The sequence below is a fragment of the Felis catus genome, chromosome C1 (genome assembly GCF_018350175.1).
Source record: "Felis catus isolate Fca126 chromosome C1, F.catus_Fca126_mat1.0, whole genome shotgun sequence".
In the NCBI taxonomy this organism is placed as follows: domain Eukaryota; kingdom Metazoa; phylum Chordata; class Mammalia; order Carnivora; family Felidae; genus Felis; species Felis catus.
Genome location: NC_058375.1, coordinates 217,719,954 through 217,791,892, shown reverse-complemented (window position 1 = coordinate 217,791,892; position 71,939 = coordinate 217,719,954). Strand labels below are relative to the sequence as shown.

The 71,939-nt window shown below is 47.7% G+C and overlaps 2 long non-coding RNA genes across 2 annotated transcripts; both read right to left on the bottom strand.

Annotated features, from left to right (window-relative positions):
• Positions 1-23,667: 23,667 nt before the first annotated feature.
• Positions 23,668-28,163, bottom strand: LOC123379321. Its single transcript, XR_006583659.1, has 2 exons — positions 27,965-28,163; positions 23,668-26,904 (listed from the first exon to the last, which is right to left on the bottom strand). It is a non-coding gene; the product is annotated as an uncharacterized LOC123379321 (long non-coding RNA).
• Positions 28,164-54,312: 26,149 nt separating this feature from the next.
• On the bottom strand, positions 54,313-56,286 carry LOC123379424. The gene is made up of 2 exons (XR_006583805.1): positions 56,014-56,286; positions 54,313-54,607 (listed from the first exon to the last, which is right to left on the bottom strand). It is a non-coding gene; the product is annotated as an uncharacterized LOC123379424 (long non-coding RNA).
• Positions 56,287-71,939: the final 15,653 nt, after the last annotated feature.

Below are 71,939 nucleotides of genomic sequence, written 5' to 3'. Positions count from 1 at the left end.
AAGCACGTAGTCCTTCCCTGGAACAGGGCTAAGTGTTTGTAAGATGCCATTCTCCGCCCATGGAAGGTTAGTGGTTGTAAAGAAGGCAAAACTAACACGAAGCAGTCCTTCCGCTAACACTTAGCTTGCTCTCTTTGTAACATTGGCACCGAGTGGTCTTGTCTTAACGGTGAAGGGTGTAAAAGTCTGAACAGCGGAGGAGATGTTTATTGCAGAGATGCCCTCCCGTGAACCAGTGCTTGAGTTAAACATGGTTTCTCTTCTTTTATTTTTTAAATTTTTAAAAAAATATTTATTTATTTTTGAGACAGAGAAAGAGCATGAACGGGGGAGGGTCAGAGAGAGGGAGACACAGAATCGGAAGCAGGCTCCGGGCTCCGAGCTGTCAGCACAGAGCCCGACGCGAGGCTCGAACCCACAGACCGTGAGATCATGACCTGAGCGGAAGTCGGACGCTCAACCGACTGAGCCCCCCAGGCGCCCCAAACATGGTTTCCCTTCTGCACATCAGTCTGTGGCTTCAGTTCTGAGAACTCCCTCAGTAAGCCAAGAGTCTGAGTCCATGAAAACCTCCTCTTTCTCGTCCACTCAGTTGGCTAAAAAGGAAGTCCCCTCTGGGGCGCCTGGGGGGCTCAGTCGGTTGAGCGTCCGACTTTGGCTCAGGTCGTTGTCTCGCGGTTCATGAGTTCAAGCCCCAAGTCGGGCTCTGTGCTGACAGCTTGGAGTCTGGAGTCTGCTTCGGATTCTATGTCTCCCTCTCTCTCTGCCCTTCCCCTGCTTGCGCTCTGTCTCTCTCTGTCTCTCAAAAATAAAGAAAGGTTAAAAAAAATTTTTTTTAAAAGGAGGTCCTCTCTGGTCGAGGGTGGTGGATTGCCGTTTGTTTGTGTCGTGGGGTTGCTTTTGTGTGGGGGCTTCTTAGGGCAGGCCACTCTATGCCCCAGATGCCCCAGCTAATTACATCACTCTTAGCCTTGAGAACAGCTCAAATGTCTGTGCTCCTGCAGACGGTGGGGTGGGACAGAAATCCCACCTGGGAGGAATCCAGCAGGATTCAGGGTCCTTGGGGTTCCCACCTGCTGCCTCGGATTCTTTACCTGTCAGGTCCTCTCAGGGTGGAGCAGACGCAGGACACGGTGCAATGACCCGGTGGCACCAGGGGTGAAGGCCGGGAGATGCCCCAAGACCAGGTGTTGTCAGGAACAGCCACTCCGCCATGGCGATACCACTTTCATGGCGGCATCCCACCCCGAACCTTCACTGCTCTCTGGTGTCAGAGGGACAAAACGGAAAGGTCACAGTCCTCGTTGCAAAGGGGTTGGGCCTTACCTATTCAGCCCCGTGCCCTCTCCCGCATCTAGCCTTCTGTAGTGGGCACATAATGGTCCTGGCCACCTCTGCCTCCAATGGGCTTTAAGTGGCCTTCCTGGCTCTGTCCTGTGAACATTTCCACCTATGACCCAGCCTCTGTCATACACTGTGTCGTCCCCTTCCGACCACCCTGCACACACTTTTCCCCCATGTCCCTAAGTCACTAGAGCATCACGTGTGGGTCAGTTCTCCGTATTCCGTGAACAGCCCTGGGGCATCACATGGTCTAGCTGTCCCACGTAGCAGGCAAGAAGACTGAGGCCCACGAGATGGAAGCAGAACATCCATTTAGGTGGAACCCAGAGTCCCCACCCTGCTTCTTCTACTACACGGCACTGCCCTGCATTTGGTTCTCATCAACTCCCGTTCCTTTTCTCCCACCAGAGAACTTGGGGCATTTGATTTCTCCAGGCAGGTCATGGCCCCTTGAGAATAACTATGTCTTGTAATTTCCTCTGTCACATTCAGCAGAGCCTACAAAGGGAGAGCCCCTACGCACTGGTTGAAATGGGTGCATACAAAAAACCCAATAACCTTGACAATGGACCTTGTGGTGCCCAGAAGGGTGGCTGTGGAATTACTGGCACCAGAGAGCAGAGCGAGCCCCGTCATAGACCAGTAGGGCAGGACGTGGAGGGAGCTGGGCCAGCGTTGCTGCTGTCCAGGGGAGCCCCTGGGGCCCAGCATGCTGACGTCACACAGTTATCTGGTGGCAAAACTGGAATCTGGGCAGATGTAGTTATGACGTCCATACCTCCCTGCTTTCCTGGAAAACGGCTGAATGAACAGGGCAGTGGGGGGAGGGAAAGCAGAAGGGGCTATCGGGACACTCAATGGGGTGACGGTCCTACGGCTCCACACTGTTTTGTTACAGCAGGACAGCGCCTCCCTGGCCAAGCGGGCTGGGGAGGCCCCGGACCTGTCTCTCCCTTCTTTTCCCACACAGATAAATTTTGGCTATCTGGTTTATCCTTCTTGGCACATAGTCTCTGCTTAAAATGTGCTTTCTCCCCTCTTTGTTCATATTATCCCATCAGATCCCTCCTGTCCCCGGAACTCTCTTGTTCATTACGGAAAACCCCAGCCTGACCACGGAAAGTACCGGAAAGTACCGGAAGGAGAGGAGCCCTTGAAGACCCATCACTCTGTTTCCCCCAAAGCTGCTCTTTCTTCTGTCTCTGTCTTCTGTGTCTGTCAACAGTTTGTTAAACCAAACATCACAGCTCAGGAACCAACCGTTTGCAGGGAGACTAATTAGTTTGTGTGCCTTGCGTGGCATTCATGGGGGCCGTTGGGTTGAAGTGGCAGGTCGGGCCGTTTGACCGTCAGTCATTTACTCACATTTAATTGGGTAACTCAGGGGTGAGTTTTGTCTTTCACCTTGTGGCTGGCGGGGCATCACGTAGGCAGGTCCTGGTCAATTTTTTTCAGAAGGATCATCCAAGACCATCCTGAATCAAAGCAATGGTTCACCCTTCGGAAAGCCAAGCCGATCTTTGTGACATTCTGGGAATATGAGGTCTAGCGGCCGGTTTTAGTGCTGAGTTTTAGTGTCATCATGGGAAATCACGAGCTCGTCGGAGGAGGCAAACTGACTATAAGCGAGACATTATTAGCATACTCGGATAATGGCATCATTATAAAGCAATACTGTGACTAATTTGCAAACTTGTGCAGGAAAGGTCCTTCGATGTGGTTCTGAAATTACCAGCTTTCCGGTACAACCTCCCCCATTTGCACGTGGGTCGGCTTTAGAGCCCCCCGCTTCACTCTGTGTCTTCTGGGAAACAAGTCTTTGCGACACAAACTGGTGATGGCTTCTGACACTGCTACAGCTTCCAGATATTGTGATTCCACAGGATTTTTGTTTCCGATCTCAAATATTCCCTTTTGGTCAGGGGCAAAACCAGCCAGGCTGTGAAGTAGGAGTTCAATGAAAGGCAGCCACGTGCCCAGCATGGCACGTCAGACCACAAACCCGGTTACACTGGAGGTGCTCACAGATTCGCTTGGAGTGTGGCCCCTTTGTCTTCGGATCAGCCTCTGACTCGAGGTGTCCCTAGCGGAATTTTCCCCAAGATGTAGATGATTAATCAAGGCTCCCAGGATCACAATGACCCATTGTCCCTGGAGGCATTCCTTCTGCCACATCTGACCCTTTCCTCTTGGGGTGAGTGTGCATTTTCCCAAACTCCTAATGGACAAAAACTCAAGAACAATGGCCCTGCGTGTAGCTTACATTTGCACGAAGGAACAGAGGGTTTTTGTTGCTGGAGGTAGGGGGAAAGGGCATGAATTAACTTGATCTTTATATTCTCACGAAAAACATACACATATTTTGGAGAGAACAGCAGTCTACTCGATGCTTTATTTTTTTAAAGGTATATTGCACAAGACCCCACCAGGATAATAGTAAAGGAATTAGACTAAAAGGCTCAAGGACAATCCCACCACTCTGACAAATTTGACAAATTTTCTGTTTCTCTCTCTCCTTTATCCACACAAAATGTGTTACCCGGTTGTCATTAAATTTCCCTTTGCTTTTAAAAGCATTACATTGTGATGGAGATATCTCTTTTAGATAGTTATGTACCATTATTAAAGATTCAAAATATCATTAATTTCCTTCAAGCTCTATTATGTTTATCATCGATCAGTGTGTCAGCACATTAATCACTTCTGCGGTTGCCTCAGGACTGTTGCTTAACTATCTACTTTTAATAGAAATCTGACCACTGTGGCCTTTCTTTGCATCAACAAAGACATACCATTTCGTGAGCTACTGATCCCTTGAAACAAGTGAAGGCTTTTAATGGTCCCCTACATGGTTGAGACTTTTTTTTTTTTTTTTTTGAGATAATGAAAATCAAAGGCCGGAGGAGTTTGTGGAAATGGGGAGAAATGTCCCTATTCTCCCACAGCCCCTGGGTACAGAGCAATGGTGGACACAGAAACGACAGCAACTCTGACCAAGGAAAGCTTGTCTGAGTCCCTGCGTCCCTGTGCTGGGCTGACTGCTGGCCGGACAGCCAAGGTGAGACAATCAGCCCAGGGTGCAATGAGTTGGAGGCTTGGGTCCTTGCTTTTTCTTTCTGGCTGCTTCTTTCTTTCTTTCTTTCTTTCTTTCTTTCTTTCTTTCTTTCTTTCTTTCTTTCTTTCATGTTTTATTATTATTATTGTTATATTTTTGAGAGAGACAGAGAGAGCAGAGGAGGGACAGAGAGAGAGAGAGAGAGAGAGAGAGCCCCTGTGCGGGGCTCAAACTCATAAACCATGAGACCATAACCTGAGCTGACATCAAGAGTCAGATACTTAACCGACTGAGCCACCCTGGTGTCGTGGTGCTGGCTTTACCCGAGTGCACAGTCCTAGCAATGTAAGGAAGCTTGGCAATGTGGCCTCTGGAATCAGAGAGTCTTGGCTCGAATCAGACTTGGACAGTTACTCAGTATGCGATGTTGGGGAAGTTGTGTGACCTTCCCGGTTCTCATTTCTTCATATTCGAATCAAATGATGTCAGTCATTCGTTCCATAAATGTTTATTGAACACAGACCTTGATCCTGGGAATGTAATGGAGTTTCCACACCTGGAGTGAGACGGTACTGAACACAAGGACTCTTATCTAATTATCATTCCGTAAAACCACAAGTGCGCTCAGCAGGCTGGAGCAGAGCACCACGTTAGGAGAGCCCACACGAGGGAACGTGAACTTGTTAGGCCTGTTGGAGAATGAGTTAAGCAGGTGGGGACTGGAGGAAGCAACGTTTTCAGCAGAGGGAGTAGAAAAGGCAGAGTCTGCATAGTAAAAGGAAGCGTGGTGACCCCAGGAAGTAGGGCGTGAGATAATAAGATGTGGACATTGAATGCTACCCTGACTCCAGTGTGGAGATGCTACCTCAGGTGACCTAGGGCAGAGGCAGAGGGACCGAGGAGTCTCCAGGGAACTCACCTAGCTTGCTCTCTGTTAGGGTCTGGTGGCTGGCTTTGCACTTGGGGTAAAGTAAGTGCTGTATAAATAGTTTCTTCAGTGAATGAATAGTCTTGGTGATAGTCGTAGAAATGGGGAAATATGGATTGCAGAAACATTTAGGAGGTCAAATGGACCATTGTCGCTGCCTGTCCTAGGGTGGGTCATCATCTAGATGGCTCCACTGTCTAGGGCTGGGAGCCCACGTCCTGGTTCCACTAGCCATTGGCAATCTAGGGTGGCCTCAGCTGGGACGCCCGAAGTCTGTTGGCTCTATCCATGGTTCCTTACCCTCCAGCCTAGCCAGGCCCATCTTGACCACAGGTGGACACAGGCAAGCAAGGCTTGTCATGCAAGCACATTTCGGGCCTCTGTTTACATCACTTTGCTCCGACCCTCTGGGCAAGCTGAGCCTGAGGTCAGACTGTGGGATCACTAACGAGTCACACGTTACAGGAGGGAGCGTTGAAGCATAAGAGCCAGAGGGAGCGACTACTTATCAAACTACAAGCTAACTGACCCCTTATTCGTTCTCCTTTTCTCTTCAAACTCATTGGTCAAGAAGCTTGTTTTTCTCTCTTAGTTCCCTCGTGGCCTTTCATTTCTGGCCCCGCCAGTTTTCCCCAGCTGTAACCTAACCAATTCAAAATTCACAGCCAGTCATGAAAATCTTCTAGAAGTGTCATGCTATTTATAATCCAAATCCTACCCCATGGTGTATTTAACCTTGAATATTCTAGGAGTTCACTCTCTGAGGCCATCAGCAATATCCCTTTCATAATGTAGAGTCATACTTTCTGTGGGTGGTAAAGCCCACAACGGGCACTGAGTATGTGCTTGTTGATTACAAACATCTTCCATCTCACAAGCTTTATCCTTCGTCAATGTCTTTGGAACATAAGCATCATTGTTTCCAAAATGTCCAGTTCGAGTCATTTGATCTTCCTCAGAAACATTCTCCGCTGTTGGCTAGGTCTCAGAAAACTCACACAGGCCACATAATCATAATTTAGTGACAACAACAACATCTGAAAACTACATAGTGCTTACCATATACCAGGCACTGTTCTAAGTGCTGATTTCATATAAAAACTTGAGGGTTCTACCCAGACTCTTCCCCGATGTGAAAATGCTGGAATATGATGGAAATATCTCAAGAGGGTCCCAAGATACACAGCTGTACCACAAACAAACATTATATATTTGCTAAGAAAGTTTCCATAGAGAATGAGCCTGTTTTTTTTACTTAAACATATGGTTAAAGCCCTTCTGTTTGATTTATAACACCAAAGTGTTCACTCTATAAAAGGTACATTCCTTTCTTAAAAAAAAAAAACCAAATTTACAGTAAAAGTTCTGTTTTGTAGTTGCAAGAGCAGGCCCCCAGGTAGAGATGTTGGGGTGATGAATCCAGGCTCCGGGCCCCGGGATTCCAAGACCGTCTCATCTGACTGATAAAGATGAAGGAGTATGCGATAAAGCCGAAGATTGCTAAGGATTTCACAGTGCTCCCTCTCTAAACTGTGCTATAAAAATTCATTTCCCAACTGGAACTTGGCTCCAAAGGCTTCAGTTTGAAAGGCGGCTGTCACACTGAGCCATACCTTCTCCCCAAGCGGAAAATAACAATCTATTTGATGCATCTACGACCAAGAGTCAGAGACTAAGAAGAGAGAAAACTCTTTTAAGCAAATGAAAGGAAGAGTTGGTTTTTTATTTGGAATTCCTGGAGTGCTCTTTTGATGTTTAAAAATTGCCTGCCAGGATCTCACGGTTTACATGCAGGTAATGGACATCTTCATTCTGGTGGCGACATTTAAGAGCGTCCAGTCCTGACAGGCAGAATCTTAATAGAAACCCAGGATGGAAATATGGATTATTTTATGATGTATGTGGAATCCACTGTTTTCTTACTTTAAAGCAGTTCTGATATCTGGCAATTTCCTCTCAGTCTGAGCGTTCACGGCTCTTTGACATCATACACACACACACACACACGCGCGCGCGCGCGTGTGTGGATATACCCCAAGGGCCAGAGCGGTGTAGAACGTTAGTTCTCTCTACTCCAGTGGTCATGGGCGAGGGTCTGTGTTCATGCAGCTGGTTCACATTACAGTGCAGCATGTGGCTGCCCCGGGTCTCCACATAGTCTCTTAATTGTTGTGGCTAATGAGCATTTCCTCCCGTCATTCCTTCCAGATACGTTCCTGGAAGTGGAAAGTCCAGGCAAGCAAGCTGGTCACCACGATACGGTCACGCACAAAAGGCGTGTGCTAATTCTGGTGCCTCTGGCCGTGCTGTGTGCACAGGGGTGTGGGTGCCTTCCATTTCCACCTGATTTCACCCGCACCGGACGTGGTGGTTGCAACTTTTTCTGACCTAGGTTTAAGACGGTTCTTGCATTTAAGACGGGTCTTCTGCTAACTTCTATTTCAGGTGCTGGTTTATTCATTTTACCTTATTTTATGTGCACAGTTTTTGTGCTTGGCTACGACTCATTCTCCCGGAGCATCTGAGTGTTTTCCCAGGGCGTTATCCGTGTAAACCATACTTGTCCACACACTTCATGTAAACATTCTGTCTTACATGTTACTCTCTGTAGTTTCTTTTTATATGTGTAATTCATTGTCCAGTTAGCTAATAGACATTTATACACTGTCCTCTTGGCCTCGGGAGTAGATTCCCGTGATTCATCATGTATGGACACGTTGTGTAGTTTAACCTAGTACTTTTTATCTTCATCAATGTTGTAAATTTTTTTTATTTTTATTCTTATTTTTTTAGGTTTATTTATTTATTTTAAGAAAGAGAGACAGAGAGTGCACAAGCAAACAAAGGGCAGAGAGAAAGACAGAATCTCACGCAGGCTCCGTGCCATCAGCACAGAGCCTGATGTGGGGCCCAAACTCATGAGCCATGAGATCCTGACCTGAGCTGAGATCAAGAGTCAGGTGCTTAACTGGCTGAGCCACCCAAGTGCCCCTGTTGTAAAAAAAAAATTTAATTGACTTGCTCATCAGTTTCCTTCACGTCTTGTTTAATATTGAAAAAAGGTATTATTTTTATTTCTTCAAAGGCAGGCTATTTTCTGCCGATTTTTCTCTATGAATATGCTTGCAATCATTAAATACCCTCCTTTATTTGGGGACCACTGTGTAAATTATGGATTACATCAGTTTTTCTCCAAATTGCGACATTATCCCAGTGTTATTTCTATTACAATTCATCCTTAGCTCTTTGTTGTACAAAGATCGTGGAATAATATGCTGGGGCTCACTCTGCCTTGGGTATTCCGTTCGTCTTTATTCCCATTTCTGAACAACTCCACGTGACTTTTTATTATTGTTACAGCAGCTAATATTCTATTTTCTATAAAGGCTAAGTTTCAATTCATTTTCTTCTATTTGGGATATTCTGTACAATACCCACACAGGGAAAAGACTCCAGGTTTGGGGAACATGAAGTTGGAGGGGGGGCTCTCTTAAGAAAGATAAGACAAAATTATCAACGCAAAATGTCTGAGCTGCCTGCGAAGGGCCAGGGAGCCCAGGGAGTGTGAGGGGCCCTGACCTCAGCTTGCTGACTTTCGTGGGGATTCTTCCTGTCCCACCTGTGTCACGGGGCTGCATGGGCGGGTCTCACAGGCACCTGTGTCACGGGGCTGACTGGTGATTCTCACACAGTGGGTTACAAAAAGAGAAGCCTGTTTATATTTTAACTGGAATCACACTGTATCTGTAAAATAGAACACAGTGTTTTCCACTTAATTTGTCTTCTTTTTCTAACCTCCTCGCAAGGCTTGACGATGTTGCTCATCCGTTCAGCAATGATTCATTGAGCACCTCTTCAGCAATTCTGCAATTTTGTAAGGTTTTTTATGACGACATCCATTGTAAGTAATTTGATTTATTATGATTTCAAACCCTTGAGTCTTTTATAAATGGGATCTTGAATTTCAAAATGGTTTTATTTGCTAATGACTTCGCTTATTTTCTCATGGCTAATGACTTTGTTTGATTTTTTATTTTTCCTGTGTATTTTTCTTATAGCTGTCCCTACCACAGAGGCTTATATATTAGCCTTTCGGTTTTCAGGTAGTTTGTCTTTGAGATTTTCTTAGGAGTAGAGTCAGGTTGTTTTCAACTAATCATATTTTAAAATTCTAGTGTGGCTGTTCCCTGCTTAAAACTCCCCCGTGGGCCCCTAATACCCTTAACTAAACAAATGTTTTTAATTGTTGCAAAAAAGATAACATAAAATTTGCCATCATAACCATTTTTAAGCGTGCTGTTTATTAGTGTTAAGTATGTGGAAAAGGTCTCCAGAACTTTTTCATCTTGCAAAACCCAAACTCCGGCCCGCTAAACACTAACCCCCCATTCTCCCCACAGCCCCTGAAAGCCACCATTCTACTTCCTGTCGCCAAGAATCCCACTCTGCCAGGGACCTCATGTCAGTGGCATTGTGCAGAATTTGTTCTTTTGTCCCTGCTTGTTTCATGGAGCAAATGTCCTCAAGAGTTATTCAAGTTGTGGTGTGTGATAGGATTTCCTTCCTTCTTAAGGCTGCAGATTATTCCCTTATGTGGGTAGACCGCATGTTTTTCCACTCATCTGTTGACGGATCCCCACCCTTTTGAAGGAATCCCAACTCCCTCCCAAATCCCTGCGTAGTGGTCTTCTCTCCTCCGAGGCCTCGCCCTGGTTTGCCTCCTCTGACCTGAGGCTCCCTCTACACTGCTTTCTTCCTTGTCCCTCAGAAGACGCCGACTTTGTGCCTGCCTCAGGGCCTTTTCACATGCTTTCTCTTCTGCCACTAATGTTCTTCCTCAAATCATTCATGTCAGATGTCACCTCCTCACCGAGGCCCGATTAGTCATTGCAGTAGGGACCCATGTCTGTCACGTTCTGCCATGTTCTGAAGGTGGCATGACCCACCTTCACCTATCTCTTAAATTCTGTGCTTCTTGTGTCTGTGTCTCATGAGAAGTAAGCTCCGTGTGGGTGGAAGCTTATGTAACTGGCTCACCACTGTGTCCCCAGGTCTGGCTGGCCATTGGCAGGCACTTATTAAATGCCTCTCCAGTGAACATTCTCGCCGTTATTTATTTTTCCTGTGTTATTGCATTGGGGGGAACTTAAAAAAAAACATAGAAGGAGTGGAAATGGTGCTTATGTTGTTTCATTTTTGAACTGAATTTGTCTTTCAAATGATCTACCATATTATGTAGCATGTGGTATTTTAAACAGTGGTTAAGCATTTTAAGGAAGGGATTCTCTTTTTTTTAAGTTTGCTTATTATTTTAAACTGAGAGAGACAGAGAGACAGAGAGACAGAGAGGGAGGGAGGGAGGGAGGGAGAGAATGCAGGGGAGGGGCAGGGAGAGAGGGAGAATCCCAAGCCGACTTCACACGGTCAGTGCAGAGCCCGGGGCAGGGCTCGAACTCACAAAATTGTGAGATCATGACCTGAACTAAAATGAAGAGTCAGACGCTTAGCCTACTGAGTCCCCCGGGCGCCTCAAAGAAAGAATTCTTGAAATAGTTCTGTTAGGAATTTATGACGCACTTCAGCATCTATTTGCAATGTTAGTTCATTTATGCAAGGACAGCACGAGCCAGGGACCCTCTGGATCAGACACCTTCACCCTAAAGGAACGGCAGTGACCCTGTGTGTCACTGTGTTAAAGGACTTTAATCGCTTAGTGTAAGAAGAGTCACCCCTGCATTAAATGACTCTCTAAACTTATTTTGATATTGATTGGAACAATTAAAGCCAACGACATCTCTGATTGAAAAACGCAGGCGCATAAAGACTGAACTATTTGGAAATGCTGAACCATGACATTTCATGTGCCTGGCCTCTTGGTTTATGGCCCTGTGCTCAGAGCTGTTCACAACTGACAACACAGTTAAACCATCTCAGAAATGTCTTTCCCACACGTACCCTGGCAGAACAGGAAGTCTGGCCTTAGAATCCTCCCCTGCTGTGACAAGGCACTGGGCTGTGCTCAACATGCAGGGTGCCTCGGGCTTGCAGGGGTGTCCTTTCTGAAATCCTGCCCGTGCAGGGGATGTGGCATGCTGTGTGGGAGCGCTGTCTACCTGTGAAGTCAGTTCAGCCCAGGGTTGGTGTCTTGCCAGCTCTAGGGCCCTGGGCGGGGGCGGGGGGCAGGGCGTTGCTTAACATGCTGTGCCGCCATCTTGCTTTCTGTGTCATGAGAACACAAGACGTGGTTCTCAGGGGCATCAGAGGATCAGAACTTAGAGACGGTGCCCAAACCAGAGCAGGTGCTCGAGAGACAAGAACTATTGTTAGTGCCTTGTGAAACTTGCTGTCATTCCTCTTGTTGTTACTCAATTAATTTCTCAAGTGTACCCACACCTGTGTCTCTGTCTCTGTCTCTCTCACTTTTTGTCTCTCCTCCCTTGTGTTTCCAGCCACACAGATTTTTTTTTTTCAGTCTGATACTATCTGTGATCATTTGGAATCTATACTGAAGCTGTTGTTTCAAAACATCAGACTGACCCACGGGATGAACTTCAGGTTGAGTCCTATAATGAAGAGATTGTTGACTCTGAAATTATTCTAAAACATGCAGAAGAAGGAAAGTGTCATGTTGCTGGACCAAAATGGAAGTTTCATGTGAGTCAGTGAAACCAGATATTCCGTGACCCTATGGGCAAATCGAATGTGTACAGAGAGGCTTTGGTTACATTTCAAAGAGAAAACCCATGATGAGAGAAGCCAGGGTAAGTGATGAGACACCCCAGCAGAGACCTCTCTGGGTGACAGCTGGGGCGATGATGGGAATCCATACTTGGTGATGGGCCTGTAGGATATCCAGCACGAGACACATCTGCATGGGCTGCAGCTTCAACACCAGACTTTTATTTCCTCCCAGTCGTGGAGGCTGAAAGTTCAAGACCAAGGTGTCCACAGGGTTGGTTTCTCCCGAGGTATTTCTCCTTGGTGTGAAGACAGCTCCTTCTCCTTCTTCTCCTCTACGCTTGTCTGTGTCCTAATCTCCTCTTCTTGTAAGGACGTTGTCATATGGGACACCCCAGTGTCCCGCCCCAGTGGGACCACCCCAGAGACCGCATTTCACGTTACCTCTTTAAAGACCATGCCTCTGAAGTAGACTCACATTCTGAGCTCCTAGGGGTTAGGACTCCAACATATGAGATTTGGGGAACATAGTTCTTCACGTAACAGATGGGTTTCCTTCTCTATTTTGGTCCTCTGTGGCTTGTTTGCTTTCTTTCTTGTTCTCTAACCTACAAAGTAAAGTGGCCTCTGCCTTCAGGATGTGTTACTCAAACAAGCCGTCACCCAGAACCTAGAGTGGGGTGCTTTAGTGCTTGTCCAACTTTAAATCACCAGCGTGTGAAGCCTGGCATTCCTTTTTTCCAGCAGTAATTTCTCTGGGCATTCTCCTATTACCTGGATTTGTTTATTTTTTTAAGTGGGGTAATTCCAAACTGGAGAGTAAATGCTTCTATATTTTGTAGTACTTTATGGTTTATAAACACATTTTAAATATATATGCTTTTGGGGCACCTGTGTGGCTCAGTTGGTTGAGCATCTGACTCTTGATTTTGGCTCAAGTAATGATCCCAGGGTCATGAGAGGGAGCCCCATGTCAGGCTCTGCACTGAGCGTGGAGTCTGCTTGAGATTCTCTCTCCCTCTCTCTCTCTCTCTCTCTCTTGTTTTCCCCTGCTTGTGTGCTCTCTCTCTCTCAAAAAAAATTTTTTTTAAATATATGTTTTGACTCTGACAAATAAGGTACTTCTGTCATCTCTGTATACAAATTTATTTCAGTTTCTTGAATTGAAGCCATGATAATGTAGAGAGAGGTTTTTTTTTTTAACGTTTATTCATTTTTGAGAGACAGAGATAGAATTCGAGCAGGGGAGGGGCAAAGAGAGAGGGAGACACAGAATCCGAAGCAGGCTCCAGGCTCCGAGCTGTCAGTACAGAGCCCGACGTGGGGCTCGAAATCATGAACCACGAGATCATGACCTGAGCTGAGGTCAGACACTCAACCAACTGAGCCGCCCGGGCGCCCTGAGAGAGGTTTTTAAAAAATATTTCACATATAGCTAGATTATGTTGAGCAGGTAGCCCGGTTTAACTGTTTTCTAAGTTAAGCTAAGAAAGGTGAATGTTGGAAAACAAAATATACGTGTCTTTAAATGACTAAAGATATTACACATGTTCACAAACAATCCACATCCACATTGAAAACCCAGGTCAATATGAATAACTGATCAAAGAAAAACAATAGAAAGTCAGGAGTAAAATTGTCCAACGTAGCTACAGACTCCCAGAGGTGGACTTTGATTTGGGGGAAATCAGAAAGTGCCACCCTCTGAGATAGGAGCTGGAAGTGATCAATATAAAATATATGAACTATTGAAAGTATAATAAAGAGGGGCGCCTGAGTGGCTCAGTCGGTTGGGCGTCCGACTTCGGCTCGGGTCATGATCTCGCGGTCCGTGAGTTCGAGCCCCGCGTCGGGCTCTGTGCTGACCGCTCAGAGCCTGGAGCCTGTTTCGGATTCTGTGTCTCCCTCTCTCTCTGACCCTCCCCCATTCATGCTCTGTCTCTCTCTGTCTCAAAAATAAATAAACTTAAAAAAAAAAAGAAAGTATCATAAAGAAATACTATGAACATCTCTGTGCCCACAAATGTGATAATTACATAGATAAATGAAATGGACCAATTCCTGGAAAAACACAATTTACCAAAACTCATATCATCTGAATAGGCTTATATCTATTGAAGAAATTGAACCAATAATTAACCTTCCAAAAAAGAAAGTGCCAGGCTTAGATAGATCCACTGATGAATTCTACCAAATATTTAGGGAAGGGATTATACCAATTCTCTACAGTCTTATTCAGAAGACAGAAGTAGAGCGAATACTTTCTAACTGCTTTCCTGAGACCAGCATTATCTTAGTATCAAAGATGAAGACATTATGAGAAGAAAATGACAGAGCAGTATCTCTCATGAACACAGATGCAACCCCCACCCCCAACGAAATAATAGCAAATCAAATCTAATAGTTTATAAAAGTAATTAAACACCATGACCAAGGGACTTATTCCAGGTGTGCAAGGCTGGTTCAACATTCAAAACTCAATTATGGAAGCCACCACATTGGATTGTTGGTCAGCATGTTGTGGAGGCCCAATGGTGCATCTACCCGTGTTGGCCGGAGGTTACTTCTGTGACGTAACAGGAGTCCGGTTCAGAGCAGCATTGAGTGGTGCCTGGGCTTGGGGATGGTGGTGTATTGTGCCCTTTTCCTAGAGAGTCCAAATGCTTAGTAACACTTTAAAGGCTCTGATAGGTCTTACCGAGAAAACAAGCAAATCCTGATGAATTCATTTAGCCCAGTGTATTGTACAAGAGGCTCCATGGCAGGGTTCTCTCTGTAGGGCCATATTCATAGCAGCTTAGCATAAGCCTTTGGCATGTATTTTCTCATTTAATCCCTTCCATTACCCTCCAGAATTTGTGACTATTAGGGGCATCTGAGTGGCTCAGTCGGTGGAGCGTCTGACTCTTGATTTCGGCTCAGGTCATGATCTCACGTCATCGGGGCTCTGCACTGACAGCATGAAGCCTGCTTGGGATTCTCTCTCTCCCCCTCTCTGACCCTCCCTGTTCTCTCTCTCTTTCTCTCTCTCTCTCTAAATACATAAATAAATAAACTTTAAAGAAAAAAATTTCCAACCGGCAGTACCCACGCTTTACAAATGATGACACAGAACCTACCAGAGATGAAATAAATCAACCCAATCAAGCAATGGTAGCAGCTGGACCTGAATCTCAGTAGCCGGATGCAGAGGCCACACCCTGTACATTCCTGCACAGGGACACTCGTGGGCTCTTGTGAGAGATTCCCAGTTCATGTGGGGGGCCCATCCCAAGGACAGAGAGGGGTACATGGGGCCTTCAAGGATTGACAACAGTGTTTCTCAGGATCACGCAGCCACTACTCCCTCTCTGGTCGGCACTCACTAATGAGCCAGTGGCAGAAATTTTATTTTCCAAGTGGACTCATCAGCTTTCCACTGAGGAAGAGTCGGCTTTGCTGAACTACTGCTGTGAATGCTTGTTTCCTCCAACAGGCACAACAAGGTTCTCGAGGGCAGCATAGTCATCCCAGGCTGGGTCACCATTAGGGCTGGTGTCCTGTGCAATGTAGGGTGCGTAGCATCTCTAGGCTCCATCCACAAGGCCCCAGCAGCACCCTGACCCCTGCTGTATCAACCGTAAATGTCTCCAGACACAGCCAAAGGTCCCCAGGGTCGCAGTGGCCCCCGGTGAGAACCACCGGGTGACAGGGCAGTGTTACCCAACGGCCAGCCATGTGCATGTCTGCAGAGCACGGACCAGAACCACTCCAGCCTGGTGTGAATGGATAAACCTCACAATCCGAAGTTGCACGTGAGGCTGAAGCTTAGTGGCTGTCCCCAGGGCACCTGTAATGCTCGGCAGCCCCAGGAGGAAACAGATGGCCCGCTAGATCTGGTGGCTGAGGTGAGCTTGAGGACGTCACCACAGCAACAGCAGGGATGCTCAGGGATGGGGAGCTCCCTGGACGGGGCAGCGACTGGGAACTCTGATCATCCTCACACTTCAAAGGGGCAGAGGAGGAAGCCGTTTCCTGAACCTGGAGTATTGTATGCAAAGGCTGCCCGAGCCACACGGTGGCCATTAGGACAGGGGAGCAGGCTTCCCGCAGTCACTTGATGTGGGGAATCAGGGACACTACCTTACACACACTGTCCCCCTCCTTCCGGTCTCCTGATGTCCCCCCATCGGCCAAGCCAGCAGGAAGCCCGAAGGCAATTGTGAACGCAATCCCTGCTGGGTTTCTTCTAGATTCGCTTTCCCCAAATTGCTTACAAGCCAGCATCATTGATTACATAATTCTTCTTTTCCTAGAATGGAGTGATTATTTGTTATATATTGAATTCTCACATACAATAATCTTGGTTTTGTTTGTTCTGGGTGCAGCTTCAATGTGTCGTTTTAAAAACGGATTCCTTGGGGCGCCTGGGTGGCGCAGTCGGTTAAGCGTCCGACTTCAGCCAGGTCACGATCTCGCAGTCCGTGAGTTCGAGCCCCGCGTCGGGCTCTGGGCTGATGGCTCGGAGCCTGGAGCCTGTTTCCGATTCTGTGTCTCCCTCTCTCTCTGCCCCTCCCCTGTTCATGCTCTGTCTCTCTCTGTCCCAAAATAAATAAAAAACGTTGAAAAAAAAATTAAAAAAAAATAAATAAAAACGGATTCCTCATTATTACAAATCGTTGGCTTTTTGGTATGGTTTGCTATCCAATGGAGCTAGCAGGGCTAAGTTTGCGGGCCAAACCATTGTTTTCCCATGACGTGTCTCAATCGACCAACAGTCAAACGCCCTCTGATTGCCTTGAGCGGAGTGCCTGGCCCTTGTTAGGAGCTTATTGGCAGGGTTTGCTCTGCCTTTGCCTTCCTTTTCACTGAGAACAAAAATTTTTCTTTGAAATTGCCCTCTGCATGTTGGCTGGCATGATTTATTTCATCCTGAATGTACACCTCGTTAGTCTTTTTTTTTCAGACTGGAATTTCTGACGGTAGCCAAGGCTTTGTTTTGGTTTTCCATTATGCCCCTACGTCTCATCTGAGCAGCACGGCTTTACCGCCAACCGACGTTTTGCCCAAGCACAATCCACTTGGTGCAAATGTTTTGTTTTTAATGGGGAAAATTAAGACTTAGTATCCGCAAGGAAAAGCAAGATTTTGGTATCTGACATCACCCCTAATCCTTCGGGACGCTCGAAATGCACAACATCTGGGTACAATAAACAATAATAAGGCCTAATAATGTTTTCACTGCTCAGCATCCTCTTAATAACCTGTCTACAGATTTTCCAAATGCCCTGCACAAACAATAACAATGACGTTTCGAAACCACAGGCATCATTAGCTTGTATATCCTGAGAATTACTCTGCTGAGCAAAATAGGGACATGTACACGTGGTATGAAATTCCTGGCTGGGAGAAACATCTATCACAGCACATGGGGAAACGCTTAATGAGTTACATGAAAACAAAGCGTCCAGACTCCTCAAGTTTGATTTCTGCTGCATCTTGAAGCAGGCACTGAGGACTGAAAGGCTGTGATGATTAAGCTCCAGTGGGAACCAGTGGAACAACGCAAACAAATTCAACATTCAGTTTGGCTAACTTTTTTTTTTTTTTAACTTTAAATCCATTTGGGTCTTGCACGGCTCTTAAATGTACTAAATAACGCTCACAAGAATCCCACCAATGCAGCGGTAGGACAAGACCATAATTTATTGGGGGGATTGACCCAAACAAAAATACGTTTCCAGAAAAGGCACAGAATGACTTGACCTTTCTCTTCCCCGTTTGCCAAGCAATCCCGTGTCCTTGGCTTGGGCGGGAAAGAACAAGTGTTGATAAATTAGGTGTTGGGAGCACCCTTCTGCCATGTTAGGGTGGAGGGCTTGTTGGCATGCTTTCCCCTAATTACCTGTGATTTTCTCTCTTTCCTTGGGAATGTCAGGAAGCTGTCCGGAAAAATAATTGATTCACGTGGTGGGTGGGTCAAGACCTTTGGGAAGGAAGAATAAAATACCACATTCGAATATCTGTCTTGCAAACACTCATATTTCGTTACTTCCCACAATTCCACCACGCAAACAGTGGCATGTGTGGATCGGTCTGTGTATTACCTTCCCTTGTGGTGACTGTGACCAGGAATATGAAGTACAGATATGTGTTCTCTTTCTTGAAGACGTTGCTAACTGAAGACGTCAATTATATAGGTGTAGGGGGTGGGGGAAGGTGCAAAAACCATGGCTGTTATTTCTGAGAGGATATATGCAAAGGGCCTGACATCTCATGTGGGTTTTCCCGACAGTGAGCTGTGTCTTTCCAAATCAAGGCCCCAGCCCCACTTTGAAAAATCAAGGCCCCAGCCCCACTCTGGACATAACATTGGGGTTTTCCAATAACCGGCTGTGGGCACATTCCCGAAACAGATCAGAAAACAGGTGCCCAGGCTGAAAGGCGCTGTGCTCACTCAAGGGGGTCCAAGACTTCCAAGGCAACCTCAGGAGGCTTCTACACAGTTAGAGAAGTAAGTGGGAGAGGGGCAGAGTCCTGATGCCAGGAGGCCACAGAAAACTCCATAAGGAAGCCTCTACTTAGGCACAGTATGGAAGCCCCTGTCCTATAACTGCTCCTGACAGAGCTGCTTTCCAGAAAGCTACTTGGGCAAAGAGCCCAGGCTCAACAGCCAGGGCTGGAGGAAAGGGGCAGGTGGGCAGCGGTCTCAGCAACCTTGAAGGGCTCCCTGTGAGCCTGCTGTCACGTGCATGCACAGCTGGTAAAAGTGGGCTCTTTGGGAGGGCCACGCCTTGGCGTCTCGGGGGCTCTAACCGCTAGCAGGTGCACCTCCTGAGAGGCTCTGCTCCTGGGGTTGTCTCCCCACCTGGGCCCTGTGCACCTGTAGCCTCAGCACTGGGAAGACATACCTTCTCTCTCCCCGCTGTCTGGGACCAAAAGAAAGAAGTAAAGCTGTTTGCATTTTGGACTTTAAAAAGAGAAGTGTATAAGGAGGCATCTGTTGGTGAAGATGTCCAGTTCCAGAAATGTAGGTAACCTTCCAAAACAGAACAGGCCAACATGCAGACTTCTCGGCATGAGAGAGCCGTACTAGCGGGGCCTCAGCCTCTGAGTTTTGATGGGAAGGATGTAACGCCAGCATCCAGTATTGCTGAGTCCTGTCCCCTACTGTGGCCACATGGTGACATTCCCGAAACTGGAAGGGTCCTGACAACTTACAGCAAAAGTCGCCACAGGTGAGCCCTTGAAAACTGAACAGTGATGAAAATGTGGAAGCAGCAATGGTGAAGATATGGTATAAAATAAGTTGCATGAAATGAGTTAGTTAATAAGTAACCATCGATAACAAGATCATACAACTTCATGCAAAAGTAAATAAAAATAACATACTATAAAGAAATGACCTGTTATATAAAAATCATGCAATAGTGATAATTTGCACCTCAAATTCCCAATGATTTCAGCAAAATCCTGGAAGGGAGGCTGGGAAGAAGAAAAAAAATATTAACATGCTACTTGTTAATTCTTTTATGTGGAGGAGCTAGGAGATGCAGCTTATAAATGTTGATGGAAAAGTTATATTATTATTATAATGATATATGTAGTCATTACTGTTGTACTTAGAAATGTAAACATTACTATTGTTAAAGATAAGCGGAAAATTTCTAAAAATAATAACAAGAAAAGAGAGCAAGCATTGCTTATGCAATATGGCAAAAAGTAGGGAAGGAAATAAATTGGAAACATGAAGAAAACATAAAAAATAGAAATCATAAACGAAGATGACAGACTGAAGACCAAGCAAACAGTTAATGCAGCAGAATAAATGTGTTAAGCTATTGTATAAACTCTCAGACCATATAATAACAAATGCAAACTTGTAACTCCTTTCAAACTCTCTTTAAAACATGATCATATTAATGGAGAAGGCAGATTTTTGGGAAAAGGATTTCCCAAAAAGGGAAAGAAGAAGGAGAGAAAACTAGTAGGAAAGCATCCATCCATCCATCCATTCATCCACCCATCCTTTATTCATTCACCCAACCCATGTCTGCTGAACGTCTACCAGGCTTGAGGTTGGTTATGGCCTATGGAATGGAGAAAGAGACACTGTGTCAGTTCTTGGGAAAGTGACATTCCGAAAGAGGAACAGAGACATGGCTAAGGTGGTTCTCTCTTTCGGTGAAGGAAAGAACAAGAGCACCCTGCCCCCTGGCCCCCAGGGAAGACATCAGTTAGAAGTAGAGTCATTAGATAATGGCTCATATATGTCTGTATATTTCCTGTGGAAAAAATCGGATCAGATAACTAATATATGCCCATGCACTTAAAATGGAACCACGCTGTGCACATTTTGGTTCTTTTTTTTTTTTTTCAGTTCCTAATACTAACTTTTTTTTTTTTTTTGCCACAGGGCCACCTCCCAAGGTGGACGGACACTAGCCATCCCACACACCAGAGCTTGACCCTCCATCACTCTGTTCAGTGGGTGAAGTCTGGAAGCTGGTTGAGGACAAAGGGACTCTGAGTTACACATGTGAACTTTTCTTACAGCAGAAGAGTATAAAGGGATCAGCCAAAGTAAGGATTCAAGAAATCCACCTGCACTGAATGGGGAATTGAGTTCTTGCACACTCCAGAGTGGGATGGAAGCACGAAATTGCTTTAAACTATTTTTACAACTGGTCAGCCATTTGCTAGGTCTGAGATTTTCCCTAGTTCATGGAAGGTTTTTAATAATTCTGCACATTTTTGGAACCACTCAGGGTAAGTGTGAGATGATCAAAACTTTTTATGTGACCTCCGTCTAAGGGGTTCACACCTATTCCTGTTGGTGCCTGTCTAGCTTGGGGTCCCCCAGAAGCAGACCCCATGACCAAGATGTGAGCGCAGGTTGTGAGCTTTGGAGGTGATCATGAAAAGTAAGAGCAAATGAGTTGGGAAAGGTGTCAGGGAATTGTAGGAAACCAGGGCCAGGTGCCCTAAGGAGCAGATCGCCTCTCTGGGCATTTGGGGCTCATTGAACTCTGGGAGACCAGAGAGAACATGCTTGCAAGTTGTCCCTCCAGAAGGGTGGGAAGCTGGATGACTTACCCACCCACTCCCTTCCATCATGGTTAAGGGCTGCTCTGGGCTTTGACTCTCCAGAGCGTTTAGCCAAGCCAGGTTCTGCAGCCGCAAAAAGCCCTCTGGCACAGGGTCACAGGGACTTGCAGCAAGAAGCCATAGGCACACCCATGAGTGGAGGCTGCTGAGGTGACAATGACGGACTCTAACGCTATCTAATAAAAGGTTGTACCTCCACTCTCCTCTGCTGCTTTTTTGTTTTCATTTCTTTGTTAAGTTGGTGCTTTGTGTCTTATTCTGATAAACCACTGTGGTCTTGCTCTGTTGTACTTTCCCTCCCTTTCATCGCTCCTTCCTGTCTGCAGATGTTTATTGAGCAGCTACTCATTTTAGGCCTTGGCAATGATGGATGACTGGACATTTGTGTGCACAGATCTTTAATGATGCTGTGCATAAGCAAAAAATACTGTGGACCTTCAATTGTTTTCTAGTTCAGAAGTTGGAAGAAGGTATCCATTCATGTATCTGCCCATCCATCCATCCATCCACCCACATCCATACATGTACCCATCCATCCATCCATCCATCCATCCATCCATCCATCCACCTATCTGCCCATCCATCCATTCATCTGCCCATCCATCCATCCATTCATCTGCCCATCCATCCATCCATCCATCCAACCATCCATCCATCAACCCACATCCATCTGTCCGCCCATCCATCCATCCATCCATCCAACCATCCATCCATCAACCTACATCCATCTGTCCGCCCATCCATCCATCCATCCATCCATCTGCCCATCCATCCATCCATCCATCCAACCATCCATCCATCAACCTACATCCATCTGTCCGCCCATCCATCCATCCATCCATCTGCCCATCCATCCATCCATCCATCCACCCACATCCATACATGTATCCATCCATCCATCCATCCATCCATCCATCCATCTATCCACTTGTCTGCCCATCCATCCATCCATCCATCCATCCATTCATCTGCCCATCCATCCATCTATCCATCCATCCATCCATCCATCCATCCATCCAACCATCCATCCATCAACCCACATCCATCTGTCTGCCCATCCATCCATCCATCCATCCATCTGCCCATCCATCCATCCATCCACCTGAAAATCCATCCATCCATCCATCCATCCATCCATCCATCCATCCAACCAACCATCCATCCATCCACCCACATCCATCTGTCCACACATCCACCATCCATCTATCTGCCCATCCATCTATCCATCTACCTGCATCCATCTGTCCTCCCATCCATCCATCTGCCCATCCATCCATCCATCCATCCATCCACCCGCACATCCATCCATCCATCCATCCACCCACACATCCATCCATCTGTCTGCTCTTCCATCTACCTACCCATTTATTTATTCAAAAAACATTAATTGAAGGACTGATGTGTGCTGGGAAGTGCCAGGCAGTAGAGACATAGCAGTGAACAAAACGGGTAGCAATCCTGCCATCAGAAATCCTGTTTCCTTATGAAGGGGACAGACAAAAACAGGACAGATAAGCAAGTTATGTAGTATGCCAAAAGTCAGTGCTATGGAAACCCTAAAGCAGGGGAGAGGGACAGGGAATGTGAAGGGGCAGCTAACATTTTAACAAGAATGGTTGGGAACAGTTCCTCAGAGAAGATGACATCCTTCTTGCAAGGAGAGAGGAAGCTGGCCATGGAGGTACCCACAGAGGGCAGAATTCCTGACAGAGGGACAACAATAGCAAGGTCTGGAGCTGTGGTGCCCTGGCATATTCTAGAAATAGAAAGGCAGTGCAGCTGGGCCACTGGACCCTACCCAGAGGGTAAGGAGGAGAAGGATCAAGCAGGGACTGAGGCCACTGGTTGGGATGAGAAGGCCTGAGAAGCATCGGAGCTATGTTCAGTGATCCCACTTGGGTTTTAACAGGATCATTCTGGCTGTTGTGTTTAGAATAAACAAAAAGGAGTGACAGAGACCCAGGGAGCCTGGAGAGGAGGAAGTACAATGGTCTAAGTGAAAGACACCTGCGTAGGACAGGGCTGCGGCTCATAGGCTGTGCCCACACAATGCTAGGGGGCGCCATTGCAGCAAACGTTGTTGGAGGTAGTGCCATAAGATCCTTCTGCTTTGGCCAGGGAGTTGGCAGTGGGTGGGATGAACAGTGCTAGGGTTCTGGATCTATTTGGAAGCCAAGTCCAACAGGACTCGCCAACAAGGGCCTTTTCACATTGGAAATGGAATCACCTTTTATTGTTTTCCTCAGAAGGTTCCTCTCCACAGACCAGGCACAGGGTAGAACTTTCATTTCGATTCTCAAGAACCAGCAGAATGGCACCGAGTGTTCCCCTGGTTTTGTCATAGGTCATCAATCTCCCCAGAGCCTGGGGAAGACAGAGTAGAAAGTGAGCCCAGATATATCTTTGGAGACAAGGTGCCTATAAATAGAATGTCATATGTGGTCAGTGACATTGTAGGAATTTGTGTTTTCTGAAGGGAAAAATATTTTGTCTTTGATGGATTTTCTGTTTTACAGACATAATTAATCACAACGTCTTAAGAAATCAATTTCTCTAATAGCAAAAATAATCTATGTTTTGCCAACTAGAAACACCACTTTTATTTAAGAAACACTCTCCCTTGGTTGATTGTACTTTTTGGCGCCAGGAGCGAGAATTCTGTCCATGTGCACAGATTATAATGATTCACTGAGGAAATATGAAGTTCTTAGACCAGCGGAGAGCGCTCAAATGCCTTTGCCTTACCAAATGGATTCTCATTCAGAAATGGATTTGACAAATAAACAGTAAAATGTCCAAGAACAATTGTTTTCCAAATTTCTGAGCAATAAATACATGTTTCTACAGAGTGTTACGCAATGATGCGGAATCCGAGAATTTTTAGAACACGGCAGGTGTTTACTTTGTCCCCGGGTCCTGCCCCCAGTGTGGGACACTGCCCCTCCCCCCTGCCCCGCCTCAGTACCACCAAGACACAGGCTGTGGTCTCTTCCAGCACATCCCGAGGCAGGCTGAACTGCCTGTGGTTTCCTATTTGAGCAATACTCCTTGGAAAGTTCTTCTGTTAATTGGAAATCCTCCCTTCTGTAATTTCCCCATCGGCCCCAGGTCTTCCTTCTGGAATTACAAAGGATTCGTACAGTTCTTTTTTCAAAGAGAGGAGGACGGCTCTCACCTTGTAACGTTTCACTTTTCTCCACCCAGGCTTTCCTGGTGCCTTCGTCTGCCGCCGTGACCCACTCTTAAGACCGTCTTCTCAAAGAAGCCATTTTCATGGAGGCATATCAAAGGTCCCTTGTTCCTACAGAGAGTCACCCCGTACTTTCCACATCCATCCTTGTGTTTCTGGAGGGGGCCACATCCAGGCCCATGCCTAGCATGCCTCGCTCTTGCCATTGGCTCCAGAAAGGGGAATCACTTTGGGGAAAAAGTTCCACTTCTTTGAAAACAGCCAGGGAGCTCACACTTGGCTCACCCCGGCTCAGATGTTCAGGCTCTGTTGGAAGAGAAAACCCAGCATCCTGAATCCACCAGGGTCTGGCAGAAATCTCTCAAGAGAAAATGGCTTGATTTTAAAATTTTAACTGCCTTTGTCATTTTCCTGCCAGGCCGAACCTTGTATAAATGTGCTTTTAATTAAGTAAGAGCTTTGCTTATCATTCTCCTGCTCTGTTTAGTTTCCAGCAACTGCGTCAAATAGTCTCAGTCAACTTCTCCCATTAACATGAAGGCTGCTGGTGCACGGGAGGCCTTGACAGGAGCCAGCGGTGCCCGCCTCGTTTTGCTTGTTGTGGCGGCCTGGCTGCTGGCTGGCGTCTTGACTGTGGCGTGATGGATGGCGTGCTGCCGTGGGCAGGGCCACCGGGGGGACCTGGCTGGTGCCGCACATGTCTGTCGCCTGCCTGAGTCCAACCTGGGTGAACGCAGAGGACTCGCCTCTGGGGTGAGGTGAGGTCAGCAGAGAAGCTCTCGTTCCTTGCTCCAAAGGACACAGCTGCAGAGTGTTTTGGCTGTGGGGGTTTGTCGCTGTCCCAGAGTCGAAACTTGGAACAAAGTGTCTCTTCTCCAAAATTAAAAAAAAAAAAAAAAGGTTAAAAGAAAGAGCAACAGAAACACAAATAAGGTGAGGAAAGTGCACCCAGCCTGCTGTGTGATGCAGGAGGAAACACCGGAGTCACCTAGAACGAGTTGTTGAAATTATCGTAGCAGGTGCTTTCTCGCCACACCGGGCTGGGTGACATTTCTCCATTGTAACAAAAATCCCAGCATTTTCCGAGGGGTGTCAGTTGAAGGACATGATTTCAACCGAGCACCCAGGTGTGCTGACCAAACCTCCATTGGCAAGTTCTGACGCCTGCTTTCTTCCAAGGTAAATATTGACTCTAACAGTGGGTGAAAATCTGTCCCTTCAGGTTTTGTGAGCACCCCCTTACAAACGCGTTCTGTGAGCGGGAATCACGGGACAGGGTTGTCAACTCAGACCCCATGTTAAGCTCTCATGCAGGTATTCGAAAACAGTGCTTGGTGACACTGATTTCTTTTGCGTTAAGGAGACTGGCGTTCTAGATCGGCCCCTGGGCCTGAGAGCTCAGCTGCTTGCTTGGGTCCCAAACCTTTTCTTGTGTCTGGAATTTCGGGAAAAGCCATGGTCTCCTTGTGTCCGCGGGCTAAGCCCATGGGTCCGAGTTTGCTTCTGCGGTTTCAGGAGTGAATTTCTTTCCACGGATCACCCAAAATAGGAATTTAAGTGCCTCCTGGCAGAAGGCTGACTGCTCTCTTTGTCATATTGCGATGAATGCTTTGGTGCACTACAGAGACCCAGGTTACGGAGTGTCAGATCACCCATTACACATCATGCTTCTCCTGATGACAGACTCACGGACGAGGGCACTCAAAGCCCCACAACGAGTGGACGTCTAAGCTGCACCCAGGTTCCTGGGACTGATGGGCCCCATCCCGCCCCCCTACTGTGGCCTCCCAGGATCCTCCAGACCCTTGCGGGGGGGGGTGCTCTGACCTGAGCAGGAGGAGAGGGATGTCCTCCCTGGGCATGGTATAGGGTTGGGGGGAGGGGAAGCAAAGTCTCAGGCCTTTTTGGCCTGTTTGGCGCCCCTCTGTTTTGGGGTTCACACGTTGGGGAGAGCGATCCCTGCCTGCTGTCAGTGCCTTTCTGGTATCTCCATGCTCCCTGACTCCCCCAGTGTTGATACAGTGACTGGGTCTCCCCCCCACCGCCCGCCCAAGCGCCCCTCTGCAGTTCTGTGGATTCCCCCTCCAGGGGCCCCAGCAATGGTAGCCAGAGCAACCTGTCAGAGAGGATGTGGTTTTCCAGACTGAAATACATCAGAGCCCCATCACCCAGCGGTGATCTCAGGCTTTACCCCCTAATGTAGGGGTGGGGGCAACGGGAACTGGAGCTCCAGACTCTGATCTTTCAGAAGAATTCCTCAGACTACATGTGAGGTCATCTTCTCCACAGGGCAAGCAACTCCCACCCACTTCCTTCCGGATCCCAGCTCCAGAACAAAGAGACCAGAAGAAGCAGGTTGCCCGGCTTCATTCACCTCACCTGTAAATGCGGGAGCCCCTTCTCCAGCTGCCCCTACTGTGGGGCATGGATCTGGTGAGCATTCCAAGAGGGTGCATCAATTCAGTGACCCATCACCCAGTTCATCCCCAACAAGCAGGAGCCTCTCCACCGGAAGTGCCTGCAACATATCTTCATGCGTGCCCAAGGGCATCGCTAATGGAAACTGGAGAACACCTAGGATGTCCCCCACCTTCCCCCGTGAGAGGAACAGGCTCTGTTGATCTGGAATAGATGTTTGCAAATCAATGAACAGTTGGTCGGATGGCTGCTAAACATTTCTTGTAGAAGGAAAGCGAAGAAAGGGGGAGTTCACATGAGGTGATACCATTGCTGCAGAAAAAGGATCAAAGGGGCACGTTGACCCCATCTGTTGGTTATTGGTTTTCTTCAGAGAAATCCTACCTCTTGTGACCACTGGAATAGTCTGATATGAAATACATAGAACAAAGCCCAGTGTGCATCAGAGGAAGGCAAGCCATAAGAGACTCTTAAGTACAGTGAACAAACTGAGGGCTGCTGGAGGGGAGGTGGGTGGGGGGTGGGTTCAATGGGTGATGGGGAGGGGCACCTGGGTTGTTCCGTCAGTTAAGCACTTGACTCTTGGTTTCAGCTCAGGTCATGATCTCATGGTTTGTGAGTTTGAGCCCAGCATGGGGCTCCATGCTGGCAGCGTGGAGCCTGCTTGGGATTCTCTCTCTCTGTGTTCTCCCCCACTCACACTGTCTCTGTCTCTCAAAATAAATAAATAAACTTAAAAATTTCTTTTAAAAAGAAAAAAAACAAGTGGGGGGTGGGCATTAAGGAGGGGACTTGTTGGGATGAGCCCTGGGTGTTATATGTAAGAGATGAGTCACTGGGTTCTACTCGTGAAGCCAAGACGACACTGTATATTCACTAATTTGAATTTAAATGAAATAAATTTTAAAAATGGTGTAATTTCAGATTTTGGAAGCACTTTTCCACAGGAAAGACTGAGAAAGAAGAGGGAGAAAGAGACAGAAGAGGCCAGGGCCAGATGGATGGTTCCCAGAGAGGGAACACCCCTGGGCTCCCGGTTGAGGACAGTGACAACAGACCAGGTCAACATTTAGTGCCCCAAGTGGTCTAAAGCACGGTGCTAGTTATAATACAAGATACCAGCTGGAAAGGGAAACACCGGATGGCCTGTCATCTGGGCATCGTTCCGGGTCGGGTTGGGGGGGTATCTGAACAATTTTGCAATAAATCACCCACCTGACTATAGAATAACAGCTTTTTTGCTTCCTTAGCTAAGGCAACTTACCTGTCCCAATGTCACCTCAGGGCTTGGGCTTCCCCAGAACCAGAAATCAATAGAAGGAGAGGCCAGACGAGGGTGTGCAGTGTAGCCTGGAATTGCTCTAGTGGGTCTGAAGAAACCAGACGTCTTCAGGACGGGGCTGACAGGGGCATGCTACCCCAGCTGCTCTGGTCCTCACGGAGAAACTGACCAATGGAAACACAGGTTGCGTTTTTTTTTAACTTTATCAATTCCCTAGAACAAGTCCCCCACAGCATTTGTTTTCCATTTTTAAGCTGTTACAAGAAAAATGGAGTGAGAACAGATGCCCCCCACATGTGTCCCTCATCTGAATCTACTCAATTGCCCCTCCGTCCCATGGCTGCCTGGCCACTTTCCTCTCCTCTGATGGTGATCCTTAATACAGGGGCTACCCTATCATCAGTCACCTTCCAGACAGACTCCATAGATTTCAAGCGTTAAAATCGGAGAATTCCCCACACGATCATTTTATTGGGGGGGAAGAAGAAAGGAGAGCAGGAGAAGAAAAGCAAATTAAGTACAGCTTACATTTTCCACGCCCTTTGCTGATGCTAGATCTTGGCCAAGCCTCCTCCTTACCATGTGTTCCGCGTGTTGAATAACAAACTGAAAGGTTCGTTTCCAGGGTTATGTTACTGTTGGCTGATAGCGTATCATTTCAAGGGGGTCCATTTTTCTCAGCTCCTGCTCAAATCACTTTGGCAAGTTTAATCTGGTCTAACAGTTTTGCTATTTACAGATGGAATTTCTGTATCTTAAGAGTGCCCCGGGAATTTAGCTGAGTGGCTAAAAGATTGACTTCCAGCTCTGAACCAGGTGGAAGAGGGGAAACATACAAAATATACAAGGGGGTGTATCGCTGAATTATCTCTGCTCTAAGAGCATTCCTATGGGCACAGGGATTAATTCCTGGTCTTCAAGCAGTAGAACACCCCCAAAGCCACAAGAGGGGAGCTCTGTGCTGGGAAACATGGGGGTTGGGAAGAGCACAGTCCCGGGCTCACTGATTTACCAGCCCTGTACTCTGGGGTGTATTCCTTGATCTCTCTGGGCTTTCTTTTCTTCATTTGCGGAATGGGGTTAATAAATCCCACCCTGGAGTGTTGTCCTGGGGATGGAACAGGTGATTTCCCAGGAAACATTACATCCACAAGTCTCCTCCTCCTCTCTCTCTCTCTCTCTCTGTCCCTGTTTAGATGTATCTCCATCCCCTTCCCTATCCAAACCCCTTTCTCTTGCTTTTCCTTTCTTTAAATGTGTTTTGGATGATGCAGAGCTTGGGAATTATGAGGGGGATCAGAGGAATTGTGACCTCCAATCCTCACAGATGACTCCATAGTTGATACAGCTTTTTTTTTTTACAAGTTTGACTCATCCTAGTCTTTTTTTTAATTTTTAAAAATAATTTTTTAACGTTTATTTATTTTTCAGAGACAGAGACACACAACACAGTTGGGGAGGTGCAGAGACAGAGGTGGACACAATCTGAAGGAAGCTTCAAGCTGTCACCACAGAGCTGACGCAGGGCTTGAGCCCACAAACCGTGAGATCATGACCTCGGCTGAAGTCAGACACTTAACTGACTGAGCCACCCAGGCGCCCCTGACAGTGACGATCATGCTGGTGACAGTGGCAGTGAATGTTGACGGTCATGGCCGCTGACAATGCTGCAGGCTTCCTTGTGCTAACACTCACAAGGAAGTGAAGTGGTCCAACATACAGTCACTCACGTAATACTCACAACATCTTACTTGGTAGGACCATTTCCCCATTTTATAATCGGGATGCAGTTCAGAGATACCCAAGGTCACAAAGCAAGAGTGTAGCAGAGCAAGATTCAAATCCAGTTTATATGACTCCAGGAGGCTCCATATCAAATCTCGGTCTGATTCTTTTTTGCTATCTCAGGCAATAGATGGCAATAGAGAGGAAATAGTCCCTTTGTAGGAAACAATGTCATAAGGAAGACTTTTAAAGGAAGAGACAGTAAGAGCATTCAGCAAATACCTTAGATGTCTATTAAGACTGGCCAGCGCACAGGACATTGGGGAGCCCTTGAAGTCGCCCACATGAGAGATGATGGGAGCAGGTGTATCTTTTGTTCCTCGTCTATTTCCAGGCCCTTTGGCTACTTGTTCTGCGGCGGCCGCCACTCTGACCAGCTCCGTATGGATTCCAAGGAGTCACGTCGGCACAGTCCTATGGTGCCTCCCTGCCCACCTCTCCTCCCGCCCCAGTGTCCATGTGTGTGCAACCTGCAAATTCATGGGGAATTAGAGTCCCATGGCACGAACTTTAGATCAGTGCAGGATGCAGGCAAGTAGAGTTATTTCTCCTTCCTTCCTCAGAACGAATTGTTCTCAGACTCAAGCATTCTTAGGTCCTTCAGAAAATGGTTCCATAAGGACTAGCCAGAAAGGACACTTGTGACAAAGTGGAGGTCATCAGGTGACACCCCAACCCTCAGATTGGCTCTCTCTTTTCCCCCCTGGCTTACTGCCCTCCCTGCTCACGGCTGTTTTCCAGGGAATGCACCCTCTGGTAGAGTAACGAGCATGCACGATTCTGCCTTGGACCCTGCTTGCTGGGTCACCCAGGCCGAGACACCAGGACTGGGGCAATAGGCATCAAGGTTGGGAGGGGGCGTACTATCTAGCCACATTTAAAAAGGGAAAGGACTTGATGATTGGAGGTGAGTGAAAAGAAAGAGTCGAGGATAGCTTCCAAGCTAAATTTTAGTGAAGTGATGCCTTCTTAAAAAAAAAAGAGGTCACCATTAGTGGGCTACTTTCTTAAGAACTTGCCTCTGTGTAGCAATTTCTAGCACCCACCATCCTTGACCTTCTGCAGAAGTTGGGTGGCAATCTGTTTCCTAACAGCAATCCCGTGAAGTGATTGTGTGATGGGAGTAGGAGTGACTTTTAATATTTGGATAGAGGGATGCCTGGGTGGCTCAGTCAGTTGAGCTTCTGACTTGAGCTCAGGTCACGATCCAGAGGTTTGTGTGTTTGAGCCCCGTATCAGGCTCTGTGCAGACAGCATGGAGCCTGGAACCTGCTTCGGATTCTGTGTCTCCCTCTCTCTCTGGCCCTCTCCTGCTTGTGCTCTCTCTCTCTCTCTCTCTCTCTCTCTCTCTCTCTCTCAAAAATAAATAAATAAACATTTAAAAATATTTGGAGGGGTGACTGGGTGGCTCAGTCGGCTGAGCGTCTGACTTCGTCTCGGTCATGATCTCACGGTTCATGGGTTTGAGCCCCACATCGGGCTCTGTGCTGATGGCTCAGAGCCTGGAGCCTGCTTTGGATTCTGTGTCTCCCTCTCTTTCTGCCCCTCCCTGCTTACACTCTGTCTTTCCTTCTCTCTTTCAAAAAATAAATAATAAACATTAAAAAAATTTAAAAAATTTAGATGAAATCCTATAATTTGGAGGGAATTTTGTTTAATTTCTTCAGATGACCCATGAAGTAACAAGGTAGATATTACTGTTGCTGTTTATATCTGATAACTCTGAGGCACAGAATCAACAATCCTCCTGGCCAAGAACAGACAGCTCCTCAGCAAACTGTGAGTTGGGGCTCCTGGAGCCATGTTTCTTTGACCAGCAAGCCCCTGGTAGGCACCTGATCCTCAGTGACACCGCTCCGTCTTTAGGGTCCTCATTCCCTTCTGATGCAGGGACCCCCTTTTGAGATAACAGAAACTACAATTCTTCAAGTGTGGGTGGGCTTGTGATTTCCTTCTTCAGTATAAGCCTCTCACGGATTCTCAATAGTACGGGCAGTCAAATCTTCGGTTAATGCTTTTCCTGTACATACAAGGAGAGATTATGCCATGCTCATTGATAGAAAAATCCAAGATTGTAAAAATGCCAGTCCTACCTAAAGGAACCTATGGATTCAATACAATCCCAATAAAACCCCCCAAAGGTCTGTTTGGTGGCATTTGATGAGCCTGGTCGAAAACTGCAGAAATTCAGAGGGCCAAGACAGCCGAAGCAATCTTAACGAAGAACGAAAGAGTTCCTTCACTTCTCTGCAGATCCCTACATTCCCTTCTTTTAAATTCTGCTCAGAATGTACCTTTGCCAGGGAGCCTGCATGGTACTGCTTACCCGGGCCAGATCAGTCCCCGCAGTCCACAGGAGTCCACTCGACAGTTCCAATTTGCGCTCTGCGGTTCTGAGAAATTGTAACTAGTAAGTCTCTGCATCTTTATGGGACCCAGAAGCTCTTTCCCGCATTGTCTGTCCGGGCTCCACAGCGATGCTATGAATTGGGCGGAGTAGATATTGTCACTGATATTTGACAGCCCTTCCTTCCATCACCCTGTGAGGGGAGTGGCCAGGATCCACAGCCGGCCCCTCCCCTTCCCTGGCTGCCTGGGTCCGTCCACAGGGCATCTCCCCTCTCCCTGCCCCCAAGACACCCCACGGAACTCTCTGCAGTACTGAGCTCAGGACTTGGCTCCATAAGCCCCAGCTCTTACCGATTATGACAGCCTGTCCTCAAAGGACATCGAAACTGACAGGACATTCCTCTAAGAGTCGGAGGGAAAGGGCTGTGTCCACATTGTTTACTATGTGGTGTTGTTCATTTGTGCAACGTCTCCTTCCGTAAACATTTGTTAAGTGCCACCCACAATTGTTCCCACTGCCGACTGCCCCTTACTGGATGCTCGTTCTGCAGGCGTCGTGGGGCAGAGAGGAAGATGTCCTTTCCCCCCTGAGTTCTCATTGTTACGGGGATTAAAGCAGATTACCCGTCAAATAATAGTGGGATCTGAGCTGTTGATAGGCACACACGGGGTGTCATTAAAGCTTCCCCAAGGAGAAGTTGGGCCAATTAAATGATTACATTTCCCTTCTTTTTTTTTTTTCTGAAGATCCACAAGAAGGAAACTTGGACATGTGACAAAATCTGTAGGTTCTCTGGAAAAACTCTCGTTCTGCTGTTTTTCTGTTCCCACTGAGGTGGTCCAGGTCTGTGACCGAACCCCAGCCCTCCCTCCACTTCCTTTTGTATCTTCCACACTCTGCCAGATTGACCTTAAGCACACAACTTTGTGCCTCCGCTGTCTGCGTTGGCTCCCTACTGCCTTCAGCAACATTTACTTACTCTCTGCTCCCTACAAAAGCTACATTTGGCGCCACGAGCGGCTTGGCCACCAAAAGTCTCACAGGGAAACTAAAGTAGCTGATACAGATTTATTTCCTTAATCAAGCATCAACCTAAACGTGACTTTTTCAGGTGCGCCCTCCCTGGAGGCATGGCTGCAATCCCTTCTTCTATCACATCCATCCTAACAGATATACATAAGCAGAGGTGAACTCTCCAGCGTCTGTCTCCTGTGCTAGATGGGAAACTCTAGGAAGACAATGACGGCTTCTGTCCTGGTCGCCACCACAGCTGCGGCCAACAGAGCGTGGGCACATGAGTCGTGCCTCATAGATGGTAAGGGCATGGTGACTAGTTCCGAGACTGTTCTCAGCATTTGGAAGTTTCCATCCAGGCCTTTTCCATACAGACTCCTCTGTATCAGGATTGATGGGAGAAGCTGAAAGAAATACAAATAGCTTGAAACTCAGCCTAAGACCCCAGGGCTTGTACGTTACTGGAAGAGACAGATATCAGCACGGGTTCTGAGTCTGGGCTCCTGTGTGCCACCTCCTTGAAACCCCGTGGGGCACAGGGCCATTATCTTATATCAGGACGTCTCTCTAGTCCCGCCCCCACCATTCAACGTCTACCTCCATTGCATTTTCACTAACGCTTCTGAGAGAAGGTTGTGGAAGCTAATGTTTGTTGGACGTTCACTCTGGGCCGGGCATTATGCAGAGCATTTTTCTCGAGGTTTTATAATCAATCTAAGCAAAGAGTCCATTTGAGAGAAAAGACATCGAGGCCTAGAGCGATGACCTCGCTTGTCCCAGGTCACATAGCTGGGGAGTAGGGGAGGCTGAAATGGATCGAGGGCTCTGTGATCAAGCCTTGGTTACAGAGGGCAGAGTCACTCTGGCCAGTTTAGAAAGGGATTACCTCTGTTATTGGGCAGACAGTACACTTATGGAGGTTCTGGAGGATATGATTCCAGGTGAGCTTCCATAAACGTCTCTGATGCCACAGAGGCTCCCCAGCAAGCTGCCTGAGTGGGGAGCTGCCTCGGGAGCCTCATCAGGACCTGCCCTTTCCTACTCAACTCACTTCTGAACGCACGTCCTAAAGGAGTGCTTCCTTTTTATTTGAGGTATAATGGACATAAAACATGATATTAGTTTCAGATGTTCAGCAATAAATCGATATTTTTCTTGGAGCGGTCCTGATTGGCACACAGACTAAGTCACAACCGGAACCCCTGCTGCAAGGGAGTCTGGGAAGTCTAGTGTCTAGCTTTTAGCCTCTGTGGAGCAAAAAGGCACATTAACTGGACCTGGAGAAGATGTGGAGGAAGGCAAGTCAGAGAATCAGCCTCAAACTCCAACACTGAAGTCCAAACATTAAATGGTGATTAGTGTGTATATATACCTATCTATGTCTATATCTATATCTATATCTATGTCTATATCTATATCTATATCTATATCTATATCTACAATATTCTACTATATATAAGTAGCATAGATAGTGTAGGCTATGTGCTATATATACACATATACATATGTATATGTATGTATGTGTGTGTGGATATATATATATTATATAATATCCTATACTCTTATATATCTGTACACATAATCTTCCCTTTCCATGCAGAAGCACCCAGGAGAGGGAAAAGTACACGTCAACTTCCATCTGGCATATGCCACCATAATTCGTCTTGTCCAAAGGCCTTTTCAGCCCACTGACCTTCTGACTGCAGTGGACATTACTGATTGCCTCCCCAGTATACACACACGCCCCCCCCCCCCCCGCTTCCTTACTTCTAACACCTGGTACAGGCTGGTGTCCTTCTCCTCAACCACAAAAGCGGGTTCGTGTCAGAGTGTGCCCAGCTCCTCCTGTCACTAAAGGTAGATTCCCCACCACATCCTGGCCCAGAAGACTTTAGCAGCGGGGTGACAGGTGACGCTTCTAGGAAAGCAGTTGCTTTCTCGATGAAAAGGGACAGATCAAACTGGAATTTCCTTTTGAGACTTGTCCTTTCCCTCTCTTCCTTCCTACCTGGAAGTGTGAGCAAGTTATCTAGAAGTGGTGGACCCTTCCAGGGAGCATATGGGCCAAAATCACATGGAAGAATTGGAGGAGGAGGAGGCAGGAAGGAGCCCACATCCTGGCCGTACTGTAGAGGTGTCTCGCCAGCCCCTCAACTGCCTGCCTGTGGCCTTATCGTTATGCCAGAAAAATAGAAAAATTAGATAAGCTTGTGTCTGTCCAGTTCTCTGGTTTCTGGTAGTCGTAGAGCCTAAAGAGTCTTCCCTGGGGTCAGTCCTCAGATACCCCACCCACGGCTGATGGAATGTTAGGGCTGGATGAGCAGTTAGAGGAGACCCGACTTCAGTCCACAGACCACCTGTAGTAAATTTAGCGGCTTCAAACAGTCATCATTTCATTTGTTCTTGATCACATGGGGCAGGAATTCTGGCCGGGTGCTTGGTCTGTGCTGTGGGATACCGGCTGGGATCATTGGCTACGTGGATTCAGTGGGTGCCTGGGCTGGGCTGGGCTGGAAGGTCCCAGGAGGCTTCACTCCCAGGTCTGGCACCTCCATATGGCTGTTCTTTCACCCTGGCTGACTTGGGCTTCCTCACAGCATGGTGGTTGGTCTCAGGAGAGTTAGGTTTCTCAGAGTCCAAAGTAGAAGCTATAGACATTTTAGGGACTTACACGACACTGTTTCTGCCACATTCTCTTGGTCAAGAAAACTCACAGGGCCCACCCAGATTTGAGGGGAGGAGAAAGGGACTCTGCCTCTTACTGGGAGGAACAGCAGGGTCACATTGCAAAGGGTCATGTGGGGTGGCAGGTACCAGTGCCGCCATTTTAGGAAACGAATCTGCCACACTTTCCGCTTCCCTACTGGTCCCGATTACCCCACAAAATGCCTCATTTAATAATGTTTATATGGGAGGAAGAATCAATAGTTATAGGACCCCTACCACATGTCCAGTGCTGTGCTAACCACTTTCACATAGAATTTCTCACTTACTTGTGACTTATATTTTCAAAATGATTGTCCCTAGACCTCATCTCTGGGTTCATTCGAACCGTCTGCTGATGGAAAGTAAGTCGCTGGTCAGTCCATAAAGCAGGACACACGATGATTCCCTGACGGATGGGACTTGTCCGGCCGTCCTCCATACGCAAGGGTAAGCCTGAGCTTTCTCTCTTTATCCCTGGGGATCACGGTACGCTGACTTCCATTCCTAAAAGAGTTCCTTCACACTCTTGTTCATTCAGCTCCCTGGAGGGCTGGACACCTGTCCCTTTAGAGGTTCTTTTAGTACTGAAAATAAATCATCTCTATGCCTCTGGGCACGAATTAAAACTTGGACAGACAGAAGGTATTGGTGGGGGGCCGCTCTGTGCTAACTCCCTTCTATTTGATTGTCAAACAGCCTCCCAGAGCTAGTCAGGAACGACAGACTGTGGTAGCCCGTGATGTCTGCACAAGAACTGATGACAGACACACCCAGAGGCTTAAGGGTGTTTGTGCTGAACAACGGCCCCCTCGGGACTGTCTTCTTTTATCCCCTTCTGGAACTTCTGACTGGGATTCAAGAGCAAAGAATAAAACAATACACTGTGCACCACAGAGCAACTTCGCTACAGGAAAACAGCAGATGCAGGAACATTTCATCCGCCAAAGACTAACCCGAAGTCAGAGCAAGTTGGGACACCAGGGGAGCCAAGTTCTACAGGGTCAAGGGGGAAAGTTCTAGAACCTCCTAGCATCTTAGTAAGACCTCAGGCAGGTCGTGGAAAAGTCAGGAGAGGTCTCTGATTTCCAATAGGCACAACTTGCCAAGAAACACCTTTAAATTTTTTTTTTTTATGTTTATTTATTTTTGAGAGAGACAGAGACAGAATGCGAGTGGGTTAGGGGCAGAGAGAGAGGGAGACACAGAATCCAAAGCGGGCTCCAGGCTCTGAGCTGTCAGCACCGAGCCCGACGTGGGACTCGAAGTCACGAGCTGTGAGATCGTGACCTGAGATGAAGTCGGACGCTCAACCGACTGAGCCACCCAGGCGCCCCAAGAAACACCTTTTAAATATTAAAGATAGTTTAGGAGTAATCCAATTATTTCATTTTTTTAAAATGTTTGTTTATTGAGAGAGAGAGAGAGAGAGAGAGAGAGAGAGAGTGAATCCCAAACAGGCTCTGTGTTGTCAGCATAGAGCCCAATGCTGGGCTCATCTCATGGACCATTAGATCATGACCTGAGCGAAAATCAAGAGTCAGACACTTAACCATTTGAGCTACCCAGGAGCCCCAGGAATAATCCAATTATTCAAACTATTACGAGCCAAATGAGGAAACAGAGCCCCTAGGAGTGAGCTGACTTAGACTGGGGTCGGTGCCATGGCCTGTGCCCAAGCAGCACCCAGACCCAGGTTTCCTAATCTCTAGCCCAGCCCTCTTTCCAAACACATCCTCCCCACCCCCGACTTCTCTGTCTGACCAGAGCGATCAGGTGGCCCCGAAATGGGAAGGTAGAAGCTCCCACTTGCTCAGGACGTGGAGAGTGGAGCAGGGTGGGCGTGGCAGGTGGCTATAGGAACCGCACAGGGTTCAGGGGCTCCTGGAGGGTTCCGAGGCAGCCTTACGGTGAAAGCGGTGTGCGTCAGGGATCTCTAACAGCACCCTCACTAAACGCAGAGGAGAGAAGGAAGTTGTTCTGTGCACAGCCCGTGCTCCGTGCTGCACGCCCTGTGGCACAAGTTCCGTGCACCATGCTCTGTGCTCTGTCCTCATGTCCCACACTCCATGCTCCAAGTTCTCTGCTCTGGGATCTGTGCTCGATGCTCCAAGGTCTGTCTTCTGTGCTCCTTCTCCATGCTCCGTACTCAGGTGGCAAAGGCGACTGTCAGAACCACCGAGACGTGGGGCCCCTTGTTGTCAGAATGTGATAGCCCAGCAAACGTCGGCAGAAAGCTGACGAGTGTCGTGGAGGGGAGGGGCTGGTCCTTAGGCACAAGTAGTGTAGACAAGGGTAGCCGTTGGTCTGAGATCACTTGGCATCTCCTTTGGGTCAGCTATGGGCAAACGGGTACAGGTAAATACTTTAAAATATGCAACGGAGAGCAGAATTTTCTCTTCACTTGGCTTTGTTCGTGGCTGTGGATTAGCAGAAGATGAGGAGAGAAAAGGCAGGGCTCGGTCCCCTGGAGGGCGAAGAGAGGAAGAATCCAAGGCGCAGACCGGAGAGTGAGCTTTGGAACCAGCCAGGGGGCTTTTTAAGCAAAAACGTCCGGTATTTTAAGAGGCCAGGAATCCTGCAACAGTATCCTCTTCTGGCTCCTAGATGTTCAGTCCGATCTGTGCTGTACCCATGGGCCTCAAGGTTTGGGGTTTGGGTGGGGAAGGGGGAGGAGTGCATAGAAAGGAACGGGACGCAGGGCCACTCTGGCTGTCCTGCCTGATGGATGGAGTCAACGGGCACAGACGGAGCCCAGAGTGTGAGCCCCTGGGGATGACTCATTGCTTGGGGGGCTCACTGGCTGGGGAAGGAGGATCGAGCCAGTGTTATCTCCCTCCTAATGGCCCAGGGCCCCAGAGACAGATTCGTGTTGTTTAGAAGCCTGGTACATTTTATTGGTAATGAAGGTTCGGGAGCTTTCATGAGAGTCCTGAGGTCCATGCCTGTGTCCTTGACCAGTGTAGGGACCTTGACCAGAATGAGTCCTGGCTGGAGAGACTCATTGCGTCAGGAAGCAGGGATCTAAGTCGGCTCCACACAGGCTCAAGTCTGGCATACCTGTCCCATAATCCTCCCTGTCTGTCTCTGTCTTGCCCCCTCCCTCCCTCCCTTTCTCTCTCTCTCTTCCTGCTCTCTCCCCAATTCTATAATTCTTCTTGCAAATAGTTTCTGAAATCCCACCCTCTCTTCAAAGCCTTCTATGTCACACATGCACCCCACGTATCACACACACACACACACACACACACACGCATGCACACCCACACACGCGGAACGCACACACGTGCCATCCCTCGACCGTGAAGCCAATTTGAGAGAAAAAGCATCATTTTCTGGTCACTTCCTTCAACTTGTTTCCTGATTTTGGAAAAAAGCCACAATCTCTCATCTTTCAGGTTTTCCAGCCCATAATCCAGACAGGAGAGTTCTGTTACCATAACAGCAGGCAGGCCTGGGGCAGAGGGCGTGAGGAGCCAGACCTGGAATCATCCGTCGTTTGGGAACAACCCCCCCCACCCCCCCACCGAGTCTGGAATGAGGAGAAGATTTAGAAATGGAACAACAGCTATGTTTTGGGAACGTGCAGTTGGATGCCAGCACGGGCCCCGGGGCGTGAGGACAGAAATGGGAAGTTCACGACCTCTGGGAGACTAGTGACTAAGGCCGCACGCTGGGAGGACCTCGGGGGGTGTCAGCGAGTTCTAGCTCAAAGATGATTAATGTCGGGTGGGGCTCAGGAAGCATATGTGGCTCCGGGGGAGCCGACCACATCAGAAGAAGGAGGCACTTGCTCCGGGTTTGAAGGCAGAACCGGGGGCCGCTGGTGAATGGGATCCACATTCTTACCAGGAGGGCTTGAGCTAGGCTGATGTGGAACCAGCCGCTTCTTCCGTGGCCCTGGTCTTCCGTGGAGGTTGGGGTGACGCCTAGCCAAGAGAGGGCTAGTCTGGGGGGCAGAGCTCGTGCTGGGCCCCAAGGACACAACACCCTCAAAGCACAGACACTTTGCCCCAAGCGTCCCTTGTCCTACGTGAAGCACTTTGTACCCTTCAAAGCCACCGGCTGAGTGGCTTGGAAGGCTGGTGGGCGCACGGGCAGGAAGAAGGGCAAATGTAGAGGAAAGATGGTCCAGAGGGAAGCACCCCCTTGACCCTGGGCAAATTCTTTCTCCTTTGGGAAACAAAAGGGTCACATTTTTGAAGCAGCAGACCCAGCTCAGCCACCCCTTACCTGGGACCCTAGAGTGAGCTGTAGTAATAAGGGACGTGGGGCATGTTCCTGACTCCACCTGTCCTGCTCCAGCCCAGGGGATGTGACGGAACCTATAGGTGTGCAGCCCCACGTGGACCCCTGTGGCATTCAGGAAGACAAGGGGCGAGAGGCAGGTATTTCCAACCCAGGCCTGGGCTTCGTCAAGCTCCGAGGGACCTCCTCCTGGGCTGGTGCGCTGGCTAGAGGGATCAGAGATTTAAAAAAAAAATTCTGTTTTAATGTTCATTTATTTTTGAGAGAAGGAGAGGGAGACAGGCAGAGTTCGAACAGGGGAGGGGCAGAGAAAGAAGGAGACACAGAATTGAAGGGACTTCCAGGCTCTGAGCTGTCAGCACAGAGCCCAACGTGGGGTTTGAACTCACAAACCGCGAGATCATGACCTGAGCCAAAGTCGGACACTTAACCAACTGAGCCATCCAGGTGCCCCCCCTTTTTTTTAAAAATTTTTTAATGTTTATTTATTTTTGAGACAGAGAGAGACAGAGCATGAATTGGGGAGGGTCAGAGAGAGAGGGAGACACAGAATCTGAAACAGGCTCCAGGCTCCGAGCTGTCAGCATAGAGCCCGACGCAGGGCCCGAACCCATGGACTGCGAGATCGTGACCTGAGCCGAAGTCGGACGCCCAACCGACTGAGCCGCCCAGGCACCCCAAGGTGCCCCCTTTAAAAAAAATTTTTTTTAATGTTTGGGATCAGAGATTTTAAAACAAGGGCTGAATCATGGCCTCAACATGGGAACACAAAGTATACCTTCCTGTCTGGACATCCCCCTACCTACACTCTACCCTAAGAACTCACATTTCAGGAAAATATACTTTGGGACAATCCTGGGGGAGGGAAGAGATCAGAGGAATGTGAACTTGAGCTGACACCACCTTTGCAGGATTTGCTTGCACTGAGGAGGGAGGGGCTGCTGGGCACCCAGTCAGCTCCCGCCCCGACTCTGTGGACACTCAGGACTCTATCCATAACCTGACACATAATAACGGGGGCTCTTTAGATTGCCTTATCCGTGTGTGTATTTTACAAGATATTGTCTGGGCAACTCTTGGTTGAACCATTTTTTCTATCAAGCTGAACTCCCCCCTTCCCTGGAGGGCACCAACGCGGCGGCATCCCTAGCGTAAGACGCGGCTCCGGTGAGGGCTCCTTCCTCCTGGAATATTCTATTTGCAGAGTGAGGAGGATTTTATTACATCTGCCCAAATGAAAACGTTCATCATCACCCAGTTCTGGGCCTCATCTGCCAGATGTGCTAATCTGTCTTGTACGTCATCCGTGTGCTAGGTTGTCGAAGGCAGCCCACACTCACCCCAGAGAGCAGGGCTTTCGTGCAGCAAATAATCAGGAGTGGATGTGGGGGTGAGTCTGAAGATCATCCAATGGGCCCCTGAGTTTCCAGGCTCGTGACTATCAGTCCTGGAGCTTGGGGGAAGGAAATGCTTGTAGGTTTACAAGCTTTTAACAACAGCAAAACGATGGAAAAGTTGTCAACAGAAAACTGAGCTCCAAGTCTGGACTCAGACAGCCAAGATGCAGTCCATTCCGGGAGGTCCCACAAGCCAATGCCTGGGTGGTTTGGAAATTAGTTCCCCCCACCTCCCTCTTTCCGGAAACGGGGTGTGGAGAGACACCTGCCAAAACCCTCCTTTTGCGAATCCAGGTTTCAATTCTGTTTAGATCACCTGGGAACCAAAATGATGGTACATGTTTGTGAGATTCCAGAACCTTGCAGGTTGTTGGAGATGCTGAGCGCTTTTCCTTCCAAGCGCCCAGTAAGCCACTGTGGGTAAGTAGATGTGTGCTATCATGAGCATGCACGTCCAGGATGGGGTTTTCTCTCTCAGGCTAGAATGCTTGCTCCAGCCCCATGCCCCAGTCTCGCTCATTCCTCTACTAGAGACCGGGAATATCCAGAAAAATAAGGAAAACTTGTCCTCCGGTAGCATAGGGGGAGCAGGGCTCTGCAAACTTTAATGTTTGCGTTAAATCCCGAATCCCGACTCCCCTGGTATCTTGTCAAAATGCAGACTCTGATTCAGTCGTTCTGGGGCAGGGCCCGAGAACGAGCCGATGCTGGCGAGAAGGAGCTCCTAACAAGTCCCCAGGTGGTGCCGATGCTGGCCCATGAGCACACTTTGAGTAGCGACAGTTACCACAGTGGTTCTAAAGGGTGGTCCCCAAGAATTAGCTACAGAGAAGAGAGCTGCGCGGCAGAAATGCAAGTTCTCAGGCCCCACCCCAGACCCGCCAACTCTGGGGGGCTCACGGCTCAGCAGTCTGTGTTTTAACAAGCTCCCCGCGCCGCCCCCTGATGATGCAGATGTCAGCCCACACACCGGATTCGGGGAGCTGCCGGGTTAGAGCTCAGTGTCAAGCCATAATGGTGTCTACCTTAGCTGGGCCGAGAAGACGTGGCCCAAAGCACCAGCGACGCTGGCTGTCCGCAGGACCCGCAGGAGCCCCCACATGGACTGAGGGCTGTGCAAAAGCCCCAGGGCAAAGGGGGGCAGGAGGTTCCTGGTGATGAAGTGGGGAAGGAGGCCGAGGAACATTCTTGCGGGCCGGCCCATGCACAGGTGCAGTTTTCCTCGGCGGCCAGCCTTTCGTGGTTGAACATCCCCACCGCAGCTCACCCAGCTGGCCGTCTTCACGACAGGGGACCCGCGAGGGCGCGTGTCCCCGTCCTGGCTGAGTTGAAACTGACCCGCCTTCCCGGAGAGAAATGCTCCTGATACGGAAAATGAACCGCGGCCTGATAAATCCAAGACAATGTCCAGAACTGTGCTTTCCCTCCAGGACGGTGAAGGCCATGAAGACTGTAGCCGTAGCTCTTTATTTCTAAGGGAACCGAGGCAGAAGAGGAGGCACAGGGGGTGAGGGGAGCCAGGGGGAGGAGAACGTCGTGAGCCTCCTTCGTGGTTGGCTTAATGAACGTGGTCTCGAAGGACGGAGGTTGGGTCCCGAGTGTTATCTCGGTCCCCGGAGGCCCGCCCCTCTCAGACATTCTTGGCCCCGAATGTCCCAACTGCAGCTAGGGAGTGTGATTCCAGGAGTCACGGGAACAGCCGGGGGGCCGTCTGCCACGAGATGAAATGGTCTCGATTTTATCTTCAAAATGCATGCACTTCAAAATGCATGCATTACTCAATAGTAATAGAACGAACGGCCCAGTGCCGAGTCAAAGAAATAATCCCGTTGTCCACGGTTACGTCCTGGCTGGCACACGGGGAACAGGCGGGGGCAGATTTGGAGAACGTGTCATTTTCTGAACAGGTGGAGCTTTCACTGAGGGGACCTTTTACCAGAAGAACTCAATCTACCTTCTCTGCGGGGGATGCACAGGGACTGGGGCGAAGGCAGGGCGCTCAGGGGGCCTCCTATGACGGGAGGCTGTGGCTGGCACCTCTCTTCAGCCAGAGCTTCCAACAAGCCTGGGTCCCAGAGTCCTGCCCGCGAAAGGAGGCAGGCACAGGGGGTGGCCAGTAGCCTCAGGTATGGGGAGGCCCACATTCACGTCCTGAGGCTTCAGGGCCAGAAAGTGCTCAGTCCTGGGGAACTGGGCAGCACAATAAACTCTTTGACAATCTGGAAGCTTCTCGTCCTCAAAATATGTCCCCTCTACCCAGTGTTGCAGCCAGAGTCGATGGGCCTGAGCCTGCCAGGTTCTGGGGAGGCGGGGGAGGGCGTGGGCTCCTGGGGAGGTAGCTGGGTCAGCTGTTTACCCAGAAGACGCATCTCACTCGGGCTGAGTATTTGTACAAAATGGCACACCTGTCCAGAAGGACCGGAGAGGACGTGTGGGTGAATGAGCTTCCGTCTGTAAGAAAACAACATTTACGGGATCGTTTCTTCTGCAAAACAATCTCGGGTCTCCTGGTGACAGGTTCTCTGCCCCCTCAACTCGCCCGCCAGTCAGGTTCTGGAAGGCCAGGGCACTGCCAGGTGCGTCCGTTTCTAGACAGAGCATCCATTTCCTAACTCCTCACGAGTGTCTAACATTTAGGATTCAGAGGCTGACCTGAAAAACTTCTTTTTTGCAAACAGAATTATACCGAAAGCATCTCTAGATGAAGGAGCTCAGAGGAACTCCCTGAGGGCACAGAGGTGGGAGCATCCTTCACCCCACAGGGTCACGGACGGCTGCAGCCACACTGTCCCCGCCAGGACAGGTGGGCAAAGAGGTGTGCTTAGCGGGCCTCCTCTCCGGCTGAGGGACAGCGAGGCCCATGGGAATGGGAGGCCAGCTCAGGGCACGCAGAGGGGACAGGCGAGGCTGGCCCACTCAGAGGGGCCCCGGCTCCGAGGTGGACCCCCAACCTGGAGACAAGGGCACAGGAACCGCCCTGCACCCGCTCAGGAAACCTAGGCTCCAGGCTGGCCTTGCTTCGGGTGGAGCCCGGCCTTCAGAAGCTGCCCAAAATGCTGACAGCCATGCTTTGGAAAGACAAAAATTTCGACAGCAAGCCCTCCTCCCTCTGACCGTCTCTCACCCTCCGGCTCAAGGAGAGGTCTTCTGTCACTCAGAAGGCATGTTCATTTATAACAGATGGGGTGTTTGGACTCTCTGGAAATGGATTTATAGATTTGATCCCCACCCTATGCCTCTCTGAACGCCCAGCCCCCGTGGGGTCACTCACCTTCCTTCCTGGGAGGAGCCCAGAGCCCCCCTCTGGGCCCCACGTCTGGACCAACAGTAGGCAAGCGTCAAATGCCACGGTTCCCCAACCCCAGTGACGTTTGGCAGAGCCCGAGGAGAGGAGACGCGTTTGATCAGAACTTGTCCTCTTGCTGTGTAGTTGGTCCCCAAGCTGATGAAACACGGGTTCTGAACCTGAAAACAAAAATCAAAGAGGCAAAGTAATTGACCACAAGTTCACATGTTCCCAGCTCATTACTCTGCAGGAAGGCAGATTTGCCTCATGTTCTCACGCTTTGGCCTGCCGCAGAGCACCCCCCTCCCCAAGACCCCTCCCCCCCGGCACAGGACTTCTCAAAACCCCCAGCCTCAGAGTTTCTGATTCCGTGGACCCCGAGCCTCTGCATGTCTAGCACGGTCCCAGGCGATGCTGAGGCTACTGCTTTAGGGACCACACTTGGGGAACCACTGGCCCCTTGGCCCTTTTTCTTGCAGGATCCTCTCTTATTTCAGCCCTTCCAGGTCATGTGACGTCCTTCAGTCCTTCCCACATGCCGCACACACCTGAGGCAGCCCGGGATTGGGCCCCATTGCCGCAGCCCCAGTTCACGCCAGAGCCAGAGCCCTAAATCAGGAGTTAGTCTTGAAGCTTCTCCAGCACCAGCCGAGGCCACCAGGAGGCATCGCAAGAGCACTGCCTGACCCCCGGTGGACCAGACTGCCTTTCGCACCTGCAGCGGGAGTTGGGAATGCCAGGCAGGCTGGCAGCAGTCTGGGGACCCAGGTCATCGTCTGCCAGGAAGTTCTGCACGCAAGCCCCTCAACTCTTGACCCCCAGCACAAACTCCCCAGAGAGCCCCGCTCCCCGACGTGGGGAAGGACGTCGTCGTCGACAGGCAGGCGGAGAGGGAGCTGCTGAGAAACAGAACCTTTTGTTCTTGCTCTAGGACGGACAAAAGCAATTTTTGACATTATCAGACGAGAGCGAGCACTAAAAAAGAATCAGCAGTTCGCTATTTTTTCCCCCAATTCGGTGAATGGTGACTTTAAGGGTGGGTTCGCAATAAGCAAACTACAGAAATGTGGCCCCGCTACACTCGAGTCTCAGTATGTGTTGGAGTTGTTACATGCCGCCCTTGCTGGGGTGGGTGACTGGGTAGGTGGCCGTCGTCCAGGAGTGCGACCAACCAGTGGCCGGCGCTCCGTGCGTGGACAGCAAACGCCGCTGGAAGGGTAGAGGAGGGTGAATCCCTGTTTGCTGCCATGTTTCCAGCCCTCTGGGAGACCGAGGAGCAGGGGTCACATGTGACCCGTCCAAAACAGCCCCCTGACGCCCTGCTCCAGACGCCCCGGGGTTGGGAGCTCTGCTGGGATCCGCCCTGGGGTGGGTTAGTGATGAAAAGTATCCCTGGGAACTGAACAACATAACTGTTGACAATCGTTTAGAATTTAGCCTTTGCATGTTGGGAGTTGTCTGCCAAACGTGGCTATTTTCTTTTTTACAGAATTAATATTGAAGCATCCTTGCCAGCAAAAATGGATTCCAGAAGAGATGGCTTCTCAGAGGCTCCCCACCCCAATGGTAAGAGACATCATCAGCAGGGGCGGGGTGGGGGTGTTGGGGGGTGCTTGCCTCCTCTTGACCGGAAGTGTTTGCCTCAAAGCACTGTTGGATCATGGAGGTCCACGTTACAGGGAAAAGACCTTTCCAGCCTAGTTTTTGATGTAGCTAGACCTGGGCTAGCCTAGTTTCCTTCTCCCCTCCCTCCCCTCTTCCTCCCATCCTTCCCTCCTCCCCCCTCCCTTCCTTCCTTCCTTCCTTCCTTCCTTCCTTCCTTCCTTCCTTCCTTCCTTCCTTTCTTCCTTCCCTCCTCCCTCCCTCCCTTTCTTTCTTCCCTCCCTTCCTTCCCTCCTCCCTCCCTCCCTCCCTCCCTCCCTTTCTTTCTTCCCTCCCTCCCTCCCTTCTTCCCTCCCTCCTTTCCTTCCCTCCTCCCTCCCTCCATCCCTTCTTCCTTCCTCCCTCCCTCCCTCCCTTCTTCCTTCCCTCCCTCCTTCTTTCCTCCCTCCCTCTTCCTTCCTCTCTTTCTTTCTTCCCTCCTCCCTCCCTCCCTCCCTCCGTCCCTCCCTTCTTCCTTCCCTCCCTCCTTCCTTCCTCCTCCCTCCATCCCTCCCTCCTTCCAACCCAGTGTTTACTGAGCCATGATTATTCTCTCTGGGATCTTCACTAAAACACACTAACTACTGCTCACATTGCAAGGCCTCCCTTCAAATCTGAGAGTCTGAGGAAACACTGAGGTTCCAAATCCTATAGTTATGCTGGGGTCATTTTCCTTCTCTGAGAGTCGGGCTCATGCTATCAGCGTCTCCTGTCTGGGCAGTTGCATCCCAAACTTCCATATTCCTTTCTCAGATGTGAGGAAGAGTGTAGATGTGAGGAAGAGTGTCATGTGGGCAGCACCGTCTCTTCCCCTGGGGGTGTGCCCCAGTCAACAGGTCACTGTGGGGCGGGAGGAGGCGCGGGGCAGCAACCTGGCTTTAGGAACCACCCCCCCCACACACACACACAAAACAGCACCCATCAGACTTGAGCACCAGTGACACGGGTCTGCAGAGAGGCCTGGCCTCCGTCCCACCCCCAAGGTGCTCTCTTCCTAAGGTGTCAGGGACACAAGGACAGTTCAGGTGTTGTGTGGCGGGCAGGGAGCACACTGGGACCATATACCTGCTGCCTGAGCTGAAAGTAAATGTTCAATTTCGAGATACTTACAGATGCGCACGCAGTTGTGAAAAATGCCATAGATCCCATGTGTTATTTCCATTCCTTGGACACTACCACAGCCAGGCATCTTCCTGGTGGGGCTTGACCAGGCGGCGGGGAGGAGCTTCCCGAGCCCCCCAACCCCCGCCTTACTTCTATTGGTTCCTAGGGGTCTCACCTCTTCCTGCTCTGAGGTCCATCTGCCAAACCAGGATCTTTAACTCCTTCCATTGTCCTATTTCTCCAGTAGTGGTTCCTGTTAGAAATTACAATGCTTAGTGAGCAAACAAAGAAGACAAAACCAAGCTAAGCCAGTGATCCAGAAACTCCTGCTTCTAGATGTAAGACATCTATCTGAAATTGTACTGGCCTTTGGCCCGCCGTACTATTTTGCATTCGAGTAATGAACGATTTTACGGATAATTTCAGAGCCTGTGTTCCAAAACAGATAAGGCAAAGCGTTTCAGGTTGTTTTTAATCAGCAGTTAAGCGGCAGGCAAGCCGGGGACCGGGGGGATAAGGCGGTGGTGCCATATTTAATGTGTTGGGGCCGCCTGAGGGAAAGCCAGATAGCATTTGACCGAGACGTCTGGTAAGTTCGATTCCTGGAGAATTTCCTTCGGTCTTGCTCAACTGTGCCAGTGACAGGTCTGACTTTCTCTGACACCAATCACACACCAATCTCCAGAGGCACAGACACCTCACCCTGTGCCCTGACGCTCACAGGAGGATAGGGCAGTGCCGCTCCCCGTGTGTTTGGGATCCCTTCCGCAGCTGCAGATGTTACATAACATCTGTTGACCTCTTTGCAGCATGAACGCCAGCTACAGAGTTGGCTGCGTGTCCTCTGAAGGAGGCAGCGCAATCCCAAGTCTGCACTGGGCCACCGACTCCACATGTTGTCGGAGACACATTAAGGCCCAAGAGTGTAGACAGACGGATCTGCTCAACAGAGGGCTCATACCCCGGTCGGGAGGAGGACAGCTGGCCACCAAAATGACTTGCACATGTCGCATGCATGCTCTTTCCTGTTTGTTCTACAGAGAGCTGGACGGAGGTCTCCTGCCACCCTGTGCTTGAACCCATGGTGTGGCTAAAAGATAAAGTACGTGGAAGGAGAGGAAGCCAATGTATCGGGACCCTCAGCTTACTGTTAGAGATGGTGTCACTCTAGGGGCGCCTGGGGGACTCAGTGGGTTAAGCATCCGACTCTTGATTTCAGCTCAGGTCTTGATCTCGAGGTTCATGAGTTCAAGCCCTGCATCAGGCATGGAGACTGCTTGGGATTCTCTGTCTCCTCTCTCTCTGCTTCTCCACCATGTGCTCTCTAAATAAATAAATAAATAAACAAATAAACTTAAAAAAAAAGTGTCACTCTAGCCTCACGGTGTATTAGGGATCCCCAGGGGGTGGGGGTTCCACAAGGTGAGTACAACATCCCCCAGTGCTCCGTGCATCCCATATGTCCAGGAACAAGGAGGACAGGGTCCGAGCAGGAGGCCAGGAGGCCAGTAAGGGGGCAGTAAGGCTGCGTGCTGGGGTAGCCTGGCCGATGCTGGCCATGCTAAGGTGCACCGTGGCAATATAAGGAAATGTGAATGAGGACCCAGACCAGGGATCATGTAGCTTCACAGCCCTCTCCGCAGGTCACATACAGGTGGCATCAGGCCATGAGACGTGGGAGGATGACAAGATACAGAGAAAACTTATAACCCAAGGGGTGCCCAGGCAGGGAGACTTCACCCAGCCCTCATGGGCCCAAAGCCACCTACTGGAGACGCACTCCTTAGTGGCATCTGGGGCGGGGCTCGCACAGACACCTGTGTGCAAGAGGTTCCTCTCCTAAGAGGCAATTGCAGGATCGAGACAACCATCTCAGGAATGTCAAGGAGAAATGTGTGTCACCCTCAAGTCCTCATCACTCGCCACAGGCAGGTCAAAGAGGCTCTTCTAGCACATTGGTCTCAGTGGTTAGTGTAGGCTTCATGGCTCACCTCTTTAACTCTTGTGCAGAGAGAAGGTCATGAGAAGGCTCATGATCTCATGAGTCGTTTGGGCTGAGCTGTGTACCCCCACACCAATTCACAGGTGGAAGCTCTCACCCCAGACAGGACTGTATGTGCAGAACCTCCGACAGGGACTGTATGTGCAGAAAGGGTCTTTAAAGAGGTAATTAAGTTCAAATGAGGCCATTAGGGTAAGCCCCAATCCAAGATGAGTAATGTCTTTATAGGGAGACAAGATTAAGACACAGACACAGAGGTGACCGGGTGAGGGTGTGGGGAGAGGACGGCCATCTATAAGTCATGCAGAGAGGCCTCAGAGGAACGCACCCGGCCGACACCTTGATCTCAGACTTGAGCCCTCCAGAGCTGTGAGACAATAAATCTCTGCTGTTTAAGCCACCCCCTCCTCTCGGCCCGGGTCTGAGGTGCTTCCTTATGGCAGCCTGGGGCAGATTAACGCACGAGTGGTCTCTTGTTGGCTCATTTGCAGTGAGAAAAGCTGCATGAACCTCGGGAGAGTCCAACATGCTTTGATGTTAATGTGAATTCTTTGTTTTTAAAGAAGCCCCCCCTCCCCGCCCCAAGTAGTAAGAACATGCACTTAACCAACCAATAACGCAGTGTTTTTCTCCTGCTACCTCCAATGACCGTCTATTCCAGAACCAAAGCCCAGGCACTTGGGGGGATAAGCCAGCAGACCACTCTCCCTTCTCTGGGATGTTGGAAAACAGGGTAATGACAGCAAAGATTTATTACTGCAGACCATACACAAAGATGGGCAGCACAGTAACTACTTGGAGTTGGGCTTTTGGTTGGGAGAAGACAGAGTGAGGACTGACGAAGGGCATTAATATTCCAGTGAAGAAATAGATGGTAGAATAATGAGTCTCATTCAATGGAAACGTTTGTTTGTTGAGAATGGCCAACAGTCCATTGAACCTTTGGCCCGAGGAAAACATTTAGAGCTTGTGAGGAGCTGTTTCAAAGACCTGGGTGGCCAGAAATGGCCCTGCAGATGCAGACAAATAAAGGAAGTTTCCTGGAGGTGTTCCCTGAGCAGATCCAGAGATGGACCCTCCACCCCCCACCCCTCCCAGAATCCTTGCAGGGCGCACCTTCGCCAATAGTCCTTGCTCGGAACAGAGGAACTGCTTCTCACATTAAAACGTGTCATTATAAAAGAGTGTACTCATGACCCAAGAGGAAATTTTAAAGATAAAGCTATACTCACATCAAATGCTTTTCTCCCCCATGTTTCCTTCCAGTTATTGTTCAAGCATATTTATTACTTTACAGTTATGATAACGAAATAATGCACCATCTTTTATCATTTTTTCCTTCTTTATTTTAAATTATTACCCTTGGGATAAAATCAGGAATGGTTGTGTTGGGTCAGCCAGCGTGAGCATGTTGCTAAACACATTGTCCACCACCAGAAAGGGCATTGTCGGCTACACCCCATTCTCATTCTCACTGAGTATCTTAGTTACTATTTGTTTAAGTTCCTGTTTAAAAAGATGACAATTGATCCTTAATTTCTTAGAAACTTGGCTGTAGAAATCATGAAAAAGACAATACTTCTGCAAACTTGTTTGAAAGCTGTAGATCTTTTTGTATAAATCATTCGATCATGTCCTTGACCTGTTTGCCTGCTGAGATATTGGTATTTATTTATTTCCATACCAAACCTTTCATATCGTAGGAATGGTTTGCCCAGCCTATTATTTTTCCTTATGTCTTTTCATTTTAGTTATGAAGCATTGATATAGTTAAATGTGTTGGACATTTCTTTGCAATCCCATCCATTGGCTTTGGTCTTTTGACATTCCCTTGCCCTGGTGAGCCTTGGTGAGTGTTCCCTGATGGCCAGCCTGCTTCATCTCAGGTCCTCCCTTTCTGCTTTCCTTTGCATTTCCTGCTACACATGCTGGCCCTTCCCTTATCCTTGAATGGGGATGCCTGATTAGGAAGTTAAAATATAAGATGGCCAGGTGAATTTGGATTTCAGAGAAACAACAAATAATTTTTGGAATGAGCATGCCCCATGCAAAATTTAAGCCAGGCACTAAAAAAATTTTGTTGCTTGTTTGAAATTCAATTTTAACTAGGCATCCTGTGTTTCATCTAACCACCCTAGCTTAGGGTCCTCTTTTGTGTCCTGTGTCAAGTCTTCTAACCAGGTTAAACATTTGTTCTCAGTCCTCAGGAGGAGGCGTGGCTTGCCCAAGACACAGAAGTGAGGCTCCTGTGTGCTGATCCCATGGATCCTCCTTTTCTGCTCACCAGGCCTGGGGTTGGGGGCTCTCACTGGTGCAGTCTTTAGTTTCTGCATCTATATTAGTGTGCTGGAGCCGCCACAGTCGAGTGACACAGACTGGGTGGTTTCAACAACAGAAATCTATTTTTGCACTATTCTGGAGGCTGGAGGTCCAAGATCAAGGTTTCCTCTGGGCTGGTTTCTTCTGAAGCCTCTCTCCTTGGCTTGGGGATGGTCCTCTTCTCCCCGAGTCTTCACATACATGGCTGTCTCTCTCAGTTTCTGTGTCCTAACTTCCTCTTCTTATAAGAACATCTGTCCTATTGGATTAGAGCCCATCCTAATGACCTAACGTTAATTTAATTACATGTTTAAAGACCCTATCTCCAAAAGTAGTCATATTCAGAGGTACTGGGGATTAGGATTTCAGCACATAAATGTAGGGAACACAGTTCAGCACATTACAGCATCCTCCACTCCCATGGCTATCTGTCCAAGGCATTTACCTTCTGCCTTGTTCTCTCACTTAACGGTATGTTTGTGGTCTTGCGGGTGTCCTCTTGTCCCTCTAGGATTGAAGCCATCTGAAACCCTGGCAGGTCTTGAGGCATGCTGATTCCACAAGCCCTTCTCCCCAGGACAAGCTCCATTCTTTCTGGTGGGGCTTCCACGGGTGGGGTGCCGTCCACTGTGGATAGATTACCCAACACCAGGCAACACCCTTCTGGACTTCAAATTGGTTCAGGGCCCGGAAACTTCTGCTACATAGCCTCACCCACCAGGACTGCCAGGTCCTGAGAGTTATCTGAATCACTCTGGAAATTTTCTCTCTGCCTTTTGGTTGTTGGACTCCTGGCTTCCGTCCCCAGGACTTGCCTTAGTGAACAGGTCAACTGTCTCCATTGTGTCTGTCACCTTCTGCCTTCTTCCCTTCCTCCGCAGGCCATGTTGTCCTGGAACTAGTGGGCCTCCCACCCAGATCCACCCAAGTCATAACTCTGTTCAACTCACTGTCGGCTTATCTGTTTCTTGGTTTCTAAGATTGTTTATAATCTACTTTTCTAAAATTTTTTGCATCAGAAGGCCTATAGTGTGATTCTATGTTTATGGATTTCTAGATTTTACAAACCATTACCAGAACCTCATACTCTTCATTAAATATTTATTTTCCTTCTCTGTTGTTTTCCTGATCCTTGTTCATAATGTATAAAATCCCCTTCCCCACGATCTATGCTGTAATGATGGATAGCCACTCTCCATGTGTGGCTATCAAACACTCGACATGTGGAGAGTCCAAATTTCAAACGCTTAGTACCCAAGAAGAACATAAACAATCTTGTTAATAACATTTCTTTAGATTGGTTGCATATTAAAATACTTCTGATATATAGGGTTAAATAAAATATATTATTAAAATTAGTTTTATACTTATTTCCTTTTACTTTTGTTAAACGTGGCTGCTAGATCATCAAAAATTCCATATATTCCTGGCTGAATTTCTATATACGATTGCCTTCATTTACCTCAAGGCATATGTACGATATTCCATCCATCTCTCTCTTGGTTTTTAAGCCAATATTATAATGTTTTAATTAATGTTTCTATTAAAATATATTTTAATATCTGCTGGAACTGTAAACATTTTCCCCATTAGTCTTATATTTCAGACAGTCTTTTGAAAGTCCAAGCCAATTTTTTGCCAAATCCATAAAGAATCTGTTTGAATTATTCATTCTTACATCTAGAAATACATTTCGATTCTCAGATTGATTGTCTTTTATGACTTCTGATGGAACGTTGAGCTTTTATTTATATGTTGTCTGTTTTCTCAAAATCATCTCTATTATATAATTTTTTAACACTATGGCAAGTGAGATCTTTACTGAGATACTATTAGTTTTTACACATTTGTCCTTTAAAGTTACTTAGCCAAACTGTTTTTAAACGATAGTATATTCCTAAGGGCTACTCTTTGTGAAGAGAATTGTTCTCCCCTTACCATATGCATTCATTTTATTCTGTTTCCGATGTTATTATAATGTTACAATGACCAAGACTTCCAAACCTTAATAAATAATTGTGGTGGTAGTCGGCATTGTTCCTGAAAATAATTTGCTAAATATTACTTTTTGGAATATTTACCCTTTGAACCTTGGCAACGCCTTTTCTTGGCTTTGATTGCTTTCAAGGACACCCGTTAGGGAGGCATTTTCCCTGTCCAAGTAAAATAAGCAGGCTAGAAAACAGAATTTCCTCCTGGCTTTCTGCAACCCACCCACTGTAAAAATAAAACAAAGCCATCATGGTTTGGTTCAGAGACATATTTTCACAGAGTGATGTGCCAGACTGTCGACAGCCCCTGATGCCCTGCAAAAATGTCAGTGGACAGACAGTTATACGTTCTCTTCCCTGGGCTCAAGTTCAAGAAACGTGGAGTTTGGGCTCAGCGTGGTGTCAGCACTCTAGATTTTACCGTTGGGTTATGGTCTGGGAAACCTGGTTTGAATGCACTTATGTATTAAATTTCAACCGAAAAACTCTCTCCGCATAACATATTCTTTTAATTACCAAATTCTCCAAACATCACTTAAACCTATCTTCTGCTGTACATCAAGGAACAAAGAAGCCACTAGGGCGTATCTTGGAGGAAATGGCAGCCTTAGAACGTTTGCAGGCTACTCTCCAGGAGAAAGCTCTTGCACAAAGGTGAGGGCGGAATGTCACGGAGTGTGCCATGGGCCAGGACCACCGAGGCTGGGGCGTCCTCCAGAGACAGGTGCAAAATGCCTCCTCAGATGCAGTGCCAGGGGCAGCTGGACACTGCCTGACTCCGGGGCCTGGAGAGAAGACATTTTGGTGACATTGGGGACCAGATCGGACACAACTGGGTGATGAGAAGTATTTTTTAAAAATTTTTTAATGTGTACTTATTTATTTTGAGAGAGAAAAAGAGAGAGAGAGCAGGCGAGGGGCAGAGAGAGAGGGAGAGAGAGAGAATCCCAAGCAGGTTCCACACCGTCAGCACAGAGCCCAATGTGGGGCTTGAACTGACAAACCCTGAGATCATGATCTGAGCCGATATCAAGAGGTCGATGCTTAACTGACTGAGCCACCCAGGCGCCCTGAGGAGTATATTGTTCACCTTTCCAAGTGTTGTCTGGTGAGGACACAGTCTAGAGTCTGGCATACTCTGGCACGCCTGTGCTGTGAAAGCCCCGGACATATCTCCACCCAAGTGTGCACAGCAAGGCTCATCACACACACAGTGTGCTGCTCTAATTTCTGACAGGAGCCCTCCCTTGGGGAACATCCTTGGGAAGCTGTCTTCTTCAATCAGCTAGTATCCCTCACCCTGCCCTTGGCCAATGAATTCAGATGGTGGAAGAGAATCTAGGGCCAGATTCCAAGAAATTCTTCTTTCCTCAACTGTCCAAATCATCCCTGCTGTTCTTTAAAAGGTCCTTGAGGCCCCACCCCGCTGTGGAGCTCCGTCCTCAAATGCGAGGGGTCACAAGATAGTCCCTCACGGACAGGTGAATAGACGCATGACGTGGACCCTCTGGGAAGCAAGCACGGAGACAGAGGGAGGACAGAAAATGGCTTTGAGAGGAAAAGGGAAGAAGCAGGAGCAGGTTCACAGTGCAAAGCTGACATCTTCCCTGCCTGCCCAACACTGAGCTCCGGAACAGGCCTGCTCTTTCAAGGAGTCCTGTGCTGCATGGAAATGACCAGGGCCTCGTACCGCACCCCTGCCTAGTCCTGGTGGGAGCGCCCCAAGATCAGCGTGGTCCTGGGTCAAAAACAGGGCGCGACCTGTAAGTTGTCACCCACATCTGTCGGCCAACCACCGCTCTCAGCCTGAAGGGGAATCCCAGCTCGCTCATAACAGGGACGGTTGATAACCTCTGTGTAGTCTTGTCAGCTCCAGCAGGAAGATTCCCATCCCCTTAGCACGTCGTCTACACCGGGATCCAGCTCCTTTCTGAAACAAGAACCGGTCTTGCTCACCCCTTTTGGCTCACGCTTCTGGCCACGGTGCTGTGGGACCCCCTTCTGACCTTCCCTGGGACACCTGGCTGGGCCGGACCATGAACAGGGCAGAAGCAGCTTCCTAGAAGCCTGGGTTTCTTCACCCTTTGGGAGTTAAGACTTGATAATCTTTAGAGTAAACCTCCCTCCCCCCTGAGGCTGGGAGGGGTGATAATGTGTTATCTCTTCTGCTGAGCCCTTTGTAAACACTTACGTCATTCAGCTGATAGGAGACCAGATAAGGGAGGGACCCCGAGTCCCCTTTGAAAACGGTCACGAATCCAAACAAAGATTCTTGGATGGATCATTCTGCTCTGGTTCATATTAGCTCTGCAATTAAGAGGCTTACACAGCCCAGCCCTCCAAGGGGGCTTCTTTACCACATGAAAGGAAGGAAAGGTTGGCCCTAAAAGAAGGCGGTCCTCAGCTTTTGTTGGCTATTTTTCCCAGGCCTCGGAAAAGGCCAGCGCTTTTAAAAGAAGAGGTCACTCGGAGGAAAAGACAATCAGAAGCAGGCTGCGTAAAGTGGCCCTTCCCAAAGCAGAGCGTTTCCTTTCCTTCCTTTCCCAGGCCACGCTGGCTCAGACCTGCCTTTCACAGACTGACATAAAGGAAAACGGGACCCAATTTGGAGAGGGTGTCAAAGTGGGTGGAGAGGAGCTTCGTGACTCCCCAGACCTCCCTATCCTCTGGGTCAGGTGACAATGCCAGGTTGGATCACGCTGGAGGCGCCAGTGTCCTCCAGACCTCGGAGGAAGGCAGGACAGGGTGTCTGCCACCCCCCAGCCCAGCCAGAGGCACTAAGGATCCCGCACCTGCTGCTTCAGCCTCTAGGGTTTTCCCCGCATGTGCGTGTCGGAGAGGCTAGACCCTCCCTCCCCACCCCCACCCCCAGAAAGGAGCCCCCTGGAGTATCTCAAGGTCACACGGTCTATCCTTTTTATGTTTCTATTCCAGGACCTCGGTCAGGACCTGGCCCCAAGTAGGTAGGTATCTGGTATATATTTTTTAAAAGGAGACTTTGAGGGTTCTTGGAGAAGGAAAAGATCTTATTGTGGTCTTCCTCTCCTTTTTTGTCTTTAGGTTTATTTATTTATATTGAGATAGAGAGAGAGCATGCAGGAGAGGCAGAGAGAGAGACAGAGAGAGAGAGAGAGAGAGAGAGAGGATCCCAAGCAGGCTCCTCACTGTCAGCACAGAGCCCGATGCGGGGCTTGAACTCATGAACCGTGAGACCATGACCTGAGCTGAAACCAAGAGTCGGAGGCTTAACCGACCCACCCAGGAGTCCCCCCTTCTCCGTCCTTTTAAAGTGATGAACTCCAAATTTGCAACTAAGAAACCTAAGGTCGGACAACCATTTTGCACATGGAGCACATGGAATGGAACTCAGGATTGCCTCCCCACCCCCTCCTTCCCTGTTTAGCAGTGTGGGTGGTGGTGACCCCACCCTCGGCACAGGATACCAAGTGTCCCTGGCAGAGTGGACACGTCAGGTAAATCACGACCTCAGAGCATGCCATTCTCCCCGTCACTGGGGTTGGTTCAGGAGCGTTCCATCAGATCAAAGCTCAGGCCTTGGTCAGAATTGAATGAGGAAGCAGGTGGATTTGGTGGCTGCTGCTGCCATCTTGCCATCATGGGGGAGGGGTGGCCAACAGAGAGAGGTGGGCAAGTCTGAGTCAGGGTCCAGATGAAAGCACGCCTGGATACCGAGCCCACCTCCGAATTTTTTCTGTCTTTGCTATGTAACCCAGTGTGAGTCAGGTGGTCTGATATTTGAAACCAAAAGGATGTGGATGACAGGGTGTGTCAGGTAAGACGTGCTGTTGGCTGGATCATCAGAACGTCAACGCATCGGCATCTTCTGATACCGGTTCTCTCTCCCCTTGAAAGAGCTGTTCGCAGAGTGGGTTTACAATCTTTCTCCTCCTTGACGCTCCGGTCCATGAAGGACAGTTTGGGATCCACTCTTGGCTTTCTGAACTGGCATGCCTTCGATGGTCCCCATGTGGCCAGAGGCCGGACTGCACGGGCTGGGGAGCCGGGAGGGAGCAGTTCTAGCAGAGGGCAGGGACACCCCCTGAGCGCCCGAAAATGTGCCTGCGTTTCAGTTCTGGCTTCAGCATTACGAGGAGCTGTGTCACCAGTGGGCCTTGCCCTGAGAGCGGGAACCCCGTCCTGTGCCCTCCGTCCCCCCCGGGGCACCCTTGCCCAGCAGGTGTGATACATCGCAGGGCTCGTTCTGCTGAAGGCAGGCAGGCTGTCCTCAAAACAAGCAAAACCCAAAGCAGAACAGTTGTTTTACAAGTAACACATGCTCGTTTCAGAAAACAAACACAAAGAAGAAAGCAAGGAACCCCACCGTCCAGAGATTGGAACGACCTATGTCCTTTTCAGGGATTATTTCTCATGGTCCTAAACAAACCTTTAAGCAAAATAGAGATACAAAAAGTATACAAGTCCTAATAACAGTGCAGCCTGCCACGTTTTCACAGATTGTACACATCCGTGCAACCCGCTACCCAAATAAACAGCTTTGGCCACAGTGAGAAGCACTTCCTGAGCCCCTCCTGGTCTCCCCCCACCTCGCCTCCGGGGTGACAGCACCACGGAATACGTTTTCCTCTTTTCTTCGAACTTGACGTAGATGGAATCACACAGTATGCCTCTTTTTTGGAACCGGATGTTTGCACTCAACATCGTGTTTCTGAGACCCCCCACCCCACTGCACATAGCTGCTCCTTGTCGCTGCTCTACGGCGTTCTCTCGTGTGAGCAGAGCTCACTGTATTTACCCGTGTTCCTTTTATTGACATCTGTGTCCAACCTTAGCCGATCTAGTTTTCCCAAGTGGTTGTAGGGAGTTATGCTCTCACGGGCAGCGTAGGAGCGAGCGAGTCGCTCTGTCCACAGTGTGGCCAATGCTGTATTGTCCTCCCCGTGCAGCGGCTGTGTGGATAGTTTCATTTGTGAGGTGCCCCTTCATATCTTTTACCTGTTTCCCCAGTAGGCTACTCATTTTCTTTTTTGTACTGATTTGTAGGAGTTCTTTATAATTCTGGTTGTAAAACCCTTTCGGACGCATGTGCAGCAAATCTCCCCTGCTCTGTGGCTTGCGTTTCTACTCCTCAAGACATTAAAACATTATGCTAATCCTTTTTTCTTTACAGTTCAGCACTTTTATGTTCTGCTTAAGAATTCTACCTACTTCAAAAAAAAAAAAGAGAATTCTACCTACTTCATATTCATAAGGATGCTCTGTTTTTTTCTACATCATTCACTGTTTTTCCTTCAACATTTAAATCTATAATAAATCTGGGAGTGATTGTTTTATGGTGTGTGTTTTCCCAGGAGGATATCCAATTGACTCAGCATATTTCCAGTCCTTTACCAAAAATATTATGAATATATATATGCATGCTTATTTATAGTATATATCTTAACGCATATAGAATGTTTTTAACATTGCTTTTTAAGTTAATGTTGACTAATTGTCATTTATATCCACCAAAGCGTCATTGTTTGTGCCTGCATGATGTTTCATTATATCGATATATCAGTTTATTTAGCCTTTCCAATGCTGTTAGCCAAATTATTGCCAGATTTTCATACTTACAAGTGAAACTGAGAAAACGCTAGGTACATATTGCAATATTTCAGTGTGTGTACCTAGGACAGAGTCTAGAAGGATTGACCCAAATGAACACTTTAAGGCTGTTCATCGTTATTGCCAAAACTGCTTTCCAGAAGATTTGTTGGGACATAATATTCCGTAAAAAGTTTTTATTCTCTCCATGTCACCGCGATTTGTCAGCATTGAGGATTGTCATTGAAATCTTTTGACAATTGTATAGACAATAAATCACATTTGATGTCGTATTGTGTGTTCTTTTAAAAGTGACTGGGAAAAACACTTTGTTTCTATTTCATGTGCAGAGAAAACTGTTGCAGAGAATCAGCGCTTTCTCTTATATTAAAGGCGTTGCTGTTGTTTTTATTGGTTGTCTGAGCTATGGACAGAAGAGGTCAAAACCAGCCATGTTCGACACAGATTTGTTCCAGGGCCTTCAAACTTCGCTTATTTATTTAGGAATTTTATATTTTCATGTAGTTGAGCCTGTCAATTTCCATTTTTATTATTTCTCCTGTTACTTTTAGTCTCAAGAGCTTAGATTAAATGTTGCCTTCTGTGGATTACTTTTGCATCTAACTCTGTCCAAAGCTTATTCCGCTGCTTTGATGTAAGACCTGGATCGAAATGCGAATCCTCTCCCCCAACCCTGCACAACGAGCTAAATTTCTCAGCAACCCAGTGACACCATGGATAGCCCTGTGTTATCCTAGCAGTGGACGTGAGAATTCCACATAGGTGGAGAAGTAACGCTGATTGGACCATTCTGCTGATGGTCTGGCACAGAGATGAACCACTGGGGGCCTACATGACCCGGTGCTGAAGGCCCACAGAGGGAAGAAGGTGTTCTGAGACTCCCATGAAGGCATTGACTTTTTTTGGGAGAGTGGGGACTGCTGAGGAAGGCAGGAAATGGGGGTGGGCTTGGAAAGCAACGGTGCCAGTGAAGCTTGGTGGTGGGGCGGCCAACTCGGACAGCCTGCACCGGTCCTTAGCAGGTGATGGCTACAGTGTCCCTGCCGTTCATGGCATCTTGGCAGTGGAAACCCCTCCTTTCACATCGCCAACCCCCAGACCCCAGAGTGCTCAAATTACTTTGAGTTTGTGGCTTTTTGTGAGGCTCAGAGAGGTGTGGGGTTCACGTCTGTGCTATGCACACGGGAACAGGAGCCTGGACGCGGAGGCTGTGGGATGTCCTCAAAAGTGTGGGGGCTTTGGGTAGGGCCTGAGGCTACCACGCACTGAGGCCTTGGCAGTAGACTGAGCTATCTATGCCTGGTTCTTGAGGAGCAGGGATGCCCCCAGCTCACATCTATGGGCTCATTTTGCCTACTTTGTTGCTTGCCCTTTATTTTAATTCCTTCCTTTATCAGCAGAGCTGACATTTGATTCCACATTGCTTCTATTTGAAATCTGAATCCCCGAGCTCCTTGCATCAGGGATGTGGTCGCAACCAGAACTCTTACTTTCTTTCTCTTAACCATCTCAACAATGTTTTAAAATGTTTAGTTATTTTTGAGAGAAAGGGAGACACAGAATCCGAAATAGGCTCCAGGCTCTGAGCTGTCAGCACAGAGCCCAAAGTGGGGCTCGAACCCACAAGCAGCAAGATCATGACCTGAGCCAAAGTTGGACGTTCAACCGACTGAGCCTCCCAGGTGCCCCTTAACTATTTTTCAGTGTACCGTTCAGTAATGTTGGGTACATTCACATTGTGGTGCAACCAATCTCTGGAATTTGAAATTGTACCTTGTAGACAATAGCCCTCCTCCCCTCCCTGCCCCCCTCCCCAGCCCTTAACCATCTTCCCTCTATGTTCTGTCTCTGTGAATCTGACCACTCTAGGAAACTCATATATGTGGAATCACACAGTATCTTTGGTGATTGCCTTTATTTCACTTGGCATATGTTCTCAAGGTCCGTCCATGTATCAGAACGTCCTTCTTTTTGAAGGCTGAATAACACTCCATTGTGTGGACAGATTACATTTTGTTTCTCCATTCTTCTTTTGATGATGACCTAGCTTGCTTCCACTTTTGGCTCTTGTGAAAACCACAGCCCATTTTTGGGGGTTGATGGGGAGAAAACTGTAGAGCGCTCCAGGACATGTGGTCTGTCTGTAACTCCCAAGTCCTTGGATGGCCTTTGAAAAGAAAGACCTTGGGGTGCCTGGGTGGCTCAGTCGGTTGAACGTCCAACTTTGACTCAGGTCATGATCTCACGGTTTGTGGGTTTGAGCCCTGCGTCTGGCTCTGTGCTGACAGCTTGGAGCCTGGAGCCTGCTTTGGATTTTGTGTCTCCCCCTCTCTCTGCTCCTCCCCTGCTCTCACTCTGTCTGTCTGTCTGTCTCTCTCTCTCAAAAATAAATAAAGATTTTTAAAAAATTTTTAAAAAAAGAAAAGAAAAGAAACAAAGACCTTGTCCTGCCTCAGGGTTATTACCTGAGTGTCATGACACTGGGGGCACTGGGTGATGCTCTGACTCCACACCCTTCTTGACACAGCCCTATGTCACCACAGAGGACATGTAATGGGCTTCTGCTCTGCTATGAGTCTCTCACCATGCCCTGGGTGAGGGTGATTCTAATCTGAACCTCCCACCCAGTTACTCTCAGAAATTTTAGGGACTCTACTGACCCAATCCCCACCCCTCTGCATAAGCATCATGGTTTTCTGTTTTCAGAAGGCTCCAAAGAGAGAAGTTTTCTGAGCTACAGAACAGGTGACACTAAGGATATCGCACCAGCAGAGCTGAGCTAGGTATTTCCTTTCTTAGATGCTCTAAGCAGAAGGGGACCTACTTCATTCTTTTGTTCATGGCATCCTCTAAGGTAATGGAGTCTGGCCACTGAGTCATCTTCATTCATTCATTCATTCATTCATTCATTCATTCATCCATCCATCCATTTGTTTGTTCAACAAATATCCAGTAGGAGCTGATTATACATCAGTCACTGTGCTAGATATGTTGGCTATAGATATGAATAAGAATTCCAGCCATGGAAGAAATGACTGTACCATGGGACACACACACACACACACACACACACACACACACACACACAGAGTCATGCACTGCGACAGAAGTCCTAGAATGGAGTTATGGACAGTGAGCCCTGCTCATTGTCCAGCCTTAGCCTGTTGGCTATAGATTCACAGAGGGCTATTGTGAGGATGGCTACCTTAACATTTTCATGATGAAAACACTGAAGTTCAAGGAGGTGAGCTGACTATCTAAGGACACCAGCTGGTTTGTGGCAGATTTTTCCTGACCCGGGGCGCCCACTTCTGTGTTACAGTTCAAAGCTGGCCTCGGTCTTTGTCTCGGTGGGCTCTGAAGGGGTGCTGAGCTCCAGACTTTCAGTCAAAGATTGTGTCTTCCCCTATCTAATTCCTCGCTGAAATGACATTCTGCTTGAGGCTCGCCCTTCCTGGGGCATGCAAGTTTTATCTCATATCCTGTGGGACAATAGCTGGAGTGTGTCTGCAAGATTACCAAATGGTCCATTTGCATAAACAAAATCCATCAACCTCCGTCCTGCCAGGAGGGGTGAGCACAAGCTGACTCCAGGGAACTTTCGTTACCAGTCTGAGCTTGTGAGGCTCAGCAGAGAAGAATGTGGCTGCACTCAGAAATGCCCTTGCCCACTGTGCATGCTTTGTCTTGTTCCTGGGTCTGTGTCCTCTGTGAGGCATTCTGACAGATGCCCCTGTTTCTACCTGCCCAGTATCCTTTCTCCCATATCCTGGTAACAAGTCCTTGACCTTCTTTTGGGGATGCACCACGTTCTGTTTCCGCCACCGCTCCAAGGGCATCCAACACCATCAATGGGGGAAGATGGTCCAAACTAAACAAATGAGATCCTCTCTGATGTTTAAACATCCAGCCGAGTGGGTCAGGGTCAGACACTGGCTCAGACATGTCAGTCATGAAAGCTGAGTCCTAAGGAATCCGCCCATCAGTTCTTGCCATCTAGAGACCCTGCAACTGTCGGCTTTTAGCTGTCTATTTTGTGAGACATTCCCTATATTTGTCCTATAGAACACTATTTTGCTTTAGTTACTCATAGTCTACTCCTGTTATTTGCAACTACAGAATCCTGACTGACAATTGTTAAGACCGAGTAGGCCCACGAGGGTCAACGAACCAGAAGCAAGGAGAGAAGTTTAAGAATGAGGCACCAAAAATGAGGATAAAGAGCAGGTTCAGTGTCAATGAGGAACCACAGCCAGGATAGGTTTGGGATAAATGGGAAAGAGAAACTCCAGTGCAGGCTCTGAAGCTGCCCAGAAAATGGAAGGATGTGACTTCACCCAACGTGAACCCTCGAGTCCTCATACACACAGTGCAGATGGGCTGTGTTAGGAAATCTTTGAATTCTGCAGAGCCCGGTTCACGCTCCTACACTGCAGTCCACATGAAGTGGAATGTCCAGCTCATGTGTCCATCTGTGATTTTACACAGCCCCAAGTACCAAAGGACAAACACATGGTCTAACCATGAGACTACGTTTTGGCTCAGAGCTCTTCATGACCTCCTTTAGCCCTCCGGAGAATGAGGCAGATGACGAAGGCACATGCCAAGTCCTGACAAAGGAGCTTTCCTTCTGGGGTTCAGCAATAGTTGTTTACAAGGCAATTTGACTTCTAATGAATGAACTTCATTTCCCAAAGGACTGGAGCTTTTTAAAAAAGATTTTATTCTAATTCCAATTAGTTAACGCTGTATGTTAACATGTTATATTAGTTTCAAGTGTACAATATAGTAATCCAACACTTCCATACATCACCCTGTGCTCATTACAACAGGTTCACTCCTCAATTCCCATCACCTATTTAATCCATTCTCTTCACCCAACTCTGCTCTGGTAACCGTGAGTTTGTTCTTTATAGTTAAGGGTCTGTTTCTTTCTTTCTATATCTCTTTGTCTTATTTTTTTTCTTTCTGCTTGATTTTTTGTGTGCCTTAAATTCCACACATGAGTGAAATCATATGATATCTGTCTTTCTCAGACTATTTCACTTAGCATTATACTCTCTAGCTCCATCCATGTTGTTGCAAATGGCAAGATTTCATTTGTTTTTATGGCTGAGTAATATTCCATTGTGTGTGTGTGTGTGTGTGTGAGTGTGAGTGTGTAACACACACACACTCACACACACACGTCTTCCTGATGGATGAATGTTTCCATATCTTGGCTCTTGTAAATAACGTTGCTATAAACATGGGGGTACATGTATCCCTTTTAATTAGTGCTCTTGTTTTCTTTGGGCATATATCCAGTAGCATAATTGCTGTGGATCACGAGGTAGTTCTATTTTTAACTTTTTTGAGGAGCCTCCATACCATTTTCCACAGTGGCTGCATCAGTTTGCATTCCCACCAACAGTGCACACGGGTTCCGTTTTCTCCACATCCTCGCCGACACTCGTTATTTCTTATGTTGCTGATTTCAGCCATTCTGACAGGTGTGAGGTGATATCTCATTATGGTTTTGATTTGCATTTCCCTGATGATGAGTGATGTTGAGACTCTGTCCATGTATCTGTTGACCATCTGGATGTCTTCTTTGGAGGAATGTTTGTTCATATCTTCTGTCCTTTTTTAATTGGATTTTTTTTTTTTTGGTCATTGAGTTTCATAAGTTCTTTATATATTTGGATGTATAATCCTTTATGGAATATGTCATTTGCAAATTTTTCTCCCATTCTGCAGGTTGCCTTTTAGTTTTATTGATTGTTTCTTTTGCTGTGCAGAAATCTTTTATTTTGATGAAGTCCCAAGAGTTCATTTTTACTTTTGTCCCCTGGCCTCAAGAAACATATCTAGAAAGAATTTGCTATAGCCAATGACAAAGAGGTTAGTGTGTTTTCTCCTTGGAATTTTATTGTTTCAGGTCTCACATTTAAGTCTTTTTTTTTTTTTTTTTTTTTTTGAGAGAGAGAAACAGAGACAGTCCACATGGCAGAGGGCAGAGAGAAGGGAGAGAAACTTAATCAGGCTCCACACTTAGGGGAGCCCGATGCAGGGCATGATCTCATGACTTTGAGATCATGACCTGAACCAGAATCAAGAGTCAGACACTTAACTGACTGAGCCACCCAGACGCCCCTCACATTTAGGTCTTTAATCCATTTTGAATTTATTTTTGTATCTGGTGTAAGAAAGTGGCCCAGTTTCATTCTTCTGCATGCAGCTGTCCAGTTTTCCCAACACCATTTGTTGAGGAGACATTCGTGTTCCCATTGGATAGTCTTTCTTGCTTTGTTGAAAATGAATTGACCATATAATTGTGGGTTTATTTCTGGATTTTCTATTCTATTCCATTCATCTCTGTGTCTATTTTTGTGCCAGCTCCATACTGTTTTGATTACTACAGGTTTGTAATATAACTGAAGTCCAGAGTTATGATATTTCCAGGTTGCTTTTCTTTTTCAAAGTTGCTTTGGCTATTCAGGCTCTTTTGTAGTGCCATTAAAATTTTAGGATTCCTTGTTCTAGTTCTGTGAAAATGTTGTTGGTATTTTGATAGGGATTGCATTAAATGTGTAGATTGCTTTGGGCAGTATAGACATTTTACCAATATTTGTTCTTCCGATCCATAAGCATGCAATGTCTTTCCAGTTCTTTGTGGATTCTTGAATTTCTTTCATCAGTGTTTTACAGTTTTCAGAGTACAGGTCTTTCGGCTCTTTGATTAAGTTTATTTCTTGGTCTCTTTTTTTTAAGTGCAATTGTAAATAGGCTTGTTTTCTTAATTTCGCTTTCTGCTGCTTCATTATTGGTGTATAGAAATGCAACAGATTTCTAAACTTGATTTTGTATTCTGTGACTTTACTAAATTCATTTATCAGTTCTAGCAGTTTTTTTTGTGGGGTCTTTAAGATTTTCTATGTAGAGCATCATGTCGCCTGCAAATAGCAACAGTTTTCCTTCTTTACCAATGTCTTTTATTTCTTTTTGTTGTCTGATTGCCTTGGTTAGGACACCTAGTACTATGTTGAATAAAAGTGGATATCTTTATCTTGTTCCTGACCTTAGGGGAAAAGCTCTCAGTTTTTCCCCATTAAGGATGATGTTAGCTGTGGGTTTTTCATATATGGCCTTTATTATGCTGAGCTATGTTCCCCCTAAACCTACCTTGTTGACAGTTTTACATCATGAATGGATGTTGTACTTTGTCAAATGCCTTTTTCTGCATTGAAATCATCATATGGTTCTCATCTTTTCTTTTATTGATGTGATGTATCACAGTGATTGATTTGAGAATATTGAACCATCCTTACCACCCAGAAATAAATCCCACTTGATTGTGGCGAAAGATTTTTTTTAAATATACTGCCAAATTTGGTTTGATAGTATTTTTTTGAGAATATTTGCATCCATGTTCATCAGGGATATTGACTTGTAGTTATCTTTTTTAGTGGTGTCTTTATCTGGTTTTGGTTTCAGGGTAATCCTGGCTTCATAGAATGAATTTCAAAGTTTTCCTTCCTCTTCTGTTTTTTTTAATACTTTGAGAAGAATAGATACTAACTCTTTTTTAAATGTTTGGTAGAATTCACCTATAGAGCCATCTGGTCCTGAACTTTTGTTTATTGGGAATTTTTTTGATTACTGACTCAATTTCTTTGCTGGTTATTGGTGTGTTAAAATTTTCAAATTTCTTCCTATTTCAGTTTTGCCAAGTGACCAGGGATTTTTGACCCCTGCATTCCAGGAAAGTGTCCAGGGTTCTGAGTCCAAATACCTTCCTTCATTTGCCCTTTTCCTGGGCCACATGCTCTTTTTCTATAGCTGGGTCAGAAACTGTTCAGGACCTTCTGGATACCCTGGGCAGGCTACAGTTCTCCTTGCTCTGACTAATCCCCTCCTAGCAACTGACTCATGCCCGGACTTTCAGCATGAAACTCTGATCTTGCATTGCTTTATGTTGGATTGCTACCAGCTGCAGAGCAGAGAATAGGATTTTCCTACCATCACATCAAAAGCAGTCCAGGATTAATGCTGGTGACTCAGAAGTTTGATGAAACTCTCAGAGAAGTGGGCTTCTATCCATTTCTGGGTCACTGGCCCCTTTGAAAATAAGACGACAGTTATAAACACTCTTAAAAACACACCCGTAGTTTTGGGATGTTTGTGGGGCCTCCTCAACATATCTATTGAAGTGTAACTAGGGTACAGAGCTATCTCCAGTCCCGTGGAATCCTCATACACCATCCCCAGAGTTCCTCAGAGTCTCTTGCAGGAAACAGCCACTGTGTCGTTCCACATAATAGACTCCAGAGGCTGCCCCTGCATCTATGAATCAATGGAGGAGCATAGGATCAAGAGGAAGTCCCTAAATGTAACCTAGATTATCATTTGAGAAGGTCGAGAAGACACTATCCCTAGGACTCTCACCTTCCTCCAGGGAAAACCTTAGATCCAACCCAAGTCAGTCCCAGCTCAGGATGATGCTGAGGAGGAGGAACCCTTATAAACCCGCTCTGGGTGCATAACCCCAGTGTGGGCTGTGACAAAGACACACGTTAGTCTCCAAATGCAGAAGCACACATGTACACACACACAGACGCATGCATACACTCACATGTAGATACATGTGCCCACATAGACACACTGCAGGCACATACATGTGCACACAGAGACATTAGAGATGCACTGAATACACGTATTGGCCAAATGTTGAATGACCAAATATTAAAATCAACAATTGACTGACATTAAGATCAAAGCATCTGGGTTTTAATAATAAAAAAATAAAATTCAAATTTATTTAAATTTTTATTTAAATCTTATTTATTATTGTGTTTTTATTAAAATTTTAGAGACCAAGGGGTGACCGGGTGGCTCAGTCAGTTGAGCGTCCCACTCTTGAGGCTGGCTCAGGTCATGATCCCAGGGTCATGGGATCAAGCTCAGCATTGGGCTCTGTGCTGAGTGTGGAGTCTGCTTAAGCTTCTCTCTCTCTCTCTCTCTCTCTCTTTTGCTCTCTCTCTGCCACTGTCTCTTGCTTGTGCACTTTCTCTTTTTCTCTCTCAAAAAAATTTAGAGACCAAAATGTTGAAGTTTGGCAGTGTGGTGCAGAAGCGATGATCTCTTGGTACGGGCACCTCTCGCTCCTGCCACCCTACTGCACATTTGTACCATGAAACAGAGAAGAGGGGGATGTCCTCCAATACTTTGTTCCTCCTCTGACCTCAGTTGAAAATGGGTTCCTGAGATTTAAACTTTTTTTTTTTTAACGTTTATTTATTTTTGGGACAGAGAGAGACAGAGCATGAATGGGGGAGGGGCAGAGAGAGAGGGAGACACAGAATCGGAAACAGGCTCCAGGCTCTGAGCTGTCAGCACAGAGACTGATGCGGGGCTCGAACCCATGAACCATGAGATCATGACCTGGCCGAAGTCAGACGCTTAACTGACTGTGCCACCCAGGCGCCCCTGGGTTCCTGAGATTTAATTCCTTCATATTCTTACACTGTTTATTGTGTCTTGATTATTCCTTTTGCTAAAGATCATAATTTTGGATTTTTGCCTTTTATAATATTTCAAGATGGCAAATGTTGACATTTCTGCTTTTAATTCTTCCATATAAGGTGTGAAGTATTCTCAAGTGGATTGTTTTTTCTTAAAACACTCATGAGCTAAATGGAATTAAATGATAAAAAATAGAAATACAGTTATTTATTGTGTTTACTGTTTTAAATACCAGCACCCAAAAAATTCTACAAAGGCTAGAACTAACTTCTGTTCTGCCTGTATTACTATTTAAATTTTTATGAATATTTTTGGTTCCAAAGAAAGCAATGCTATTCCTAACACCACCTAACACATAGCCACTCTCTTCAGTATCTACCAATATTTGTTCTTGTTTAAGTATATGAAAAATTTTAATGATATTTGATATAAAATAGAATTCATATTATTATTAATAGTAGCATTCTGCTCATGCAATATTGAATATGCACTTATGTTTCCATGGATTGGTGGAATTTTAAAATATAAAGTAGACAAGGAGATTTTTATTCCTGGTTATATCTGGAATGGCTATCTAGGTTTGGAAACAAATATTCATATGCTGATAACAAATCTGAATGTCATCTCTTTGTCCAAGTTATTGTTTTGTTAAACTGATTAGATAGTATAATAACCTATACTACACGATCACACAATCCTTGATCCACATAGGATTGGGGAAGCCAGAACTGATATGAAATAGGCATACAGCTAACTGGCCTTCTGAAGGCCAAGACTGAAGCCACAAATGTAGGACAGATTCCCCCAGACAAACTACAGGCATTCCTGTCTGTCTGTGTGTGTGTGGTTAATGCAATTAAACAGCACTTATCCTTACCATGCGTGTATGATTTCCCTTACCATTGTACTTCATCCTATACTACGTTCCGTTCTGTTCCATTCAACAAATGCTGGCCACCACCTTCTAAACTGATTTCACAATCCACAATTTGAGAAGCATTGGAAAGTACTTAACAAATTCCAGTTCCCTTTCTTTGTGCTTTAAAGTATCCCCAGGAAGGAGTCATTCCATGATCGGTCTTGATTCTTTGTGAACTACAAGGTGGGGGTCTCTCCACCCGGAAGAAGAAAAAGACCCTATGAAGTGATCGGGCTCATTCCTTCATCTGAATCTTCCTTCCACAGGCACTTGTTGAGTGTGTACTTTTCGGAGGTTTCAGGAATATGAAGACCTCATCTGTGACTTAAGAATCCCAAACTCCAGAGAATGAGGAAGTTACTAAGAATGCTACTCCCGTGACAATACGAGAATCCTGTGTTTAGGACGGGCATGGCACATTATAGGAGCTGAGAGGAGGATGTCTCTCCTAACTAGCATGTTTTCTTAGACAAGGTGACATGTGAGCTGAGAGCTGCAGAATGCAAAGGGACACCAGGCAGAGAAAAGGAAAGAGCCAGGAGAAAATGGGAGCAGAGGCAGGGTTGGAGAAAGCGTGCTCAGAAGTGGACATGGCCAAGCTGCTTGGGTCTCTGGGACCTTGGAAACTGCTCCTCTGCCTTCCGTAGGGAGGGGGCTGCATCTCTCCCAGTCTTGGGAACCTGCATTAGATGCAGGGTTGGGAGGTGGTCCTTGAGACTCTGCAGACCCTGAGATTAATAAACCCGAGCTGGGCGGGGCCCTGATCTGGCTCACTGACCCCTTTCGTGGGGAGCGAGCCTTGGCAGATCGCTCTGAGCTGGGAACCTCACATGAGAGAGGCTTCTTTGGGGATTGTCCCAGGGATACTGGACCTCACAATGGCTGCTTTAAGGGAATCCTTCTGGGGGCTGGGGTGACAAGTAGACTCTGGGTTGTTGGTTCTCCATCTCATTGTCCAAAGTCCTGGGGGAGAGTGCCTGGACTCTGCATGGGGCTCATCACAGCCCTGGTAAAGGCACTGAGCAGGTGTGACATGAGATGTGCTAGCACGAGTCGGAGGAAGAGTGATGCATCCTCCAGGCAGGAGCTCACATTTGCAGGAACTATCAGGAGGAGTGATATTGGAATGGACAGGAGGGAACTTTGCATCCTGCAGCCTGGGTGCCCCAACCTGCCCCTCTGTGGGTTCCCTGGGTCCCCCACCATGCTCACCACATCCACCAGCCTGCAAAGAAAGGTATTTCTCCAAGCCTGTCCACCCCGGGTCATGACCTCCTCCCAGACACCAGCCCCTCCTGGCCCGCCCCCTCCGGCTGCATCCTGAGATATGGTCAAGGCAGGGCTCCGCCAAGCCTGCGCTGGAATCATTTATTTGTTAATGGGGACACGTGTTGTGTATCAGTAAGGAAATGGCTCATTAATCACTAGAACATGTTCCCCAAACAAATCTATCAAAGGGGCAGAAAATGTATATACTGTCCCCTTTGCCAGACCTCGTTCAGCTGTTCCTGGTGCTGAGCAGATGGCGGAGGTGAGCGATGTCCTTCTCACACTCATAACTCTTTAAAACAGCCCGGCAACTATGTTTATGATGATCGGACGGCGTGACTCAACCGCACTGAGAGACGTTATCCACGTGAATAATAAAGCGCTTTTGCTAGTGAGCACGATTCTCTGGGGTATGATGAGTCACACTTAAAGCTTCCTACCAGGCCTAACGCTGGACTCAGGGCAGGGAGGGAGGAGGCTGAGGCTGGTTTCAGGACAAAATTGAATGGGGAGGTCTAGTTCCCTCTGGGACATCTTGACACTTACTGCAAAAACTAAACTCAAATCTATCCACCTATGCCCACAATTGATCTCATGTACATGTTTTCGTCTCCAAGGCAGTCACCCAGGTCCAAACCCTGTCCTCCCTCACCTACAGGCTGTGTCGGCCCCTATGTGTCTTCCTGCCCCAACTCAACTCCCTGCAGCTCGGTTCCCATTCAGAAATCGGAGGGGGCTCGAGAAAGGTAAATGAGACAGAGAAAGTCTTGACGGAGGCCAGGGGGTCCCAGGATGGAACACGGACTATGACCAAAGAAGGTAACTCTCTCACAGATGCA